Source organism: Nycticebus coucang, chromosome 11 (genome assembly GCF_027406575.1).
Source record: "Nycticebus coucang isolate mNycCou1 chromosome 11, mNycCou1.pri, whole genome shotgun sequence".
In the NCBI taxonomy this organism is placed as follows: domain Eukaryota; kingdom Metazoa; phylum Chordata; class Mammalia; order Primates; family Lorisidae; genus Nycticebus; species Nycticebus coucang.
In genome coordinates, this window is record NC_069790.1 from 107,523,333 (window position 1) to 107,595,421 (window position 72,089).

Below are 72,089 nucleotides of genomic sequence, written 5' to 3' on the forward strand. Positions count from 1 at the left end.
CTTGAGCCACTGTGCCTGGCTATTTCCTAGTTCTGTATTTCATGCCACTTGACAACTATGAAATCATCAGCTGAGCCAGATTCTTCAAACAAGGCATACTTTTTCAATGGACCAAGTGATGTGTGAGCATAGCTGTGCAAGCATCCGTAGGTTTTGACCTGAATGTGAATGGTGTATGATAATTTTAGGTATAACCTATTATGATCAGGCAGGGGGAAAAAAATCACTAAAAATGCAGACAGTTGTTAGAAAAATAAGAATAGACTTTTGAAACAGGATAGAATAAATTAGTTTATTCCCAGGTATTAGGGCAGATGGGGAAAGAACAAAGCCATAACACGTAATCATACATTTAAGCTCTGTAACGTCTGTGTCAAGGAAAAAGCACCTTACCAATAATATTAATATAAGAGAGAGGCCTTTTGTGTGTACAGTTATGATAAGCAGAGGCCATTAATAATGACAAAGGTGACTGGAAGATTATAAATTCTATCAAGGTCCATGTTTTTTAAACCATATTTTCCTTCTAGTTAAAGAATCTGGGAGAGTTTTCAAACTTGGCTGCATGTTAGCTCACCTGGGGAGCTCTTAAAAATTCTAATACCCAGGCACTAACCCAGAACAATTAAATCATGAACTCTAGGGTGAGGAACCCAGATATTAATAGCTCTAAAACTTCCTAGATGATTCCACTGTACATCTGAAGTGAGGAACTTTGGTCTGGAATAAATAGTATTAACAGTTTAAGGGAAGACTAAACCAGCAACTGCTACTTTGTCCATTAAATCATACTTTACTCACTAGTACTAAGCTTTGAAACAGCATCAAAGCTAATTAATCCACTTTCTCAGTGGAAAAACAAGTCTGAGGCTGAATTGGCTTTTTATAGGTGTGTGTAAGTATCTAAAGATACAGGTTGGTAGACAAGATGTTGTCTTTAAGTTCCTCAGCCTGGGAGTGAAGATTTTCATTTCTCTAATCATCTTGTTTTTGGATGGGCTTCCTCAACACTCATCTGCCTTGCTTTGCAGTGCAGTGCTACTACCTGTGGTTCTCAGAATACCATGAGTTTGTGCAGAGATTGGCCAACCGGGATATGGGATCACGAGTGCGTGATGAGAGGAGTAGCGACATCAGAATCATCTGAAGAGCTTTATCCAAATACCATCTCTATTGTCACACTCGTGGCCGGAGCTGTCTTTTTAAAAAAAAAAAAAAGATACGGTAGAACCTCCATAGTTGACCACCTCCCTACACTGACCACCTCCTTTAGTCGACCTAATTTTCATAGACTGAACGTGTACCACATGTCCAGGTCAGTACAGAAGATCTAGTTCTTTATCTTGACCACCTCTGTACATTGACCAGTTTGTCACAGTCCCTTGGGTGGTCAACTTATAGAGTTTCCACTGTAGTTAAATAGGCAACAATTTGACCGAGGGCAAAGGAAGACAATGTTGAAATTTCTCTTACCTTTAAGGATGTATTTTATAGTTGAGCTGTAAGATAATCTTGATTGCCTTTTAACATTCTAGAGTTGAAGACGAAAAATTAAGCTCTGTAATCCATAAATGTTTATTTTAGCTAACATAGCCTTCTCTCTGAGTTTTCCTAACTATGGCTATTTTGGAGAATGGCATGAATCTGATTCTGGTGATAGTTTTTGTTTACATTCCCCTTGGAAAGGGGGATGAGCTCAGTCTCCTTTCTATAGTATAGCCAGAACTTACATGGAAATTCTTTTTTTTTTTTGTAGAGATAGAGTCTCACTTGACTGCCCTCAGTAGAGTGCCGTGGCATCACATGGCTCACAACAACCTAAGCTCTTGGGCTTATGTAATTCTCTTGCCTCACCTCCCGAGCAGCTGGGACTACAGGCGCCCGCCACAACGCCCAGCTTTACATGGAAATTCTTTGAAGAGACAGTATAGCTGAGCCTAACATTCTTTGTACAATTCCATAAATAAAATGCAGGAAAGGCAAATTCATTTGTTTTTGCTGAACAAGGGAGGGCATGTCTGAATAGCAGGACTCTATTATCTTATTTGCACTGACCACGTCTAGGTTTGACAAGTCAGTTATTTCTCAGAGTGGAGCAGTAAGCATTACTGTTTAATAAGGTCATAGTTCATCTCTAAATTTAGTCCACAAACATAGTTGTAGGTCACAAACAAAAGCTGTTTAGTGTATAAGAATATCCATTGGAGGATAAGTGAATGTGGTCAGCAATGAGGACCAACAATAATAATAATAAATAAATCAAAAACTAGGACCAAATAACTTCTTTCAACTCCTCTGAATCCGGCTGAAGTATTAAGAATAGATTATGATACCAGAAACATTGGACGGCTCTCAAACATTAGCAAGCATTAGAAAAATCATTTGGAGGGCTGTGAAACTTGCATTATTAGGTGCCATCCCAGAGTTTCTGAGACAGGATGTCTGGAGTGAGGCCCGTGAATTTGCATTAATAACAAGTTTCCAGATGTTGCTTATGTTGTGGTGTTGGGACATGCTGAAAGTATTATAGATTTAGGGATACAACTGTTGTGGGCTCAGTCTTATTAAGAGCATAGGCCACAACTGGTGAAGACAGTATTTGATAAAATAGTCTAGTTACAATCATTGTTGTGTACAAATTAGTATAGCAACACACTCTTTGTACTCATCCTTTAATGAGACATTTGACTTCCCCTTTCACTGTAGGTCAGGGCTCTCTTAGCCACTGACATGGTGGTAGGAGGTGGGATAGGGAAGTAACTTCCCATTCCAATTTCTTATTTTCATACAAAAGGTTGGGACTCCTTCCATGCTGATACCATTTGGATATAATAGTACTTACACTGACAATACTTCTTTAGCAGCATCTCTGTTGGAGTAACCCAGGGTTTCTTTCATCTCGTGGCCTCTTGATGACATCTTCAAAAAAATAATTTCTCATCCCCTTGAAATTTATGTTCTCTAAGTTGTGTAACTTATGAGTTAATTGGCAAAAGTTGCATTAGTGACTCCTCAATGTCATGTTTGGAATCCTACTGTCTGTATTCCTAACAAAACAATACCTAGACGGTTGATTAGATACATCATGTTAAAATTTCAGAGGTACATTATTTGCGCAAAAACCTAACACTTACTAATGATCACAACACAAATGTTGAAGACAACTAAAGCATACACTTAGCAGCTTCCAAGCCTGTCCTACCCATATCAGGTGATGGACATTGCTTTACTAATTACATGCAAAGGGACCCATTACCCAACTATTCCTTGTTCGAGCAGCAAGGTGGCAAACCACGGCCATGAAGTGTGATTGATTTAAGTCAATCATGGCAATCGAATAATTCTTTGCCATTAATTTGTCTGGGGGAGGATTTGTGACTAATTTTCACTAGGGACATGAGAAAATTTGGGATTTATGGAGATTATTTTTGTTTTTCAGATAGAGTCAAACATATCTCTTTTCTCCCCATCTCCTTTATTTCTACTTCGGATGATATTGTATGAAGATATGATGCTTGGAACCACTGCAGCCATCTTGTGACCCTGAGGTAATGGAGAGGTAATTTCAGAGATACCCACTCAAAGCCCAGGCATTGCTGAGCTACTAAATCATCCCTAGAAATGCCTACATTTGGACATGTTTTTATCTTTTAATAAAAATTTTATTAATAATAATAAACGTTATTATTTTTAAATATTTTAAATATTTTAAAAATATTTTACAGTGCTTGCATTTATTAGGTAAAGCTCGCTGTAGTTGTGCTGTGCACTCAGGAGGTGCGCCACATCCTTACATTGTGCTCATTAGATCGGAGCTCACCAACCCCCTACCTCCTCTGCTCTACTCTCCCTCCTTCCCCCAACTTGAATTGAATTTAGAATGGATGTCTTTTTGTTTGAGAAAATATCATTTTCTTAAGTCACTCTAAAGGTTTTTTAATAATAGAATTTTAATGAATTCTAACTGGTCTAATATGATTATATTATAGTTTTCATTATACTAGTAATGAAAATTATAGTAGGTATTTGTCAAACAGAAAAAGCCCTAACTACTTATTTTCTGGGCCTGTTTTGGAGGATGGCTTCTGCTTTTGGGAAGGAATAAAACTCAGATTATGTTTTGACTGGGAAGCAGATGAATGACTTTTGGCCTGAACTCACTAAGAATAATGAGAACAGTCTGGTTTTCAAAATCTTAATTAGACTAACCTGGTTCACAGCCTCCAGCACAATTGCCTAATTGATTTTTTGAAATCACCAAGTGCTATGGTAATTACCATCATATTGTGACAGTGCTAATACAAAGTGGCCTGGCTGAAATGTAAGGCATTCTCCAGAAGGAAGCATAGGGGGGCTTTTGGTTGAGCTGGTTCTGAACTTTCTGTCTTACCTGAGTTCATGAGTGGACAGTGAGGTCAAGTGAAGTTCAGCATGCTATCTTGTTCCATATCATCAATCTATTGTTAGCAATGAAAATAATTTTATGGTTGGGGGCCACCACAACATGAGGAACTATATTAAAGGGTCAGGGCATTAGGAAGGTTGAGAACCACTGCTAGAGCATGAACACTTGTTAGCTCTGCAGGTGCCCCTTCCCTTACTGAAGCAACCTGTGACCTATTGTTTTGCCAACTTTTCTCAGTAAAAAGAGAGCTTTCTCTGGCTGAGGACCATTCCCCCAGGTGGGTGAAACCTTCATTGTTAGGCCTTTGAATTCCCTTTCTTTTCCCACCAGGGGTCTGTGGACCACATGAGGAGGTGTAATTGTATTTGTTCCCCTTTCGGCAGAAGGGCTAGTTTTCCAGATTTGTCTGAGCAATAGAACGACTTAATAATCTTGTTAAATTACAAATGTACAGGTTCCGCCTTGATCTACTACATCAGACTCACAGCATGCTTGGGAACTAGCTTGAGGAATTATTTTTAGAATTTAGCTTTTTTATTTCCCCTGTGCTTCTGGAGTCTAGATAGATCCTTGGTGGTGAATAAGTCTCACAAGACCCCTTCCTGTGAGGATTGCAATCTAGATGATGATTGATGCAGGCCTGGACTTTCAGTCCCTTGCTGGGTTTCCTTCTCTTCCAAAAACCCTTCTGAGGCAGACAGAGATGGAATAGGCAAAGTTGGAAAGTGGAAAGAAAGGACACCTTTAGGGAAAAGGGAGTAAGTAACTGAAGTAGATTTATATAAAGTAGGGAGAGGTGATCAGGGAGGAACTGTACCAGCTTGTTTGCTGTAGAGTTTTCAATGTGAGGAGCCTAGGAAATAGAGAACTAGTGATTTGAGTAGTATTAATTAATTTGGGATAATTAATCACTAGCAATGAATATCATCTCCTCAGATGGGTGGTAATTGGTAAGAGAAACCAGTGTGGTTCATCTCAGTAGTCTGGGCCACCTGAATTGGGTTGGCAACTGGGATTGCAGAAAGAGCAAGAATTGAGACAGTTACTGATTCTAGAAAGTAAGAGAGAGATGCATAAATAAATGACTCAAATTTCTAAAACTCGTGCTTTAGGGGAAGTCAGAAACTATTAAGTGAATTGGAAAAGACCTTCAATTGGGGAGGCAGAAGAGTTTGGCTTTGAGCGTTATTGAATAAAATCATACCACTACTCAGGTGAATTAACCGGGTGCCTGCCTGAGGCTGTGTGGACAGAGATTACACATGGAGGGCGAGTTCCCTTCTGTGTTGTGTGCCTGGCACACAACAATAACTTTATTTTTATTCTTCTTTAAAATGCAATATTTTTTGAATACTAGTAAGACTCAGAAAGAGAGGTCAAGCCTTTTAATGAGCTTATTTAAATGGTTGAGCTATGGCATAAATGAAAATGATATTATTTTTTCCAGTCATCATGTTTAAACATTATCTGGATTTCATGTCCCTGGATGACATCTTTTAGTTCCCAAATAAATTGGCTATTAGGAAAGTGCCATTTTAGTCATTAAAACTCTTTTAGGTACTAAAATATAATTCCTTTTTTCCATTTAAAAGTTAAATCTCATATTCAGATCACATTTTCCACTTCTTGCCTCTTGACCCACAGAGATATGTGTAAAAGGATTATAATCTGTTCTCTTATATTTTCTGATTTTTCACCTGTCTTCTGTCTGCCTGGTCCCTAAATTTGTGAGATAATCCAGTACTGGGCAAGGAGAATAGATAGATAATAGAATAAGTAGTGCTAATGTTTATATAACTGTTGTTTTATATAGTTATCTTTATAGCAGGTTCCCAAAAGGTCAGAGGAGCACGTTTCTGGGGGTTTCTTTGGGCAACCCATTTTAAAGATTTCTTCTTAAACAGTTTCCTCATGAGGAAAATGCCCACTGACTGTGGTGTTTGCCCTCTTCAGATCCTGTCCAAGCAAAACTTTTCAGCCTGTTCCCCTTACAGCTCAGGGTTGCCAAACAACATCCTTACAAGGGGTGTGTGTATAGCTGTTGTTTTTGAGCCTGATTTTTTAGAGTTAACAATTAATTCAGCCCAGGGACTACTGTAATCTCAGAGTCGCAGAGTCATAATCCCAGGGAGCTGAACTTGCACATCTATTTGTGCTGGTTTGTTCCTTCTCTTATTTTCACTGCAGGGCCTGGCTCAGTGATCACAGGACAGATGATGGAGAAATCACATGGTCACATCAGACCAGGAACAACTGAACCACTGGGGCCCATGGGAATAGTATACAGCACAGGTCATGGTGACCCTGAGTTGATTAAAAAAGACTGTGTACCTATAAAAGAGCCTACACTCTTCTCAACAGGAGGACAGTGGTTCTTTAAAATGAAAGTCTGCTGTCCTCCTTTGTTGGCCAAATAACAATTCTCCCTTTCCTTTCTCCTCAACCCTCTGGTTCTTGTTGTTTTTTTTTTTTTGTTGTTGTTGTTGTTTGTTTTTTTAATTTGGCTTCAGAAACAGGTACCGAGTTTTCGGGAACATGGCCTCATGATTTTGCTTTTCCAATTGGCAGAAATGCAACTCATGTCTCTTCTCCTGCCTTGTCATCAGGCTGTGTCAGAGATCACATCCCCTCAGGACAGTCCAGACTAAGCACAAGCACCAGTTTCTGTGATGTTCTTGCACCCAAGTTTCGATATCAGATAGGTCAGCTATGTCAGACTCGCAGCTATGCTGTGTGGGTGTAGGCCTGTGAGTTTCTGAAGCTCAGCAAGCTGTCAGTGGAGAATGAAGCATCAGTTCTTTTTTTCTTTCAGACCCTCCATTATCTTGAAGAGTAGGTCTGCTGGAGCCACAGCCCCCTGGTTTGGAAAAAAGAGGCCAAAGCCCAGTAAAGGCATTCTTACCCCAAGCCTGTGGTTCCACCACTCTCCATTAAATATACAGTCTTCTCTCTACATAAGCTGACGGCAGTGGGCAGGTGAGGTTAACCCACATTGTAGTATATTCTGTGTGGATGTGTTGATTAATTTTTCTTTATAATATGGGGATCTCAATTAATTATTATTCAAAGCTTTAGCTAAAAAGTCTGAGAGAACAGTAAAATTCGATTAACTGTCCTAGTATAGGTCAGTTCAAACAACATCATTTACTGGTTCTACTGAGTGTCAGATACTGTTTCAGGTACCAGGATCACAAACAAGTTTTTCTGCTTTCACTGAATTTATGTTCTTTTTGGAGAGTGGTAAGAAGCTGTGGGAAACAGACAATGAACAAATAAGACAATAGCATATTCATGTTAACTATGCAGAGTTGAACCAGGAGATCTATCAGTGCCTGGATGATTAATGTGAAGGGGGTGAGACAATTTACAAAGGAGAGGACAAAGCTTTTGACTGTCAATATTCACTTGATATGTTGAGGCCTTAGGGATAGTTAGGCTTACACTACGGGGCTAGGGGCTACAAACAGCAGTAAGCCAAATTGACCTTGCCATCTCTTTTTTTTTTTTTTTTTTTTTGTAGAGACAGAGTGTCACTTTTTATGGCCCTCGGTAGAGTGCCGTGGCCTCACACAGCTCACAGCAACCTCCAACTCCTGGGCTTAAGCGATTCTCTTGCCTCAGCCTCCTGAGTAGCTGGGACTACAGGTGCCCGCCACAACGCCCGGCTATTTTTTGGTTGCAGTTTGGCCGGGGCCAGGTTTGAACCCGCCACCCTCGGCATATGGGGCCGGCGCCCCACGGACTGAGCCACAGGCGCCGCCCGACCTTGCCATCTCTTAGTGTAAATAAAGTTTTATTGGGACAGAGTCCCACCCATTTGTTAATATTTGTATTGTCTGTGGCTGCTTTAGTGAAACAAATGTAGAGTTAAGCAGATGAGTAAGCAAATATCTGTATGGCCTACCAGTCTAAAAGATTATCTTTCTGGTCCTTTACAGAAAAAGTTTGCGGAGCACTTGCTATAAGAATAAAATCCATCATGGTGTGAGAATACATGACATATCTGGATAACTAACCTAGATGGAAATTATTATTATTCTTCAGTGAATCACAGTCATATTTACACCTGCTGTCAACCAGCCCATTCTAGAATTATTGAATTCCCATATCTAGTTGCTTCATATTGATTAGAATCGCTTATTGAATTTTGCCTAGCCTGCACATTGGATATAGCCTGCTTCTCATTACAGTGAAATATTGATTTAGATGACCCTGGTATCTATGTCATATCATAAGTATCAGGACATCCTCATAGAAAGATTTAAGTTCTACCTTATGGAGTGTGACTATGGTTACAGTCCCGCCCTCATACCCAGCAATGCATTCAGAGATGCTAAGACCATTTCCCTGCACACTTACTTCCTGCTCTTTGTCTGGCTTCTCTGAAATATTTTTAAATGTTTTGCCTTTTTAATTTGTGTCCTTTTTCAAAATGTTTGTCAAATATTGATTCCCTTCTACAATAGAGCTTGAATGCAGCTGACAGCCGTTTTGTTTCCCAGTGTTGATTCACTCCTGCTGCTGCCAAAGTCCTTCTTTGTGAACCAGTTTCATCCATTGACCGGAGCTGGGGCTGGGGACAGGGTTTGTTTAATGGCTACAGCTGGGAGATCACACATCCTTTTCATGATATTTTGAGCTGTACTGCAGTAGAGCTTTGTAATCTATGGTCTTTTTAAACTCAATGCCTTTTAACAGTGTTCAAATTGAGGTAACACAATAGCCCTGTTGTAGAAGATATAATTATGCTCTGCTCAGTCTTTTGTACAGAAGCGAACAACCAGGTACAGGAATTTGCCCAAGTTAATGTAGGGAGTTCTCAGTCATCCTAAAACCAAGGCATATGGTGCTATGTTTTTCTATCAAATATGCAAATGTGATCTGCTCTGTTTTTGTGATTACAATTGCTTCTCTCTTTTTTTTTTTTTATGATTTTCACCATATATCCTCTTGTTAATGAATTCCCATTTGTATACACCAATTCCTCCTGCAGCCTGGATCTTTTCTCCTGATGTGACCCCAAACTTTATTGTTTCTGCTGATTCCTGTGCTTTTCATTATTAACTCTTTCCACAGAGATTCCTAGATGCAGTCAGAGAGGCAACGTGTCCATTTTCCATCCTGTTAAGTTTGTGCCCTCTGGGCCTCATCGTCACCGATTACCTTCCGTGTTACCAGAACCACCCAATGTGGTCCTCGTCTCTGTCCTCGTTTTTATTTCTAGCAATCTTGTTATTTTACTATGATTGCCCTTCATTTGTGTTTCATGAGTTTTATGTGCTTTTCCATCACTCTTTTTATTCTTGCTTCTGGTTGATTCTATAATTACCCCTTTCATGACCTACATTCCTTCAACTACTCCTGTACATTTCCTGTTTTTCAGACTTCTTTACATTTGATGTTCTGTCTCAAGCATGGAGAGTAATAGAAAGTTTTCCTGGGTCTCAGAGTCATCGTCATTATAACAGATTACTTTGCTCTCTTGTAAATCATAGTTTTTCCTGGGTCCCTTTTCCCTCATTTTTAAAAATTAAGGTAAAATACGTGTAAAATTGAATTTACCACCTTCTCCTTGTTAAAATGTATTCTTCAGTGGTATTAAATACATTTTGGGGGTTTAAAATGAGGGTAAATGCAATTAAGTTGCATTGTTTGTGTTGGTAAAGTCAAGTCTGAACAGTAGTTGAGTCCTTCCCCCAGGAAGTGTTCCATATACCCCTACCTGTTAGGTGGAACTTACTGAACCCCTTCCACCCACCCTTTCCTGTAATGTAACTGTGTTTTTCTCCCATGTGCACATTTATAATACTGTGCAGCCATCTCCATAATTCTTGTCAACTTGTAAAATTGATACTATACACATTGAATAATACCCCCTCACTTTTTCCAGCTCTTAGCAGCCACTATTCTACTTTAGTAGTGATTTTTACTATTCAGTGCTGTCTCATAAAAGTAGAATTACACAGTATTTGTCTTTTAGAGACTGGCTTATTTTACACAGAATAAAGATTTCAAGGTTCACCCATGTTGTAACATATCTCAGAATTTCCATCCTCTGTAAGGCTGAATGATATTCCATTGTATGTTTGCACCATAGCTTATTTATCCATTCATTAGTGAATGGACGTTTGTGTGGCTTCCACATTTTCTTGTTGTGAATAATGTTGCAATGAACATGGGCAAAATTGAGATTTTAAGGTTTTACTCTCCATAAATTTTTGAGATTCTACTCTCAACTGTTTTAAATATGTACCCAGAAGTGAAATTTCTGGAACATATGTTAATTATATTATATTTTTAATTTGGGAGAACTCACCATACTGTTTTTCACAGTGGCTGCATCATTTTATATTCCTATCCACAAACCACAGGTTCCAATTTCTTCATATCCTGGCCAATACTTGTGTTCTGCTTGTTTGATAGTAGCCATGCTAACAGGTACGAGATGATATCTCCTTATAATTTTGATTTACATTTCCCTAATGATTAGTGACATTGAATAGTTTTATGTGCTTATTGGATAGGTATATATCGTTTGGGGATAAATATCTATTTAAGTCCTTTGCCCATTTTTTAGTTGGGTTCTTTTTTGTTGTTGAGTCTTAGGAGTTCTCTTTATATATATATATATTTATATTCTTTATATTCACATATATGAATATATATATAATTATACACATATGATTACATGTATAATCTGTATATGTAATTTGCAAATAACTTTCCCAATCCAGGAGTTACCTTTTTACTCTGTTGATATTGTATTTTGGTGTACAGATTAAAAAAAAGAATTATGAAGTCCATTTTGTCTATTTTTTCCTTTGTTGCTTGTGCTTTTGGCATCATATCCAAGATACCATCACCAAATCCAATGTTATGTAGATTTATCTGTGTTTTCGTCTCAGAGTTTTACAGTGTTAGATCTTATTTATGTATTTGACCCATTTTGAGTTAATTATTGCATACAATGGGAGATACAGGAGGGATTCAACTGCATTCTTTTGCATATAGAAATCTAGTTTTCCCCTCACTATTTGCTGAAAAGACTGTCTTTCCCCCCTTAAATGTTCTTGGTCCCCTTGTCCAAAGTCATTTGACGGAAAGTGTGAGGGTTTATTTCTGGACACTCTATTCCATTGGTCTATTATTTTTGTCTTTATGTCAGAACTACAATTTTGATTACTACAGCTTTGTAGTAAATTTTGAAGTCAGGTATTATGTGTCCTCTAGATTTACTCTGCTTCGTAAAGATTATTTTGGCAATTTTGAATCCCTTCAGATCTCCTATGAATTTTGGGATGAGACTTTCTATTTTTGCAATAACATTATTGGGATTTTGATAGAGATCACTTATTCCTGGATCTTAAGGGAGTGTAAGAATAGGAGATCTTTCCTCAATTACTTTTGTTAATGTTATACTTTGAAAATTCATGTTTAAAGAAAACCAATCCTGAGCCACACGTGTGGCTCAAAGGAATAGGGCATCAGCCCCATATACAAACCCGGCCCCCACCAAAAACTGCAAAAAAAAAAAAGAAGAAGAAAAAGAACAAAAAGAAAACCAATTCTGGCATGGAATGATAATATTGGTTGGATATATCCTAGAAGCCAGACAAAATATAAGGTGGTAATATTTATTATGTATTTTCTAATTAATATGCTCTTTCAGTTAGAAATATATTCCATGAGAAAAGTATTAAATTGAATCTTAGGTTTGTGTTTTAAATTTTTCCTGTTAATTTTTTAAAATTTTATTTTGTGTTTTTTTCTTTCTTCCCTCCCTCAATTCTTAAATCTTCTTCGATGCTAATTTTCAAAGTAATATTTGTAAAAGGTGGCTCTTAGTCTGTGGTTGCCTTGAAATATTTCTCCTCTTGCTTATTGCGTAAATGTTGAGGTTCATACTTCGTAGCAGTTGATGAAAATTCTTCACAATCTGGCCTGCATCGTTTTTTCTTTGGAACACCGTCTCCATCTCTCCTTTGCCTCTTTCTCTATACTTTCTCATGTGGGAGGAAGTAATCACTCAGAATTCAGTCTAAGCATCATATACTGTACTTTTCTAATGGCCCCCTTTTCTACCAGAAAAATGTACCATTATTTTCCTTCTGTTGAAGTAATATGAATACAGGAATTATGAGTCTCTTTGATTCCTCTGTAGGAAATTTTGCATTACAGTAGAACTTCTATAGTTGACCACCTCCTTACACTGACCATCGCCTTAAGTTAATCTAATTTCCATAGACCGGACATGCACCACAAGTACTCAATGGAAGTTCCTTATGGTGACCACCTCTGTATGTTGACCAGTTTGTTATTGTCCCTTCTGGGGGCTCATCTTACAGATTGTTCTACTGTGTTTAATAGGAATTCTGGAGCCAGATTCTGGACCTCAGATATGAACATGGATAATTTGAAGGCTTCAGCTAAGAAATGAATGAAACCATGCTTAGCCAACTCCCATCATGAGCTTCAGAGGTATGTGGGATACACACAGATATATTACAAGCCAGAGCTGCTGGTCCATTGTTTTTAATACAGCAAACATCTTGAACTCAGATTTTGATGATTACACTACAGCATGAAATACTGTGATTACCTTAGTTATGCATTTTTTCATTCTAGTTTGATTCTTCTGTTTATAACTAGTCTCATGGCACTGTCAGTATCATGGATTTTATTCAAATGATCTGCATTGCTACAGGACTCCATGTGTGCACACACAAGGCCAGTCTTCTCTTCTGACAATATTAAATGTCTCATACTCTCAGACAAAATAGTGCTCTGAGATAAATATTGCTTTTTAAGTGTCCAAGAGTTTTATTTCTCCTAATTATACTTCATCACATAGGAACTAATAAACACATTGGAAAATGTGAACAAAAACAAAGGCAGAGAAATATATTACCCTTGAACTGTTTTCTATCCTCCTCTTCTAAAACAGGGTGTTAACTTTTCAGTATATATATATTTTTTATCTTTTCAAATATTGTCTTTCTATGAAAGAAAATATTATGGGGATACAAAGGTGTTTAGGTACATGAATTACTTTTGTTATGCTTAAATCAGGGTTATATGTTTGCCGATCATCCAGTGTGCCTATTAAAAAGCAATGTGAATACAGGAATTATGCCTAATCTCTTCAAATCATCTATAAAAATTTTTGCATTATTTGATGGGAAGTCTAGAGCCAGATCCTGAACACCCCATATTTCCCACTCCCCCTGCTTGATTTTCATTGTTTCACTTCCCTCCGTGCACACGTGTGCTCATTAGTTAGTTTCAATTTAATAGTGAGTACGTGCAGTGTTTGTTTTTCCATTCTTGAGATATTTCATTTAGGATATTTTCCTCCAATTCCATCCAAGTTATTTTAAAATCCTTCCTTCCTTCATTCATTCATTCACTTATTTATTCAATTATAACACATTCTGTTACTCTGCTCATAAATTGATGGGAACTTGGGTAGATTACACGTTTACAACTGTGAGTTGTGCTGCAAGAAACATTAGAGTGCAGATGTCTTTTTGACAAAACAACTTCTTTTGCAGGACCCAGTAGTGGGGTTGCTGTATTGAAGGGTAGGTCTACATTAGTTCTTTGGGGAATCTTGTACTGTTTTCCATAGAGGTCATACTAATTTGAAGTCCTACCAACAGTGTGTAAGCATTCCATTATCTCTGCATTCATGCCCATATCTATTGTTTTGGGACTTTTTAAACTAAGCCATTTCAACTACATTTCATTGTAGTTTTAATTTGCATTTCCCTGACGATTTGTGACCTTGAGCATTTTTTGTTGTTGTTGTTTATTGTCCATTAGTCTATCTTTTTTTGGAAAGCTATACTCATGTCATTTGCCCACTTTTTAATGGGGATTGTTTGATATCTTTTCTTGGTGATCTGTTTGAGTTGTTTGTAGATTCTGGTTATTAGTGCTTTATTGGATGCATAGCGTGCAAATATTTTCTTCCTTTCTATAGGTTGTGTATTTGCTTTTTTGTTTCCTTGGCTGTGTAGAATCTTTTTAATTGAATCAAGTCCCATTTATTTATTTTTGTTGTTGCTGTGATTGCCATTGGGATCTTCTTCTTAAATTCTTTGCCTAGTTTACTATCTAGACCAGTTTTTCTAGCATTTTCATATAGCATTCTTATGGGCTCATGCTTCATCTGTAAACCTTTTCTCTATCTCCAATTAATTTTTGTGAGTGGTGAGAAATATAGATTCTATTTCATTCTTCTGAACGTGGCTATCCAATTCCACCAGCACTATTTATTGAATAGGGCTTAGTGTCTGCTTTGTCAAAGATCAGTTAGCTGTACATGGATGGTTTTTTGTGTGGGTTCTCTATTCTATTCCCTTGGTTTATGTCTCTATTTTGTGCCATTATCATGCTGTTGTGGTATAGCTTGAAGTATATTAGTGTGATGCCTGTTGCTGTCCACTAGCCCAATCAACGACACAGAGATATCACTGCTGACGGAATGATTTATTAAGGGAAGATTGAGGCTCACTCAGACCTACAGCAATTGTACATCTTTATTCACTGTATTATATATCCAAACTCATCAGATAAGAATAAGAAAGAATAAAGAACAAAAGCATTAGTTGAGACTGTCATAAAAATTTTCTTCTCAGCATAAATGTTACAAAGCACATACACGTCATTTCTAAGTCTGGAGCATTTAACTTTAAGATAAACTACAAGGACACCAGGCTGTCTGTTTCCGTTCACCTACCTCCCTAAAAGGTTAAATGAAACTTTTGTGTAATTTGAAGTTAGAGAATGAAGAGCAACAGTTTAGCTCCAGACAGGTGCTAAATCTCCAGCTACAACTTGGCGGGGACCTCAGGGAATCCTTTCTCCAGGCCTTTTCAGCAAGCAGGGAAGAATTAACCCCTGTGTCTCTGCTGTCTTAGCAAGCAGGGAGGAATTAATCCCCAGTCTCGCTTATAGCTGAGAATGGAATTTTCCCGTCTTAGGTTCTCATACCACAAGAAGCCACCATTCTGGGGTGCAGAAAACTGTGCATCTTTAGATTCCTCCAGATTTGTTCTTTTTGCTTAAGATTTATCTGGCTATTTAGGCTTTTTTCTGGTTCTGAAAAATCTATCTAGATTGCTAGATCTATCAAATATGATCTTGGTATTTTGATGGGGATTGTATTGAATTTGAAAATCACTTTGGGTATATGAATATTTTAACAGTGTTGATTCTACAGATCTATAAGCATGATTTATTTTTTCATTTGCTTGTGTCATCTGCAATTTCTTTTTCCAGTGTTTTGTATTTCTCTTTGTAGAGAGCTTTCACATTCTTTGTTAAGTATATTCCTAGGTATTTTAGTTTCTTTGTGTCTACTGTGAATGATACTGAGTCATTGATTTGATTCTCAACTTGACTGTTATTGATGTAGAGGAATGTTACCGATTTGTGTGCATTGATTTTATAACCAAAGGATTGGGTAAATTTATTTATTGGTTCCAGGAGTCTCTTGCTGGAGTCATTGGGGTTTTATATTATAGACACAAGATCAGGCCACCAGCAAAAATCAATAGTGTGACCTCTTCTTTCCTGACTTGGAAATCCTTTGTCTCTTACCTGATTGCTCTGTCTAGGACTCCAGCACTATACTGAATAGACGTGGTGACAGTGGATTTCCTTGTCTTCTTCCACTTTTTACTGGGAATGCTTCAACTTTACCCCATTCAGTAAGATGTTGGCTGTGGGGTTGCCATCTATGGCTTTTATAATTTTGAGAGACATTCCTTCTACATCTAGTTTGTTGAGGGTTTTCATCAAGAAAGGATACTGAATTCTGTGAAACGCTTTTCCTACATCCATTGAGATGATTATATAGTCTTTGTTTTTGCTTCTGTTTATGTGGTTAATCACATTTATTGATTTCCTTATGTCGAATCATCCTTGCATCCTTGGGATGAAGACTACTTTATTATGGTGGATTCTTTAATTGATGTGTTAGTGAATTTGGTTTGCTAGTATTTCACTGAGAATTTTTGCATCTATATTAACAAGAGATATTACTCTACAATTTTATTTTTTTATTATATCCTTTATTTGCTTTAGTATTAAGGTGGTTACTATCTTTATAGACTGAGTTGAGGAGGATTCCTCCTTTTTGATGTTATGGAATAATTTCTGTTCTTCTTTAATAATTTCAACTCTTCTCTGTAGGTGTGGTAAGGTTCAGTTGTGAACCCTTTTTAGCTGAAATCATTTTTCTTACTGTTTCAAACTCATTGCTCATTATTGGTATGTTAAGGAGTTATTGAATCTTGGGAGGTTATTATGTTTCCAGAAATTTGTCAATTTTCTCTACATTTTTTAGTTTATGAGTATAGAGATTTTCATAATATTTATTGGTGATATTTTTTACTTTTGTGGTACCACTTTTGCTGTCTCCTTTTTCACTTCTGATTGAACTCATTTAGATTATTTCTATTCTATTTCTAATTAATATAGAAGAGGTCTATTAATTTTATTTATCTTTGTAAAGAACCAAATTTTTTTCCATTATCCTTTGTTTTGTTCTGTTTGGCCATTTCATTTAGTTCTACTTTGACGTTAGTTTTTTCTTTTCTTCTATTGGCTTTGTGATCGGTTTCTTTTCATTTTCTAGTGCCTTGAAATGTGTCATTAGATCATTTATTTGTGATCTTTATGTCTGTTTGATGTTAGCATTTTAGGATATAAATTTTTCCATTAGGCCTGCTTTTGTAGAATTCCAGAAATCTTGATAGCTTGTGTATTTTTTTTTTTTTATTAACATCGTTTGTAGAGTGCTATGGCATCATAGCTCACAGCAACCTCATACTCTTAGGCTCAAGCAATTCTCTTGCTCAGCCTCCATAGTAGCTGGGAATACAGGTGTCACCCACAATGCCCGGCTATTCTCTTTTATTGTGGTTGTTTAGCAGACCCCAGGCAGCATTCCAACCCACCAGCCCTGGTGCATGTGGCTGGTGCCCTAACCAGTGAACTATGGGCACCCAGCCTGAGTAATATCATTGTTGACTCAAAAATCATTCAGCAATAGGTCGTTTAATTTACATGTCTTTGTGTAGAATTGAGTGTTTCTCTTGGAATCAATATCTGGTTTTATTCCACTATGGTCTGAAAAGATACATGGTATGATTTCTATTTAATTGAATTTGTTGTTGTTTGAACTTGTTAAGATATGTTTTGTGGTCTAAGATATGATCAATCTTTAGAGGATTTTCCATATGTTGATGAAAAGAATGCATATTCAGTAATTTTGGAGGAAAACGTTCTGTAAATATATATTATGGCTTTTTGTTCTAGAGTCCCATTTAAATCCAGTGTTTATTCATTTTCTGCTTGGTTGATCTATCCAGTTCTGTCAGTGGGGTATTGAAGTCCCCAGTATTTACAATGATACTGTTTATCTCTTTGCTTACATTTAGTAAAATTTGCTTTGTGAATCTTGGTGCTATTTAGTTTAGCAAGATACTGAGTCCTTGTCTGGCAGTTATTCTGTTTAAGGAGACTAACAATGGGACTCCATTCCTTTCTGGCTTGTAAGATTTCTCTTGTCTGCTGTTGGTATAATGGGTTTTCCTTTGTAAATTGCTTGCTGTTTTGAATCCATGGTTTGTAGGAGTTCCTTCTTTGTGTCTACTTTGGCCAGTCTGACGGCTATGTGTCTTGGTGTTGGCCTCTTTGCAATGAATCGCTCAGGTGTTTGTTGAGCTTCTTGTACCTGATTGTCAAAATTTTTAGCAAGACCAGGGAAGTTTTTCTCAATTTTTCCTTCAAATACATTTTTCAGCCCTTGTGAGTTTTCTTCTTCACCCCCAGAGATGCCATAAATTCTTGTATTTGACCGTTTTATGTAATCCCGTGTTCTTTTCAGGCATTGTTCATTCCTTTTAATTCTCTGTTGTTTATTTTTGACTGATTGATTTAATTTGAAAGAGTTGTGTTCCAGCTCTAAGATTCTTTCTTCTGCCTGATCTAGTCTATTCTTAAATATTTCCACTTGCATTTCCTTAAATGAATTTTGTATTTCCATAAGTTCTATTTTCTTCTTTGTTAATATGTCTATCTCTTTAGTGAACTTTTTATTCATTTCCTGAATTTTCTCAGTGGCTTCTTTGAGTTTTTTTTTTTCACTTTTCTCTTGGATTTCATTGAGCTTCCTTTCAATTGATACTAGGAAATTGTTACCTGTAATTTCATTATTTTCATTTTGGTTGTTATTCATTGAGAAAGAGCCAGTGTTCACTTTTGGGAGTGTATCTTTTGCTCTGATTTTTCATACTTACAAAGTTATTTTGCTGATTTTTAAAACTCCCGGAGTTCTTTTACTAATTTTTTCTTAGCTGGGTCAGTTGTCACATCTTATTTTTGTATTTACTTTTGTTTAGATGGCCCCCATCATTTGGAAAGGAAAATCTATAGTATATGTTGGGTAAGAAACTTTGGCTTTGCTTGTGGGTGCTTTGATAGTGATCCTGGTTCTGAATGGATGTATATCCTTAGTATCCTTAGTGTGGTATTTTACTCAGTTGCTAGTTGATTGTAGGCTGTACCAGTGGTAAGCTATGTGTGTTGGCAGATTCTCTGTTTCTCTTATATGAGGGAGAATATAGAGGTCTTTGAAATCCTTTCTTTTTCCCCAGCCCTAGGGTCTTCTTAACAGTGTGTTTAATCTCTGAGATAGTAAGTGTTGTCTGTGGGTAAAAATTCCTCACATCCTACATGCTTGAGTTAGTAAATACTATAAAGGGCTGTGAAAAGTGGCCTCCCTATCAGTAGGTGGTGCTTGTCAGAAAGAGTAAGCTGTTTTGGGGACCTGTGACTAGCACTGGCTCTTCAGGTGAAGGACTTAAATGTGCCAAATGGTGAGTGAGTCCTGGAACTTCCAGGAAAGTCTTTATTCTTTGTCACAGGAAAGTTGGATGTGCGAGGCTGAGGCTGGACAGGGCTGGGTTATGTGACCTCTATTAGGCTTCACAAAAATGGAAAGGTAGCTATTTTGGTAGGGGTCCAAAGTCTGCTCGTCACTTTCAGGGATAGTTACTAGGGAGAGGCTAACATGGACCTAGCTTGCCAAAAAGCTGTGGAACCTGGTCATCTGAAATTCACAATCTGGCTATCAGGAGTGGGTTTTGCCCTTCTTCCCCCTCACATACTCCATGGTCTCCTTCTGGTCTCTGCTAGCAAGCAGGAGCTCAAACTGACTGAAATTCCTCATGATTACACTGAGGGTTGGAATTTTTGCTATCCAGAATCCTGTCCTGGGCTGAGAGCATGACCTTCCTGTGAGGGGAGAAGTGCTCTGTGAGTGTGTTGCAGCTGAGACTCACATTGCATTATTATTATTATTTTTTTTTAGTTCTGCCCATGTTTTCCCTCCCCTTCTGAGATTAGATCTCAAATTCCCCTCCATCCCCCTGAGTGATATAATTAAGTCACAATTAAGGGGTACAGGATCTGGACTACATGCCTGTTTTGGGGTCTGTTAGGGTCAATCCCTGACCATGCCATGAAGTGTGCTGGTCCAGAGTTGCCTATGGGGCACTCAAGCAGGTTTGATGTCCCTTCACTTTGGAGTGTGCCTTGCTAAGGTGACACGGTAAGACAAGCATGACTAGAGAGGGTCTGTGAGAAGGAAGCTCACAGTCTGAGAACCCCTTAGTCCTCTGAAGGTCTTTAAAAGGGGAGGTTTGAATCTCTCTCTGTTCTGTGGAAGCTCCAGTGTGGTATATGTACCTCAGCAGCTCCTGAGGGCCCTGGCTCAATCATCTCTCTCACCAGCTGCAGGTAAGGGATGTGAAGGAAAGGAAAAGGGTCTGGAAGAAGGAAAGCCAGCACTCCAGTTTTCTCTGTCCCTATTATGGAAGGGAAGCCTGCCTGGAATGTCCAGGTTTTGGGTCACACTGATCCCATGGGATCTCCTAGCTCCCTGTAGCTCTTGTAATCTGGGTCAGAGTTAGGATATGTTTTTGTGGAAATGAGTAAGATGAAAATTGAGGGGCTGAAGCCCCCTAGAAAGTATAAAGGTGTGTGGTGGGTGGAGAATCAATATGACATCTGACATCTTGGCTTGGGTGTGTGGTAACAGGAAGTTCCCAGGCGGCTGGCAGGTTGGTGCTTTGTCCTTAAGAAGCTCCCAATTCACTGGCAGCAGTACCTTTTGGGTTTGTGAGAGTAGAAAACCTTTACAGAAGCTTGGGGGCCTGCTGACTGCCAGAGATGTGAGGGAGGGAGAGACAAATCCCCCATCTGCCCTTTTTGCTGAATTCCATCTTCTTTGGGATTTTCCTCTGCGGATATCTTGCTCCTTCTTGTTCTGCTCCACAACTTCTTCCTGTAGAATCTCTTGTAGGTTCTGGTACTTTCTGCATGGAATTACACCTGATACGTGACTATTTGTTTATTTTTTTCTTTTGCATCTAAAATGTCTTCTTCTGTCTGTGACAATTCTGGGAGCTGCTATCTCTAGTCAGCAATCTTCCAAATTACTATTTTTATATCATAAGGTATACATTTATTTTTGCTCTAATTTCTCAGTTCAGACTAAAACTATCAAAATTAGAATGAACCAATATGATGATCTCACTCCAAATGTTTTATTATACTGGCAGGGAAACTGAGACTTCACAAATGTCACATTCTTAATAAAGCATGAAACCAGGGCTTAGATTCTGCTATATACATATAAAACTAATTTCTGCTATGAAGGTTAAGCATATTTATAAAGCCAAAGCATTGTTTGTATTAGTACTTAGGAGTTATTTTAGGTTGGTGGTGGCATGACATGATTAAAGAAATAACTTTACACTAGAATACTTAAATACACATCGAATATTTTGTCTTAAGTTTTGCATAAAATCCAATGAAATGTCTAGGGTAATATAAAATCAGAATTTATCCTGCTTTGGACAAAAGTTCTTGCAATGTATAATTTCAACAAATTGTTCAGTTAGCATATTGGGAACAAAAGGGAAAAAGAATACTTACATATTTCAAAACAAAATTCTAAGAATTTGCTAGAGCAAGAACTCGATTGTCTGAGAATAATGTCAATATTATTAGTTACATTTCTTTGTTTTTCAAGAGCTGTCAGTAGTCACACCTTTGGGTCAAGGTGTGACAAGAGAGTAATGTACAATGGTGCACAAAGATAGTTAGAGTACACCACTGGCTCCAAGTTTCTGATGTTCTTGTAGAGATTAGAAACCTAAATCTACAGAACAGTTTTCAGTTAGACACGCTGCTATGTGAGCCTCTTAGTTCCACTCAAAAACTCTTTGTAATGGCTGCAATTTACTTGCCATGTTCTTTATCTTGATTCTTTCCTTCCCCATCATTTATGCTTAGGTGTGTATATATAGAAGCTTTTTTTTCTTTCTAGTCACCCATCTGCTACCTAGCTCAAACTAGGTAACAACCGCCTATCTGTGATCAAATGCTATACTCTAAGCCACATATCATGACAACAGTGAGCACGCCAGGCAGGAGGAAGAAAACGTAGCTAATTTTAAAGAATGGAAGCTGTGATTTGGATGCAAATAGATTGGTAATAATCCCTGACATACCTGCCATTTAGAATAAGGGGGTGAAAAAAAACAAACAAGCAGAGCGGTTTTGATAAAAGTATGGATCGTTCTGATTTAAGACTGTCAGGGTTACATGAATTGAAAATCATCCTGTTTATGACATTACAAGAAGGTTCTCTTGTCTATACATGCACCATCTCCATGGAGAGAGGACCTCTATATTTTTAGGAAATGTTATCTATAGTTGAAAGTTTTTAATGGTCTCTGGCTTTAGTCTTTCTGTAATCCTTCCTTGTTGGGCTCAGCAGACAGGAGCTACTAATTTCACATGACAATCTTCCCATTCTCTGGATAACCCTACCTGGCCACCACACCCCTAAAACCTCTCATTTGCCACCATACTCCTACAACCTGCTCTCATTTGCTGACAGCTCCTTTATGCCTCATTCTATTCATAAAGCAAAGCATATTTTACTTCCAACATTCCTGACGTGGCAGATCTTTAGGCTTTCTAACCATAAAATTTAATAGTATAAATTTCCAATGTGGTCATCTACCTTACCAGGCATGATATGGTAAGTGTGTTCTAAGTGACAGAGAGAAGATTGAGACTCACCTCTACCTTGTCCTGGCATGTGACTATGAATTAACTGAAATATTCAATTTCTTTTTATTTATATATTTTAGTTATTTTTTATTAAATCATAACTTTGTACATTGATGCATTTATGGGGTTGAGGGTACTGCTTCAATATACAATGTGAAATGTTTACATTGAACTAAGTAACACATCCATCACAATTATATTCATTTCTTAATGGTTTTAAAATGTACCATTGCAACATGCACATTAGGTGAGGTCCCCACAAATGCCCTTCCTCCTCTCATATCCCCCCTCCCCTCCCCTCTCTCTCTCCTCTTCCCTTCTACTCTATGGACTATAGTTATGTTTTGCCATTCATATGAGTGTATAGGTGGTTATATATTGATTTCATAGTAGTATTGAGTACACTAGATACTTTTTTTTCCATTCTTCAGATACTTTACTAAAAAGAATATGTTCCAGCTCCATCCAGGTAAACATAAAAGATGTGAAGTCTCCATCTTTTTATGGCTGCATAGTATTCCATGGTGTACATATAACACAATTTGCTAATACAATCATGGGTCGATGGGCTCTTGGGCTGTTTCCATGTTTTGGCTATTATGAATTGGGCTTCAGTAAACATTCTGGTGAAAATGTCTTTGTTGTAAAATAATTTTTGATCATCTGGTTATATACCGAGTAGAGGAATTGCAGGATCGAACAGCAGATCTACTTTTAGTTCCTTGAGTGTTCTCCAAACTTCTTTCCAAAAAGGTCATGTTAGCTTGCATTCCTACCAGCAGTGTAGAAGTGTTCCCTTCTCTTCACATCCACACCAACATGTGTAGTTTTGGGATTTTGTGATGTGGGCTAATCTTACTGGAGTTAGATGATATCTCAAAGTGGTTTTGATTCGCATTTCTCTGATGATTAAGGATGATGAGCATTTTTTTCATGTGTTTATAGGCCATGTGCCTGTCTTCATCAGAGAACTTTCTGTTCAAGTCTCTTGCCACAGAGAAATGGGGTTATTTATTCTTTTCTTATTGATTAGTTTGAGTTCTCTGTAGATTCTAGTTATCAGACCTTTGACAGAAGCATAATCTGCAAAAATCTTCTTCCATTCTGAAGGTTGTCTGTTTGCTTTATTTACTGTGTTCTTGGCTGTGCAAAAGCTTTTTAGTTTGATCAAATTCCAGTAATGTATTTTTTGGTGTTTCTTCAATTGCCCAGAGGGTCCTCCTCATAAAGTATTCTTCCAGGCCAATTTCTTCAAGTGTTTTCCCTACACTCTCTTCTAGTATTTTGATAGTTTCATGTCTTGAGTTTAAATCTTTTATCCAGTGAGAATCAATTTTTGTTAATGGTGAAAGGTGAGGGTCCAGTTTCAGTCTTATACAGGTTGCCAGACAATTCACCCAGCACCATTTGTTAAATAGGGAATCTTTCCCCCACTGAATATTTTTGATAGGCTTGTTGAAGAACAAATGGCCATAAGTAGCTGGGTTCATCTCTTGGTTCTCTATTCTGTTCCTTAAATCTACTGCTCTGTTTTTGTGCCAGTACCATGCTGTTTTGATCACTATAGATTTATAGTATAGCCTGAAGTCTGGTAATGTGATACCTCCTGATTTGTTCTTATTTCTGAGTAATGTATTTGCTATTCAAGGTTTTTTCTGATTCCATATAAAAGGAAGTACTATTACAATGGTGCTTTAATAGGGATTGCATTAAATCTGTAGATTGCTTTGGGTAGTATGGACATTTTAACAATATTGATTCTTCCCAGCCATGAGCATGGTATGTTTTTTCATTTGTTAACATCTTCAGCTATTTCTTTTCTCAGAGTTTCATAGTTCTTCTTATAGAGATCTTTCACATCCTTTGTTAGGTAAATTCCCAGATATTTTATCTTCTTTGACACTATTGTAAAAGGAATAGAGTCCTTGCCTGTTTTTTCAGCTTGACTATTGTTGGTGTATATAAAAGCTATTGACTTGTAAGTATTGATTTTGTATCCTGAGATGCTGCTGTATTCCTTGATCACTTCTAAGAGTTTCGAAGTTGAGTCCCTGGGACTTTCCAGGTATAGGATCGTATTATCAGTAAAGAGTGAGAGTTTAATCACCTTCTTTTGCCTGATTGTGATGGCTAAGACTTCCATAACTATGTTGAATAGTAGTGGAGACAGCAGGTATCCTTGCCTTGTTCCTGATCTGCGTGGAAATGTTTTTAATTTTACAACATTCAATATGATATTCACTGTGGGTTTGCTGTAGATGACCTCTGGTAGTTTAAGAAATGTCCCTTCTATGCCTATTCTCTTAAGAATTCTGATCATAAAAGGGATGCTGGACATTGTCAAAGGCTTTTTCTGCATCAATTGAGAGAAACATATGGTCTTTGTTTTTTATTTCATTGATGTGATGTATTATATTTATAGATTTGTGTATGTTGAACCAACCTTGTAACCCTGGAATAAAACCAACTTGATCATGGTGTGTAATTTTTTTGATGTGTTGTTGAATTTTGTTCTCTAAGATCTTATTGGATATTTTTGCATAGATATTCATTAATGATATTGGTCTATAATTTTCTTTCTTTGTTGGATCCTTTCCTGGTTTGGGGATCAGGGTAATATTTGCTTCATAGAATGTGTTGGGAAGTATTCCTTCCTTTTTTTTATTGTTCGGGATTCATTGAGGGTACAATAAGCCAGGTTATACTGATTGTATTTGTTAGGTAAAGTCCCTCTTGCAATCATGTCTTGCCCCCAGAAGGTGTGGCACACACCAAGGCCCCACCCCTCTCCCTCCTTCCCTCTGCTTTTCCTTCCCCCCCATGACCTTAATTGTCATTAATTGTCCTCAAATCAAAATTGAGTACATAGGATTCATGCTTCTCCATTCTTGTGATGCTTTACTAAGAACAATGTCTTCCACTTCCATCCAGGTTAATATGAAGGATGTAAAGTCTCCATTTTTTTTAATAGCTGAATAGTATTCCATGGTATACATATACCACAGCTTGTTAATCTATTCCTGGGTTGGTGGGCATTTAGGCTGTTTCCACATTTTGGCGATTGTAAATTGAGCTGCAATAAACAGTATAGTATAAGTGTCTTTATGATAAAAGGATTTTTTTCCTTCTGGGTAGAAGCCCAGTAATGGGATTGCAGGATCAAATGGGAGGTCTAGCTTGAGTGCTTTGAGGTTTCTCCATACTTCCTTCCAGAAAGGTTGTACTAGTTTGCAGTCCCACTAGCAGTGTAAAAATGTTCCCTTCTCTCCACATCCACACCAGCATCTGCAGTTTTGAGATTTTGTGATGTGGGCCATTCTCACTGGGGTTAGATGGTATCTCAGGGTGGTTTTGATTTGCGTTTCTCTAATATATAGGGACGATGAACATTTTTTCATATGTTTGTTAGCCATTCATCTGTCTTCTTTGGAAAAGGTTCTATTCATGTCTCTTGCCCATTGATATATGGGATTGTTGGCTTTTTTCATGTGGATTAATTTGAGTTCTCTATAGATCCTAGTTATCAAGCTTTTGTCTGATTGAAAATATGCAAATATCCTTTCCCATTGTGTAGGTTGTCTCTTTGCTTTGGTTGTTGTCTCCTTAGCTGTACAGAAACTTTTCAGTGTAATGAAGTCTCATTTGTTTATTTTTGTTGTTGTTGCAATTGCCATGGCAGTCTTCTTCATGAATCTTTCCCCAGGCCAATATATACCTTCTTTTTTTATGCTTTAGAAAATGTTGTATAATATAGGTACTAGTTCCTCTTGAAAGGTTTGATAGAATTTGGATATGAAGCCATCTGGTCGCGGACTTTTCTTTTTAGGGAGGTTTCGTATTATTGATGTTATTTCAGTGGTTGATATAGGTCTATTCAAGATTTCTAATTCTTTCAGGTTGAATCTAGGAAGGTGGTGTACTTCCAGGTATTGGTCCATTTTCTTCAGATTTTCATATTTCTTGGAATAGAGATTTTTGTAGTAATCATTGAGTATTTTTTGAATTTCTGAAGTGTCTATTGTTATTTCTCCTTTATTGTTTCTGATAGATGATATTAGAGATTTTACTTTTCTATTTTTGGTTAGGTTGTCCAAAGTTTTATCAATTTTGTTAACCTTTTCAAAAAACCAACTTTTTATTTTGTTGATCTCCTGAATGATTCTTTTTTTTTCAACTTCATTTAATTCTGCCCTAATTTTGGTTATTTCTTTTCTTCTGTTAGGTGTTGCAATGTTCTTCCTTTTCTAGTTGCTTGAGATGATCCATTAAGTTGTTGGCTTCCTCTTTTTGTGTTTTCTTAATGAAGGCTTCCAAAACTATAAATTTCCCTCTTAGGACTGCCTTTGCAGTATTCCACAAGTTTTGATAATTTGTGTCTTTGTTATCATTTTGTTCCAAGAATTTGGTTATTTCCTTCTTAATCTCGCCTTGCTGGGATTCTGGAACTGTCTGCTATCTGAAGTTTTGTATCTCTTGCAATGCTTGCGAAATTCTCCTCCAAAATCTCTTGGAGTGGAACATCTGTAACTTTAGGACCATCCTCTTCTCCTTCAGGAATTATTATAAGATAAATGTTTGATCTTTTGGAGTGATCCCACAACTCTCAGGGAATGATCAGTTTTTGTTCTCCATTTGTCTGCCTCTTTGAGCACTTGGGAACATTCTAAAGCTTTGACTTCAGTTTCAGAGATCCTTTCTTCTGCCTGGTCAACTCTATTACTGAGGGATTCTACTGTATTTTGGAGCTATTCAACTAACTTTTTTGTTTCCTTGAGCTCTGCTATCTCTTTTCTCATTATGTCCATATCTTTGGTGACTTGAGTTTTGAATTCACTAATTTCTTGAGACAACTTTAGAACTACTCTGTGGAATTCAATTTCTATCTTTTGTTCTATTCTATTTATCTTATTTGCAATCCATATTCTGAATTCAATTTCTGACATTGCTGCCATTTATCTGTGCATGGTATCTTCAGTTGTATCTCCTTTGTCATTTCTTGGGAATGTTGATTTGCTCTGGTTATTCATGTTGCCAGAGTTCTTCTGTTGGGTCCGCAACATGTTTATTTTCCACTATTTGGGTATTAGAACTGGTAGGGTGAGATTGAATTAGGGTTCCCAGGTAGTAGAGACAGCCCATTACTACAGCACTAGGCTTTGTCATTGTGGATTATCTCCTACAACATTACAAAGGCCCCTTTGGTATAATAAGTCCAATATACCCATCTTTTTCTATTCATGTGAATTCAACTATTATTTTAGCCAGAGACTCTGAGGATCTACTTGGTGAGATAGCACGAGCTAGCTCTGTTTTCATATCAGCCAACCTCTATCCTATCCTGAGAAACCACAGTATTAGGTTTAAATCTCAACCATGAAGAGATACAAATAGCTGCAGTGCCCAGCCCCCACCCTTCAGTTCTTTTCCACTAAAGAACTTCAAAGGTCAACTTCAGAATGTCCCCAAGTAGACAGCCCCAGACATGGGTTCCAACCAAATTTTCTTAGGCAGTGCAAACCCTGCCCAACAGAGAGGGATTCATGGGTCTCCAACAGCACAATTGGAGTCAGGGATTCACACTCCCACCCGCCAGACTCAGTCCACACTGTTGTCCACTTCTCTGCTCACAGGCCCAGCTGGAGCTAGGGGCCACACCCCTACCCACCGGTTTCAGTCCACATCCAGCAAGCCTCTGCTTTCCAGACCAGTTGGAGTCAGGGGACCATGCCACTGCCTGCCAGTCTCAGTCCACTGCCTTGGCAGGCCTCTGTTCACAGGCTCGATTGGAGTCAGGACACCAGGCCCCACCCTCTGGTCTCAGTCCACACACAGCTAGTCTCTGCTTGTCAGACCAGTTGGAGTCAGGGGACCACACCCTGCCTGCCAGTCTCAGTCCACAGCCTGGCAAGCCTCTGTTTGCAGGCTCTGTTAGAGTCAGGGCACCGCACTCCACCTGCAGGTCTCAGTCCTCACCTGGTAAGCCTCTGCTCACCAGCCCGGCTGGAGATAGTCGACCACACCCTAGCCCCCAGGTCTTGGTTCATACCCAGTATGCCACTGCTCCAGGGTTCTGTTGGAATCAGGGGACCATGCCCTTGCTCTCAGGTCACAGTCCATGCCAATCAAGCCTCAGGCCCAGCAGGGGCTGGGAACCAGCCCTATTTGCCCAACTCAGTCCACATGAGGCAACCACTCTCCCACTATGGGTGCCGTCAGAACTGGGGGGGTCTTCACCCCGTCCCACCAGAGACAGCCCAAACTGAGGGGCAACACTACCACTGGCCAGGCATAGTCATAACCAGGGGACTTCTCCTCCTCCTGCCAAGTGTCCCTTTCTTTCCACACCCTCTTTTTTTCCCGTTAGTCACAGATTCTTCCCTTATGGTTGGTGTTCCACCCCATGCCCTGATTTCTCAGGACAAGACCAAACACTCTGTTCTCTGAAGAGGGTAGAACTTCCGGCTGCCATGTGAGGGGGAAAGGGTGGACTGGGAGTTTGGACTTGTGGAGGAAAATATCTATTCAATTTTATGCCTGGTGGGGTGATGTCTAGGTTCATAAGTGGGACCTCCCTGGAGAAAGAGACCCGGAGTTTAGCAGCTCTCTCCAGCGAGGTAAAATTAGAGGTCTTTTGTTCCCTGCTCATTCACAGATAGCCTGTGGCAGGCCCCCTGCTTGGGGGAGGGGTCTTCTATCCTGTAGTCAATAGGCTTTGTACCTGTAATTTGTTTTCTCGAATGCTCTTCCTTGGAGTAGCTTCATAGAGTCCAATTCCATCCAGTTTTTCTTCCTCTGCTCAGGAGCCTCTGCTGAGAGTTGCTGCCAGTCGGCCATCTTCCCAGAATTCCCTCAATTTCTTTTTAGTACCTACTTTATATAGTTGATTTCCATTGACTTTTCTGTCTACTAAATTATCCAATATTTATACATTATTTCCAAAAAACTTTATGTTAAGTTGTAATTGCACAGATGTGCATGAAGTTATGTTGATTATTATTCATTTTCATTTTGATCTATTTTCTCTTAAAAAACATATTTTTGTATCAAGAAATGAATACGGGATTTTCCCTGATGATGAAGGGGATACTTAGCAACAGAAGTCTTAACTGTCTGGATTCTTGTGGCCATTTAAGGAGAAGATATTGATTCCTTCTGATTTTCATCAATGTGTCAGAAATAGAATACGTAAGTGCCATGATCTAGGAACTGCTGGGATCATCAAATCTGTTTATTATATATTTGACTGGAGAGATGTGCCAGGTGATTTTTCAAACATATTTTACTTAGGACATTTTAAGATGTATATAAAAATAGAAAGAATGGTATAATAAGTCCAATATACCCATCTTTTTCTATACATGTGAATTCAACTATTATTGATATAGTGACAATGTTGTTTAATCTATACCCCACTCACATTTCATGCATTATTTTTAAAGAAATCTCAGAAATCATTTATTATCTCTATTTCATTATATACTTTTAAAAGGTAAAGTCTCTCTGTTTTATGAAAATTGCAGTGTCACTTTCACTACTAACAAATATTAACAAAATTTCTTAATATTATCAGATATACGAGTAGTATTTACATCTCCAGGATTGTTTTTGATATTTATTTACTTAGTTTCCCCTTTTATTTTGTTTACATTTTGTTTGTTTAAATAAAAATGCAAACAAAGTGTATCACAACTGATTCATATGTCTCTTGTTTCTCTTTTCATCTCCACCATTTTGTGTTTTTTTCTTTTTCTAATATATTACTTGTGAAGAAGTATATATATACTTATATATTAAAGTATATATATATACATATATATTTTTTAATCTTGTAGCCTTTCTTCCAGTCTGGATTTTCTGATTGTATCCACATGCCATGCCAGCACTTAATGGGCTTTGTATGTTTCTCTATCCTTTGGATTCCTTTTAATTCATTAGTTAGGTCTAGAGACTTGATGACATTCAGGTTTCTATTTATTTACTTACTTTTTCAAGATTACCTTATAAATGATACTTTACTGTGTTCTTCCATTAGGAGGCATATGATGTTTGGTTGCCTTTCTTTCTGTGAGGTTAGCAGAAATTGATGATCATTTCACAGATTCATTAATCCACTAGGCATTGCATAATGGTCAATACTCTAATTCTGTCATTCATTTTTTATATATTATTTGGAATGTGTATGTAAAGGGAAATATCCCTTTTTCAACTATTGGGTTATCATCAAGTGAAGATTGCACAAGAAAAGAATTAATGAACACTTTTCTCTTACTATATGACTTTTATAGTGACACCATTCTCCAACATCTCCTGAAGGTGATCCGTGGGGTGTGCATGATGTGTTTAACATTATTATGCCTTTATGGACTTGAATGTGTTTCAATCCATTTCACTTATTATCTTTACTGATTCTTAAATATTCTCTTCTTTGGCCAGCAGCCATTCTGCTCAGCTTCTCAGTCCTTTCTATAGGACTCTGCTATTCTGTAATAATGTTGTTGCTTTCTAATATGCCAGAGTTATCTTTATATGAAGAGTAATGAAGAAGTTGTAAGCATAGGGATAACTAGATCTAACAGAGTACCTTTCTTGAGGGAACAGGAGAGACCACTTTTATGGTCAAATAAATTCCCAATTTTGCTTTGTGAAAAAACAAGGAAGAGAGCTGAATTTTAATATTCATTTCTCTTTCAAAGATGAAGTATAGAATTTTCCTGAGAACTTTGTGGGATAACAGAATAAATTATACTACTAAGAAGTAATAATAATGATATGGAATCTCAGCCAAAACAAAGAACACTTTTAGACTAAGCATTGTTTCTGTTAGTGGCTCTATATTAAAAATCCATAATAGTGACAGTCAGGTAATCAGAAAGACAAGTATGCATGTAAATTATGATAAAAATATCACCTCATATTTATACAACATTTGAACTTCCCAGAGGGCTTTGACATATATTATCCCCTTTTGATTACAATCTTTATGACAGATATTTAAGGGGAAGGATTAAATAAGGATTATGCTAGTGGGTTTTGTTGCTTTCTGAGGAAATCTCAGTGGATTCTGCTTCTTTGTGATTTGGAGTGATGAAACATGTGAAAGAGAAGACAGACACCTTCCAACCTCACGCCGCAGTCTTTGTATTACAGTGTTGAAAAAAACTAAGTTAGTTAGGGTTATAAAATTGTCAGTCTGGCCCACAGGAATAGCAACTTTTCTTCTCAGTATACAGATGTAACATTTAATATTAATAATATTTACATTAACATGTGGTTATAGCAATGATTTTTGTGCCATGATGGATGGCAACAGGGTCAAGTCACCAAGCATGTCAACCTGTTCCTTGATCAGGGTTGAATGTTTTTTAACCCCTTTAAATCTCGTTACCTCATTTTTATGTCTTCTACTATTTTTTGCAAATTTAGGAGGAAGCTAGAATGCTAAATATCTCCAACCATTTTGTTGACACATCTGAAAAAAATAAAGGAACATCTTTCTCAGAGCTGTTTACAGAGCACTCCCACTCTGGGCTTGAAAAATTCCTAAAGAACAATTTGTAATTAGCCTCACTTTTATTAAAGCACTAATCACTACCTGATTTTCTGATGTGGTTACTATAGCTGTGTCTGTTTCCGGCATAAGATTGTGATTACATCTCACACTGGTATTAACTAAGAGGTCCGACATTTACCTACTACATCTAAGTATGTAAGTAAATATTAGTGGTCTTTGACTTTACTTACAAAGCACTTTAGTAGGTTACTATGGAGTGACCATAGGTTACTATGGAGTGACACTGGTGAGTTCATATGAGTGAACTCAGGTGTGTTGAGGATATGAAAATGGTCTCTGCTCATAAGGAAGTCCCAGGTAGTGGCAGCAGAAGGAGGGAGAAGACACCCAAAGATAATAGAAAGCCCTAACATAGAAAGCCCAAAGGTAGAAATATGCCTGGCATAACATGAGATTTGAGGAAGTGAACACCTAACCTAGCCTGAAGGATCCAGGCAGGTCTCCCCAGCCCAGGTGTTAGCAGAAAGAAGAGGCTCATTATCTGAAGTAAAGTTATGTTGAGGTTTCTCATTATTCCATGAGAGAAAGGATTCCACTGCCCTTACCAATATGTTCTCATTCAGATGATTTATTTTCTAGAAAAACAATTTTTAAAAATAGTCTTCATCAGAAACATTTCAAGAAAAGGGGAAATAACAACATAGAAGAGCTAGAACACCCTTTATGTCAGGATGCAGGGATATGAGAGCATCTTTCACTCTCTTGATACTCAGGGTTGATGTATTTAATCTCCTTAACTGGGCTCCCTCACCACATTCCCACATTCCATATTTGTGACCATCAGTGTAATTTTTAACAATTGTTAGCGTATTATTTACATCTAAAACACTATCAGAAATGATTCTAAATTCCAGCATATGGGGCAAGTGTAGGAATCTCCATGGCTTAATGTCACTAAGCTGGATAAGGGAAGGTCAGCTCATCTTGATTTTTGGTTTCTATTCACTAAACAGGTGATATGAAAAATTATGTTTTGTAAGTCTTTATTTCAAAAGGAATTTCTGATCAAAATATTTTCTATTAGGTAGATGAGAGCACTGGTATTAACTAAGAGGTCCGACATTTACCTACTACATCTAAGTATGTAAGTAAATATTAGTGGTCTTTGACTTTACTTACAAAGCACTTTGTTACAGCTTTAATCTTCAAATATACCTAAACTGTGGCCACATGTGGTGGCTCATGCCAGCAATATGGGAGGCCAAAAGGGAGGACTGGTTGAGGCTTGGAGTTTGAGACTAATGTAGAGAGACCCCATCTACAGAAAATTAAAAAATTGCCTGGCATGGACTATACTTGTAGTCCTAGCTACTTAGGAGGCTGAGGCAGGAGGATCGTGCGAGCCCAGAAGTTCAAGGCTGCAGTGAACTATGATTATGCTATAGTACTCCAGTTCAGGTGACAGAGATCCAGTGTCAAAACAAACAAACAAACAAAAACAGCAGCAACAACAAATATACCTAAACTGTAAGGTTTGGAATCTGTGACTATGTACTACTTTCTAGTGGCTTTTATGGCTATGTTCAACAAGGTTGTGATATTGTTTTATGTTGTTTGAATGCTGGCTTTTTCAGAAACACCACAGTTTCAAAGATGTACATTTACTTTTGTGGATAACAGTTGGTACTTGTAATTTATTAATCAAGTTCGACAGTCATTGGTATCCTTTACCTTTCCAACAGCTGGTGCTTTTGAATGATGAAGCATTTCAGGTCTAGAACATTCTCAAGGTCTATCAAGTAATATTGAAGGGGAAGTGAACAACGGATGTGTACAGTTGAATTGTTTATGCTTCAAAACATCATGAGCAAGGCAAATATGCATCAATAGGAGAAGGAATAAATAAATTGTGGTACATTAATACCATCTGACATGTAGCTATGAAAGTTGTTGAATTGGCACTATGTTGATATATCATGTAGTATTTAAACACAATGGAGAATGTTGGAGAAGACTTATAAAGTACAATGCTATTGCATACATTATTTTTACAAAGGTCAAGATAGATAAACCTGAAAAATAAATTGAGGAAACATTCAAACGTAATAAAATTATAAAGAAAAGAAATGTTAAACATAAAATTTAGGATGACAAACACTGACATCACCTAGAGTATGAGGGGGATGTTTGGCAGGGAACACATGGGGAGAGTCAGTGGACTAGGTAATGTTCTACTTATTAAGCTGGTTAAGGGGTACACAGGTCTTGGACATATTTTTATTATCATTTATACATGCAGATTATAATTTTTCAGATATTGTATGCATATTTTATATATGTGACATATAGTTTCAAATACATGAAGTATCATAAAACAATAAAATATGCTTCTTTTTTAATTTACCAAGTTTGTATTTCATCTTTTGATTAGCATAGTGAATGATAAAGAATTTTGTATAATTTCAGTTACATTTCCCTTTTGTCATCACTTCTTCCCCCTTGTACCCTGATTTGTATTAGATTATCTTTGTGTTGCCAAGGATTATAACAACATTTTTTGTTTAATTGTAATGAAGCCTATTGAGGTTTCTGTAAAGATGGAGCCTGAATATTTTATTGCAATTAAACACTATGCTTACATTTTTATAACTGTAAGAACATTATATTCTACACTACATTTACATTTTTATAGCTTTAAGAATATTATATTATACACAGTAAAACCATGTAATTTGGTTGCAATATAAAGATAGTATGTGCACTCTACTGCTTGAGAGTGAACTTTGAAGAGTTATGCTCTCAAGAATTGTCTTTAATTTTTAAAAATTTATTAGTAATTGTCAAACTTGCTTGCACATTAGGGTTACCTTGGGGATTATGAAAAGTATTAATAACCGAGTCTCACCTTTAGAGATTTCTATTTTATTTTTTAGCCAGGGTTGGGGTTAAGCATTTTGGTACAGGGGTATAAAATCTCACAGTTGGTTCTAATCTGATTTATATCATGATTCATTTGTAATATCCATGTTTTCTCCTTTTTCTTTTCTTAAATTTCTTCTCTTTTTTCAATTTCTCCTGAATTTTATTCAAGGTAATTTTTTCTTTTTGTGTGTGGTTTATAAATTTCTGAGTACTTGCCAGTGTGAAAATGTCTTATGTTTGACTTATAATTTGATTGACAGCTTAGGAGAGCATAGACATTTCTTAAGGCAAAAAAGAAATCATTCTAAGAAATTATATTTAGACATCCACAGGTTATGATGAAAAGTCTAATGTTAGTTTGCTTTCTTATTTATATACTTTATGTTGCTTTTTAAAAGCTTTTAACATTTTGTCTTCATTTTTCAAGTTCTAAAATTTCAACAATGTGCCTTTCTATGGCTATTTATTTTTCTTAGTTTCTTTCAATATGAATACTGTTATTATCATTTATTAGTTCTAGGAAATATCCTCTGATTTTCTAATAAATCCCTGGTTCCCCTTATCTACCTCTGTTCTTTATTTCTGAAACTCTGTTAGAGAAATGTCCAACAGAATGAAAATGAAAGACATTCATATAATTTTAAGTTTTCTAGTAATCACATTTAAAAACTGAAAAGTAGCCTGTGAAAATAATTTAAACCAATTTAAATTTAACAAGTAAAATGATTTAAATTTCATTTCATTGCATGTAAAATTTATCATTTAACATGTAAACAATATGACATCTGTTGAAACATTTGGCATATTGTAATTATTTTTAGCATTGCATCTTTGTATATTTTAAACTTCCTCTGTTTATTTTACACTTATGACACACCTCAATTTGAGCTGGACACATTTAAAGTATTTAAGAACCACATTGGCTCGTGTATTGAACACCATTATTGCTCTGTTACGAGGATGTTGGTTCACTTGGATTATTCTCCTTGACTCTTACTTTTTCAGGATATATTCCAGCTCTTTCAGCTCTATAATTGGGAAGATTTCAAATTGTAATTTTCAAATTATCAGTTGAGATTTACGTGCTGTTCATTCTATTATTTATTTAGTGGTCTTTGTTTCTTTTTCTCTCCCCCTTCTTCCTCTCACTCCTTCTCTCCCCTTTTTCTTCTTATCCCTCCCGGCCTCCCTTCATCCCTTCCTTCCCTCAAATATTGATATCCTATATCAAACATTCATTTGCAAAGAATTATGTCATAGCATCCTATCTTGTTGATGAACGTAATATTGCCTTAAATCTATCTTCGGGGAACCTTTATTTTTATTCCATATCCACGAATGAAGTATTTGATTGATTAGCACAGGTGGTGGGCATGTCCCCAGGAAGGATGACCATGTGTTCCATATAAATGGCACGTTAACAGGGGAAATGAACAGGGCACAGTTTCTGAAGCAACAAGAATTCTATCTAGAAGAGTTGGGGTGTGTGTGTGTGTGTGTGTGCGCGCGTGCTCATGCTTGTACTCAAGTGTGTGCCTGTGTGAATCCCTTCCTGGGTAAGGGGAAAAGTGTCTTTTTAATTTTTTTTTTTAATATATTGCCTTTAGTTTTACAGTTCCTCATAGTTAGTAGACATTCGGTAATTTGAATTAATAAATAATTGCTATTTTTATTCTTCTTTGATGCTTCCTTTAGTTTTCTATCTTTTGTTACTTGCTCTTTACTTTGTATATTATCTTCTTATTTGGAAACTATATAATTCTAATAATAGTTATCTTTATAGCTAAAAAAGTAATGAGTTTAAAGCTACATGTCAAATATAACTGTGTTTGTGTGGTATATATACATATATGATATACACGTGCAATATCAAATGTAAAAGGCATGAATATTGATTCCTTTCATAAAACATAGTAAAGTTAGGGCGGTACCTGTGGCTCAAAGGGGTAAAGCACAGGCCCCATATGCCAGAGGTGGTGGGTTCAATCCCAGCCCTGGCCCAAAACTGCAAAAAAAAAAAAAAAAAAAAAAATAGTAAAGTTAATTAATTTATTTTATTTCCTTTCCCACTTTTTCCACTTCCTCTCTTATTGGCATGTTCAAGTCCAGTGTTAACAATTTATTATGAGTATTTCAGGTTTCTTTTGAGATTTATAAAATATCCATCTATTTGTCCTCATTATGAGTAAGGTCATTGACCTTCTTATACATTTATTCAGATTTGATGCTCTCCGTCTGGCCTTTCTTTTCACAATTTAACCACTAACCAATTAGAATTTCTTTATTCTAATTCAGGTTTCCTGTGAAAGATTTGGTTCCCAGGGTTTTCCACCTTTAAGTGGGTGTGAAATGATGAAAACAGCAGTGTTCTATTTTTTGATGTTTTTGTTTGTTTCTTTAGGACAATGCCTTTAATGATGTGTATGGTTTTTGAATCACATCTCTTTGTTCCCAATACAGTGTAAATCTATATCTTGGCATCTAATGGTGCTTAGGAGAGAAGTTAGAGGCTGGCTTTATTTTAGTTTTTTCCTTTTTCTGAATGACATTAAGATTTAGAAGGGTACAAAGATGTTTGAAGCATCTACAATATCTCAGTCGTTTTTTATGTCCCAGAAGTTGACTGTATTAATTGTTATCCTTTGATAACTCAGTGTTATTAACACTGTTCCACAGATGAAAATAATGGTCCCAATGATGAATTAACTCCCAAGCTAATAAAGGATGAAATTAATAATTAACTGTGTCTTTTTAACTCCAAACCTCATTCTTTCTTCCTCAAGGGTGTTGGCATTCCTGCCATATTTTTTCTGTAAGATATTCTCTCTATGACTTGAAATACAATTTCTCAGAATTTAGAGAAGTAGTTTAGAATTTAGCAGTTTGACACTTACATTTTGATATAATTAACCTGCAGAAAGTTTCAGAATCTTCTTCCTCAATCCTCATTATTCCATGTGATTTCCAGAGCTACAGCCATCATTTATTTATGGGTTACAAGAAGCACGATGGAGCAAGAGACAAGGTACAAGTTCACAGGCATCATTTGGCCACACCTTGTTGTTGTCTCCATGATAATTTTTCAGTGGTCCATAGTACTTTCAAAATATGGACAGAGGAAACAGATGACAATTAGGGTTTGGCAAAATTCTTATAAATCTCACCATAGCCTATCAACAATTATATTAAAGTGTGAATTATGTCTTATAAATCTCACCATAGCCTATCAACAATTACATTAGAGTGTGAATTATGTCTTAGGCCCTGTAAGACACTAGGGATAGAACTACAAACAGGGAAGAGCATGGTCCAGCTCAAAACCAAGTGGGGGAAGATTTTAAAAAATAGGGAGGCTAGTGTCTGTACAATTACAGTCGAGGTAATGCTACTATGAGAATCCTTGCAAAGATGTAAAAATAACCCGAGGTATTATGGAGGGATTCTAGGTGAAAGTCATTTAAGTCAAGGCCTCAGATATAAGAAAGACTTAACCAAAGGAAGAGGCATCAATATTAGTTACTGAGCTCCGTCTGTATAATATGCCAAATATAAGGTCAGGAATCAGAGAGGTAAAGGACAAGGCTATTGTATGGAAGCAGTTTATGATGTAGTGAGCCTCACAAGAAATAAATATACATATAATAGCAACATTGCAATAAAGCCTATGAAAGTGGTACACTTGGCAATGATTAGAGTCTTAGAGGGCATGGCCAGGGGAGTGAGCTTAGGGAAGTTTTCCTGTGAAAGCTGGTAGATCAGCTGAGTTCTGACAGAGATAAGAAGCTGTCCACTTGAAAAACAATAAGACAACTGCTCCAAGCAAAAGTCTCAAAATCATCAGAGGCTGGGATGACAAGAGAGCAGGCTGATTTCAGGAAGTGCATCCAGGCAAAGAGCTTCTCGAAAGTGCTCTGATTAATTCATGGGTCTCTAATGGGTTCTGATCTTTTATCTCTTTTCTAACACCACATAGTTTGGATTGCCTCCAGTCATGAGAGACGTAGCTTCATATTTTGCATGTGTTCATTTTGTGTAAAACATTTTAATAGAAGCTTCAGCATTCTGAGAATATCTCATCACAAGAGATTGTTCTGCACTGTTGCGTGTTAAAATGAATGTGTGCAGCCCTTATTCTGTGTCCAGGAGATTCCTCTGTAGAGCCATATTTAGTTAGGCTTATTGAGTTTGGTTCATGTTATTAACATTATTATGGGACTAATAATGGATGTGTGTTTCATTCTTCACTGGCAGGGCATTCTAGTTATGAATCTAGCAATTACTCAAGAGATATTTTCAATAAAATATCCCATGTATAACCTTTAGTGGAAAATAAAACACTTCTCTGATATAAACATTTACGTTTACAGAAATGAATTTAACTTGGTAACTAGAGATGTATTTCATTGAATAATAATACCCAGACCTTTGAAAAAAAGGTTAGAGGAGAGAGAGCTCAGAGTTGGGACCAACAACTCTTTCTTTTTTTGGGGGGGCGGGGTCTGGGCCAGGTTTGAACCCACCACCTCTAGTATATGGGGCTGGTACCCTACTCCTTAAGCCACAGGTGCCACCTGGGACTAGGAACTCTTGATGAAGCACATGGCTTTCAGGCAGCTCTAGTTATCACAAAGAAGATCTAATACAGGTATCCTCAAATTGTAGCCGCGGGCCACACGAGGTGGTGTGATTGTATTTGTTCCCATTTTGTTTTTTTACTTCAAAATAAGATATGTGCAGTGTGCATAGGAATTTGTTCTTTTTTTTTTTTTTTTAACTATAGTCCAGCCCTCCAACGGTCTGAGGGACAGTGAACTGGCCCTCTGTTTAAAAAGTTTGAGGACGCCTGATTAATATATCAGCTGAATAAGAAACCTCTGGAGCCTCAGGTTTATATCAGGAGGTGGTTTAGGATAAACTTTGGTCCTAATTGTACTTCTCTGCTCTATTTCCAAAGCAGAATATGAAGCAGGAATAGTGCAACAGGTGTGGAAGACAATTGTGAATGGTCAGCTGACTAAACTCTGCATGGAAAATGGCTTTGCCTTTATGATTCAGACTACATTGGAGGGAGAAGAGGACCTGCCACTGCTGTTAATTTTATCTGGGTGGCTTAAACTCTCAGAAAAACATAAGTTTTCCCTCCCCAACATGTCTTATACAGTTAGGGTATCCTCATATTTTACTCAAAAATTTGGAGAAATCTATAGATCTCTGGACTATATAGGGGAAGAAGTCCTCTAGGCTACCTCATCTCTACTCTTGTTCCAACGAGCAACTGAGACTCCTCAAGTCATTTACTACTATTTTTTGTTGTTAGTTTGTTTGTTTTTGGTTTATTTATTTTTTTAATATGGTGCCTTAGAGAACAATGAATAATGAACAATGTTTAGCAGTGTGGGTTGCTAAAATGTAACTTCAGGTATATACATACAGAAAGGAAGTCTTAGAGGATTTATTAATTCAATAAATACATATTAAACAGCTATTAGGGGGAGGCCCTGTTTCAACAGTAATAGAAAGAAAAAATCCTTAACAATATGGAACCTACATCCTAGTGTTTAATCACAGTCTAGGCAGGTTGTAGGACTGAGAAGGAAAACTTTGGCAAAGTGAGACTCCTTTATGTCATGGGACTTTGTTCTCTTGTATTTGTGTTCAGAGGGTGAAGAGGGCAAGGTGGGTGCATTGAGGTGACAGATGTGATGGAAGGCTTCTGTATAGGGAACCATAAAAGATATGAGCCCAAGATATGAATACAGCTGGAATACCCATGAATGGATGAATGGATTTTTAAAATGTAGCATATAAATATGATGGAATACTAGTCATCTATAAAAAACAGGGAACTCCTGCCATTTTCAGTAACATGGATGGACCTGGAGAACATTATGTTACATGAAATGAGCCAGGAGCAGAGAGGCAAATACCACATGATCTCACTTAGATGTGGAATCTAAAACAGTTGAACTCACAGAAGTAGAGAATAAAACAGTGGTCACTGAAGGCTGCGGGGAGGGTGTTGGGCGAGGAAAGAAAAGCCTTTGGTTCATATGGTTAAGAGTAATAGACTGTCTATTTCAAAACAGCTCAAAGAGAGGGTTTTAAATGTTTTAACCACAAAGAATTGATAAATATGTAAAGTAATTAATCTGCTAATTAGCCCAATTTGCTATTTCACCATGTATATCAAAACATCACATTGTATCTCATAAAGATATACAATTATGATTAATCAATTAATATATTTTAGAGAAGGGAACTTGACCAGGAGATATTCCCATTCCCATGGTGGACCCTTGCTATTAAGTCAACTTCAATCTGACTTTACATGCTTATTTGAATTTTGCTATCCTTTAGCCTTTCCTAAAGTCTCATCATAAACTACTTATTCTTTTCTAGGTTTTTGGTTAACTTGCTGCCCTTCTCCCATTAAAGTAGCTCATTCATTCTATGACCCTTTCTAGGAACAGATAAGACAACATAACTCAAAATGAAAAAGCATGTTTCAAATGCTTAGGTCCTTAGGAAAGGTAAAATTACAACAAAGCCAGGGACAGTGATGCATATAGTCCCAATTACTCCAGAGGCTGAGGCAGAAGGATCTATCGAGCTCAGGAGTACAAGAACCACTTGGACAAATAACAAACCCACATCTCTGGGGGAAAAAAAGTTAAAAATTTAAAGTCACTTACAACAAAGAAAGGTAGGATAATTGGGAAGAATAGGTGAGAACAATCAGGGCAGAGAGCTCAATTTCCTAAGATTGGCCATTCTTCTGGATAAATTTTGGGAGGAGACAAAATTCCCAGACTGCCTTGTGGGATCTGAGATGACTTGAGTTAATTGTGGCGTAAAGCTGCTAGAAAACATGGGAAGACCCTGGAAAATAAATGTCTGAATGAGGCATTGGGCCTGAGGTAGTCCTAAATAAGCTCACAGTTTCTCAAGCCCCTGCATGTTGTCAAAGCAGCACAATGGTTGCTTTGCACTTCAGATAGAAAAAGCATAGTAGAGAGAGCTGCCAGACCCAAAGGGGCCGTGAAAACAGAACCGAGTGTCATCTCAGTGTCAGTCTGTGTGGTCAGTTCCCCAAGGACCAGGACTGAGAGGAGTGTCAAGAGGGTTCATGTTTGGTCAAATTATACTGAGCATCTGGTGCTGTTTCCCCTTCCCACCTCTACTCCCTAATAAGCGCACAGGTGTTCTGATGTCTACTATCTACACAGACTTCTGTGGCAGAGACACAACTACAATTGGCAAAAATTCTAAATAGAAAAAGAAAAGGTAGGAAAGAAGGTGGGAGGGAGGAGAGAAGGGATAAAAGAAAGAAAAGAGGAAGGTTAGAAGGAAGGAAAGGAGGGAAGGAGGGAGGGTTTTCCAATGACCAGCATACAGTTAATCATAATTGTCTCTAATGATCCTTTGAATTTTTGTAGCATCAGTTGTAATGTGCTTTTTTTCATCTCTGATTTTGTTCATTGGATCTTCTCTTTTTTTATCTTGGTCTGGCTAAATGTGCACCACTTTTGTTTATCTTTCCAAAAAACTTTCCACTTTTGATATCTTTCCATTATCTTTTGTCAATCCTTTATAATTCTTTGTTTCAATTTCATTTATTTCTGCTCCAATCTTTATTATATATTTTCTTATACTAATTTGGGTTTTTTCCTGGTTCTTAAGTTCGTAACTTTATTTAAAGTTTTTCTACTTTTTTTAATAGGTACTTACGCTAGAAACTTTTCTTGTACTACAGCTTTTACTGTATCCACACATAGTTGATATGTCATGGTTTCATTTTCATTTGTTTCAAGAAATTTTAAAATTTCTTTCCCAATTTCCTCATTGAACCACTGGTCATTCAGGAACATATTGCTTAATTTTCATGTGTTTTTATATTTTCCAGTGTTCCTCCTATTTTGATTTCTGTTTTTATTTCATTGTGGTGAAAGAAAATACTTCATATGATTTTGATTATTTTTGAACTTTTAAAAATTTGTTTTGTGGTCTAAAATATGATCTATCCTTGAGAACAATCCATTTACTGAGGAGAAGAATATGTATTCAGCAGCTATTGGAGGACATGTTCTTTAAATATCTATTAGGGTCCTTTGGTACATTGTACAGATTACAACTGATGTTTCTTTGTTGCTTTTCTGTCTGGAAGGTCTGTCCAATGCTCAAAGTGGGGTGTCAAGGTCTCCAACTATTTTTGTATTTCAGTTTCATTCTCCCTTTAGCTCTGGTATTATTTTCTTTACATATGTGGGTGATTTATCTTGGGTGTATGTATATATATTTAGAATCATTAAATCCTCTTGGTGACTTGACGCCCTTATCATTGTATAATGAACTTTGTCTCTTTTAACAATTTTTTTGAAATATATTTTATCTGATAAAAGTATATTCTTCCTTCTCTTTTTTGGTTTCTATTTTCATAGAGTATCTTTTTTTTTTTAATTAAATCATAGCTGTGTACATTGATATAATCATGGGGCATCATTCATTAGCTTCACAGACTGTTTACCAAGTTTCACATACACCCTTGTAAGATGCACCCCTGGTGTAATCCCACTAATCCCCTTCCCTCTACCCACCTCCCCCCTCCCTCCCCTCCCTTTCCCCCTTCCCATTATTCTTAGGTTGTAACTGGGTTGTAGCTTTCATGTGAAAACCCTAAATTAGTTTCATAGTAAGGCTGAGTACATTGGGTACTTTTTCTTCCATTCTTTTTTTTTTTTTTTATTGTTGGGGATTCATTGAGGGTACAATAGCCAGGTTACACTGATTGCAATTGATAGGTAAAGTCCCTCTTGCAATCACGTCTTGCCCCCATAAAGTGTGACACACACCAAGGCCCCACCCACCTCCCTCCTTCCCTCTTTCTGTTCCCCCCCCATAACCGTAATTGTCATTAATTGTCCTCATATCAAAATTGAGTACATAAGAGTAATGCTTCTCCATTCTTGTGATGCTTTACTAAGAATAATGTCTTCCACGTCCATCCAGGTTAATACGAAGGACGTAAAGTCTCCATTTTTTTTAATAGCTGAATAGTATTCCATGGTATACATATACCACAGCTTGTTAATCCATTCCTGGGTTGGTGGGCATTTAGGCTGTTTCCACATTTTGGCGATTGTAAATTCAGCTGCAATAAACAGTCTAGTACAAGTGTCCTTATGATAAAAGGATTTCTTCCTTCTGGGTAGATGCCCAGTAATGGGATTGCAGGATCGAATGGGAGGTCTAGGTTGAGTGCTTTGAGGTTTCTCCATACTTCCTTCCAGAAAGGTTGTACTAGTTTGCAGTCCCACCAGCAGTGTAAAAGTGTTCCCTTCTCTCCACATCCACGCCAGCATCTGTAGTTTTGAGATTTTGTGATGTGGGCCATACTCACTGGGGTTAGATGATATCTCAGGGTTGTTTTGATTTGCATTTCTCTAATATATAGAGATGATGAACATTTTTTCATGTGTTTGTTAGCCATTCGTCTGTCGTCTTTAGAGAAAGTTCTATTCATGTCTCTTGCCCATTGATATAAGGAATTGTTGGCTTTTTTCATGTGGATTAATTTGAGTTCTCTATAGATCCTAGTTATCAAGCTTTTGTCTGATTGAAAATATGCAAATATCCTTTCCCATTGTGTAGGTTGTCTCTTTGCTTTGGTTATTGTCTCCTTAGCTGTACAGAAGCTTTTCAGTTTAATGAAGTCCCATTTGTTTATTTTTGTTGTTGTTGTAATTGCCATGGTGGTCTTCTTCATGAAGTCTTCCCCCAGGCCAATATCTTCCAGTGTTTTTCCTATGCTTTCTTGGAGGATTTTTATTGTTTCATGCCTTAAGTTTAAGTCCTTTATCCATCTTGAATCAATTTTTGTGAGTGGGGAAAGGTGTGGGTCCAGTTTCAGTCTTTTACATGTAGACATCCAGTTCTCCCAACACCATTTATTGAATAGGAAGTCTTTCCCCCAAGGTATGTTCTTGTTTCGTTTATCAAACATTAGGTGGTTGTAAAATGTTAGTTTCATTTCTTGGTGTTCAATTCGATTCCAAGTGTCTATGTCTCTGTTTTTGTGCCAGTACCATGCTGTCTTGATCACTATGGCTTTGTAGTACAGACTAAAATCTGGTATGCTGATGCCCCCAGCTTTATTTTTGTTACAGAGAACTGCCTTAGCTATACGGGTTTTTTTCCAGTTCCATACAAAACGCAGAATCATTTTTTCCAAATCTAGAAAGTACAATGTTGGTATTTTGATAGGAATGGCATTGAATAGGTAGATTGCTTTGGGAAGTATAGACATTTTAACAATGTTGATTCTTCCCATCCATGAGCATGGTATGTTCTTCCGTTTGTTAATATCCTCTGCTATTTCCTGTCAGAGGATTTCATATTTTTCTTTATAGAGGTCCTTCACCTCCTTCGTTAGGTACACTCCTAGGTATTTCATTTTCTTTGAAACTATGGTGAAGGGAGTTGTGTCCTTAATCAGCTTCTCATCTTGACTATTATTGGTGTACACAAAGGCTACTGACTTGTGGACATTGATTTTGTATCCTGAAACATTACTGTATTTTTTGATGACTTCTAGGAGTCTTATGGTTGAGTCTTTGGGGTTCTCTAAGTATAAGATCATGTCGTCAGCAAAGGGGGAGAGTTTGACCTCCTCTGCTCCCATTTGGATTCCCTTTATTTCCTTGTCTTGCCTAATTGTATTGGCTAGAACTTCCAGCACTATGTTGAATAGTAAAGGTGACAGAGGACAACCTTGTCTGGTTCCAGTTCTAAGAGGAAAAGCTTTGAGTTTTACTCCATTCCGTAAAATATTGGCTGTGGGTTTGTCATAGATAGCTTCAATCAGTTTTAGAAATGTGCCACCTATGCCTATAGTCTTCAGTGTTCTAATTAGAAAAGGATACTGGATTTTATCAAAATCTATTTGTCTGCATCTATTGAGAGGATCATGTGATCTTTATTTTTGCCTCTGTTAATATGGTGGATAACGTTTATAGACTTGCGTATGTTAAACCAACCTTGCATCCCTGGGATGAAGCCTACTTGATCATGATGAATGACTTTTTTGATGATAAGCTGTAGTCTATTGGCTAGGATTTTGTTGAGAATTTTTGCATCTATATTCATGAGTGAGATTGGTCTGAAATTCTCCTTTTTGTTTGGGTCTTTTCCTGGTTTTGGTATCAGGGTGATGTTTGCTTCATAGAATGTGTTGGGGAAGATTCCTTCTTCCTCAATTTTTTGGAATAATTTCTGCAGTACAGGAATAAGCTCTTCCTTGAAGGTTTGATAGAATTCTGGAGTGAAGCCATCTGGACGAGGGCATTTTTTGGTTGGAAGATTTTTTATTGTTTCTTTGATCTGAGTGCTTGAAATTGGTCTGTTCCGGAGGTCTATTTCTTCCTGGCTAAGTCTAGGGAGAGGGTGTGATTCCAAATATTGATCCATTTCTTTCACATTGTCAAATTTCTGGGCATAGAGTTTCTGGTAGTATTCACAGATGATCTCTTGTATCTCTGTGGGATCAGTTGTTATTTCCCCTTTATCATTTCTGATTGAGGTTACTAAAGATTTTACTTTTCTATTCCTCGTTAGTCTGGCCAATGGTTTATCTATTTTATTTATTTTTTCAAAAAACAAACTCCTTGTTTCATTAATTTTCTGAATGATTCTTTTGTTTTCAATTTCATTGATCTCTGATTTGATTTTGGATATTTCTTTTCTTCTACTGAGTTTAGGCTTAGATTGTTCTTCTTTTTCCAATTCTGTAAGATCTCTTGTGAGATTCTTGATGTGCTCTCTTTCTGTTTTTCGAATGTAGGCATCTAAAGCGATGAATTTTCCTCTCAAAACTGCCTATTGCAGTATCCCACAGGTTTTGGTAGCTTGTGTCTTCATTGTTGTTATGCTCAAGGAAGTTAATGATTTCCTGTTTTATTTCTTCCTGCACCCATCTGTTATTCAACAGAAGATTGTTTAGTTTCCATGCCTTTGGGTGGGGTCGAGCATTTTTGTTAGAGTTGAGTTCCACCTTTAGTGCCTTATGGTCTGAAAAGATACAAGGTAAAATTTCAATTCTTTTGATTCTGTTGATATTTGTTTTATGTCCCAGGATATGATCAATTTTGGAGAATGTTCCATGGGATGATGAGAAGAATGTATATTCTTTATCTTTGGGATGGAGTGTTCTATATGTGTCTATCAAGCACAGTTGTTCTAGGGTCTCATTTAAGTCTCTTATATCCTTGTTTAATTTCTGTTTAGAGGATCTGTCCAGCTCTGTAAGAGGAGTGTTAAGATCCCCTGTTATTATGGTATTATCAGATATCATATTGCTCAGACTGAGTAAGGTCTGTTTCAAGAATCTGGGAGCATTTAAATTGGGTGCATAGATATTTAGAATTGAAATGTCTTCTTGTTGTATTTTTCCCTTGACCAATATAAAGTGACCATCTTTGTCTTTTTTGACTTTGGTTGCTTTAAATCCACATGTATCGGAAAATAAGATCGCAACTCCTCTTTTCTTCTGAATTCCATTTGCCTGAAAAATTGTCTTCCAACCCTTGACTCGGAGCTTTAATTTGTCTTTTGAAGCCAGGTGTGTTTCTTGTAGACAGCAAATGGATGGCTTGTGTTTTTTAATCCAGTCAACCAATCTATGTCTCTTCAGTGGGGAATTCAAGCCATTAACATTTATTGAGATAATTGATAAGTGTGGTAGTATTCTATGCATCTTATTTTCTGAGTGTCCATTGCTTTGTTTTATCTTTTGCATCAGTGTGGAGGTTAGGTTCTGTCCTTTAATTTCTGAGTTCTTACTTTGCTGCTGATCCATTGTGGTGGTCAGTGTGCAGAACAGGTTGAAGTATTTCCTGTAGAGCTGGTCTTGTTGTGGTGAATTTCCTCAGTGTTTGTGTATCCGTAAATGATTTGCTTTCTCCGTCAATTTTGAAGCTTAGTTTAGCAGGCTACAGAATTCTGGGCTGGAAATTGTTCTGTTTAAGTAGATTAAAGGTAGATGACCATTGTCTTCTTGCTTGGAAAGTTTCATTAGAGAAGTCTGCGGTCACTCTGATGGATTTGCCCCTGTAGGTCAACTGGCGCTTACTCCTGGCAGCTTGCAGAATCTTTTCTTTTGTCTTGACTTTGGACAGGTTCATCACAATGTGTCTTGGAGAAGCTCGGTTAGAGTTGAGGCGACCTGGGGTCCGATATCCCTCTGAAAGCAGTGTGTCAGAATCTTTGGTGATATTTGGGAAATTTTCTTTTATAATATTCTCTAGTATGGCTTCCATTCCTCTGGGGCATTCTTCTTCCCCTTCTGGAATTCCTATAACTCGTGTGTTGGAACACTTCATAAAGTCCCATAATTCTGACAGTGAACGTTCTGCTCTCTCTCTCTTTTTTTCTGCCTCTTTTACTATCTGAGTTATCTCAAAAACTTTGTCTTCTACCTCTGAAATTCTTTCTTCTGCATGGTCTAACCTGTTGCTGATACTTTCCATTGCATCTTTAAGTTCCCTGATTGACTGTTTCATTTCTTTCAGCTCTGCTATATCCTTTTTATATTCTTCATATCGTTCATCTCTGATTTGATTCTGTTTTTGGATTTCCTTTTGGTTATTTTCCACTTTATTAGCAGTTTCTTTCATTGTTTCCATCATTTCTTTCATTGTTTTCAACATGTGTATTCTAAATTCCCTTTCTGTCATTCCTAACATTTCTGTATAGGTGGAATCCTCTGCAGTAGCTACCTCATGGTCCCTTGGCGGGGTTGTTCTGGACTGGTTCTTCATGTTGCCTGGAGTTTTCTGCTGATTCTTCTTCGTGAGTGATTTCTTTTATCTGTTTCCTTGCCCTAATTTTCCTTTCACTTCCTCTTGCTCTTTAAGTTCTCGTGCCTGTGGACTAAGGGTTACAGGACCAGAAGGGTGAGAAGGTTGAAGAGCAAAAAAGGGATGAAAGAAAGGAGGACCGAGTGATAAGAAAAAAAAAGAAAAATAGAGAAAGGAGAGGGGGTGGTAAAAGGAATATTGACAAAAAGAAGAGAGGCACAGAAAGACGGAGACAGAGCAATATAGGTGTACAGTAGGGTACTTTGATATAACCTTAAACAAAAAACCACCTTCTGGGGGTGCCCAGTTGGTTGGTTCCCTTGAGATCAGCAGCTCTTTGCTAACCTGATCAGACACAGTACCCCACCTCCACCAAGTAGAGAGGAAAGACAAAAATGCTATAAATCAAACCAAAACAAGCAAACAGAAAACTTTACGGGATAAAATTGGCTGTAAAAACCAAATAATAACGGTAGAAACACTAACAAAAATGAAGTTCTAATTATTGAAATAGGCAGCAATGGGAAATTATAATTAAACTAGAAAAAGAGAAAGAAAAAGGATCTGTATGGAAAAGGTTGAACTTAAAAAACAAAACAACAATCAAGAACATCAAAATAAACAAAAAAACAACCAAACAAACATACAAACAAAAAAACAAAAAAACAAAACACAACCAAAAACAAAGCAGTATGTATATGTTATTGAATATTGTCTGGGCAACACGTCGTCTTCTGGGGTATGAGATGTTAATCACAGTTCTGATACGACTGGAGGCTGCTAGTTTCTCAAACCCCAGCAGGTAGACACCCTAAATCTCTCTTCAGCCCACTTAAAAGGCACTTTGAACTTGTTCACTTGCTGAACGGAAGCTTTCCCAGGGAAGTGCTTGTTGCTGGAATCACTGCTGACGTGGCTATCCACTTACCCTGTGTGCCAAAACTGGTCTCCCTCTGCCCCCGAGGGTTAGGGCTGCAAGGCGGCTCAGACCCCGCCCTTAGGCTACTTGGTCGCTGGGTTACCAGCTCCCACCCAATTCCAGCTCTGCGACCCTGAGGGTGGAGCTTGCCGGGGCAGATCGCTCACAGTGGCTGCCTGTGACCCAGAGCCAAACACTATTAGCTCCGTCTGGCTCCGCGGCTCAGACTGGGGCCCTAGACAAAGGCCAAAGTTCTCCGCATTCCCACTCAGGCTCTCCCCAAGGCAGTTCAGCTGAGTGCCAAGTCCAAAGACACTGAAACAGTTCACAGGTAAGGCCTTTCTGGTTTGCAGTCTCGCTGCTACTGAACTTACAGTTGCGGGCGGGTTTAGACGGATTGAACACACATGACCACTTGCCGGTTTTCCACTGTTTTAGTCCTCCTCTTGGGGTCCAGAAGTCTCTCGCTGACTCCCTGTATCCTCTCAGGGGTGATGATAGGCAGATCCCACCAGCCAGAGATGCCTGGAGTCCTATATCCCCAGACTCACGGTACCCAGATGCAAGGAAGCTGTTACTCGGCTGCCATCTTGCTCTGCCTCCCCCATTCTTGAAATACTTTACTAAGAAGAACATGTTCCAGCTCCATCCATGTAAACATGAAAGAGGTAAAGTCTCCATCTTTCTTTAAGGCTGCATAATATTCCATGGTGTACATATACCACAATTTATTAATCATTCGTGGATCGATGGGCACTTGGGCTTCTTCCATGACTTAGCAATTATGAATTGGGCTGCAATAAACATTCTGGTACAAATATCTTTGTTATGATGTGCTTTTTGGTCTTCTGGGTATATTCCCAGTAGAGGGATTACAGGATTGAATGGCAGATCTATTTTTAGATCTCTAAGTGTTCTCCATATCTCTTTCCAAAAGGAATGTATTAATTTGCATTCCCACCAGCAGTGCAAAAGTGTTCCCTTTTCTCCACATCCGCGCCAACATCTCTGGTCTTGGGATTTTGTGATATAGGCTAGTCTCGCTGGAGTCAGATGGTATCTCAAAGTAGTTTTGATTTGCACTTCTCTGATGATTAAAGATGAGAGCATTTTTTCATATGTCTGAAGGCCGCGCACCTGTCTTCTTCAGAGAAGTTTCTCTTCAAATCCCTTGCCCAACCTGCGATGGGATCCCTTGTTCTATTCCTGCTAATGCATTTGAGTTCTCTGTGGATTCTGGTTATTATACCTTTGTGAGAGACATAACCTGCAAATATCTTCTCCCATTATGAGGGCTGTTTCCTTGCTTTACTTACTGTGTTCTTGGCTGTGCAGAAGCTTTTTAGTTTGATCAAGTCCCAGTAGTGTATTTTTGAAGCTGCTTCAATTGCCCGGGGGGTCCTCCTCATAAAATACTCGCCCAGCCCGATTTCTTCAAGGGTTTTCCCTGCATTCTCCTCTAGTATTTTTATAGTTTCATGTCTTAAGTTTAAATCTTTGATCCAGTGAGAGTCTATCTTAGTTAATGGTGAAAGGTGTGGGTCCACTTTCAGTCTTCTACAGGTTGCCAGCCAGTTCACCCAGCACCATTTGTTAAATAGGGAATCTTTTCCCCTTTGAATGTTTTTAATTGGCTTGTCAAAGATTAAATAACGGTAAGTAGCTGGATTCATGTCTTGGTTCTCTATTCTGTTCCAGATATCTACTTCTCTGTTTTTGTGCCAATACCATGCTGTTTTGATCACTATCGATTTGTAGTATAGTCTGAGGTCTGGTAGCGTAATTCCTCCTGCTTTGTTTTTATTTCTGAGTAAAGTCTTGGCTATTCGAGGTTTTTTCTGATTCCATATAAAACGAAGTATTGTTTTTTCAAGATCTTTAAAGTATGACAGTGGAGCTTTAATAGGGATTGCATTGAAATTATATATTGCTTTGGGTAGTATAGACATTTTAACAATGTTGATTCTTCCCAGCCATGAGCATGGTATGTTTTTCCATTTGTTAATATTTTTAGCTATTTCTTTTCTTAGAGTTTCATAGTTCTCTTTGTAGAGATCTTTCACGTCCTTTGTTAGATAAATTCCCAAATATTTCATCTTCTTTGGCACTACTGCGAATGGGATAGAGTCCTTAACTGTTTTTTCAACTTGACTGTTGTCCGTATGTATAAAGGCTACCGATTTATGAATGTTGATTTTGTAACCTGAGATGCTGCTGTATTCCTTGATCACTTCTAAGAGTTTTGTAGTAGAGTCCCTAGTGTTTTCCAGATATACTATCATATCATCCGCGAAGAGTAAAAGTTTGATCTCTTCTGACCCTATATGGATACCCTTGATCGTCTTTTCTTCCCTAATTGCAGTGGCTAAAACTTCCATTACAATGTTAAAAAGCAATGGAGACAATGGGCAGCCTCGTCTGGTTCCTGATCTGAGTGGAAATGATTTCAATTTAACTCCATTCAATATGATATTGGCTGTAGGTTTGCTGTAGATGGTCTCTATCAGTTTAAGAAATGTCCCTTCTATACCAATTTTCTTAAGTGTTCTGATCATGAAGGGATGCTGGATATTGTCAAAAGCTTTTTCTGTATCGATTGAGAGAATCATATGGTCTTTGTTTTTTAATTTGTTTATGTGCTGGATTACATTTATAGATTTACGTGTATTGAACCAGCCTTGAGACCCTGGGATAAAACCGACTTGGTCATGTTGTATAATTTGTTTAATGTGTTGCTGGATTCTGTTTGTTAGGATCTTGTTGAATATTTTTGCATCTATATTCATTAGTGAGATTGATCTATAATTTTCTTTTCTTGTTGGGTCTTTTCCTGGTTTGGGGATCAGGGTGATGTTTGCTTCATAGAACGTGTTGGGTAGTCTTCCTTCTTTTTCTACCCTTTGGAACAGGTTGAGTAATATAGGTACTAATTCCTCTTTAAGGGTTTGGTAGAATTCAGACGTGAAACCATCGGGTCTCGGGCTTTTCTTTTTAGGGAGGTTTTGTATGGTTGATGCTATTTCTGAACTTGATATGGGCCTGTTCAAGATTTCCACTTGATTCTGGCTAAGTCTTGGAAGGTGACGTGCTTCCAAGTATTGGTCAATTTCCTTCAGATTTTCATATTTCTGAGAATAAAGTTTCTTGTAATATTCATTAAGGATTTTTTTGATTTCTGAGGCGTCTGTTGTTATTTCGTCTTTGTTGTTTCTGATTGATGAGATTAGAGATTTTACTCTTTTTTTCTGATTAGGTTGGCGAAAGGTTTATCTATTTTATTGACCTTCTCGAAAAACCAGCTTTTTGATTTATTGAGCTGTTGTATTAGTCTGTTGTTTTCAATTTCTTTTAATTCTGCTCTAATTTTGGTTGTTTCTTTTCTTCTACCAAGTTTGGGGTTGGAATGTTCTTCCTTTTCCTGTTGCTTGAGATGTCCCATTAATTTGTTAACTTCCTCTCTTTCCGTTCTCTTGAGGCAGGCTTGCAGTGCTATAAATTCCATAGAATATTTTTTTCCATTCTTTTATTCTTAGTCTATGTGTGTCTCTAGAAGTGAAGTGTGTTTCCTATAGAAAACATAAGTTGGGTCTTGTTTTTAATCCATTCAGCCACTCTATGTATTTTGAGTGAAGGTTTAGTCCATTTACATTTAACATTATTATTAATAGATAAGAACTTACTTCTTCCATGTTATCTGATTTCTTTCCTTCCTTCCTTCCCTTTTGTATAAAAGTGATTCTCTCTAGTAGTGTGTTTTAATTTCCTGATATTTATTTTTTTGTGTATGCATTGCATGTTTTTCTCTCAGTGTAGATTTTTGCCTTGAGGTTATCATAAGGCTTACTAAAAGTCTTATAACCAATTGTGTTAAAAGACAATACTTCTGCTTAGAAAAACAAATATACAAACAAGGGGAAATCTAAAAGAACCTGCACTTCAACTCCACTCCACACATAAGTTTTTGCTTTTTTTTCTTTTCTATCTTTTATAGTCTTTATCTCTTAAAAAGTTGTTATAGTTATTATTTTTGTTGGGTTTATATTTTAGTATTCCTACACAAGGGTGGCTTACATAACTGAATTACAGTGATACAGTCTTCTGTATTTGTGCACTTACTGTTACCAGTGAGGTTTATACCTTTAGATGATTTCAGATGTTTGCTAATATCCTTTTATTATCAGATTAAAGAACTCACTTTGGCATTTATTGTAGGATAGATTTGATTTTGATGAAATCCCTTTGCTTTTGTGTGTATGGAAAAGCCTTCACTTTTTGAATATGTCATGGTATTCTCTCCTGGTCTGTGAGAGTTCTGCCGAGAAGTCTGCTGCCCGATGAATTAGATATTCTTTATGGCTTTTCTTTTCTTTTCTCTTGCTTCCCTTAAGACCCTTACTTAATCTGTTGCCTTTGGGAGTTTGATTATTAAATGACTGAGGTAGTCTTGATTGAGTGAAATCTGCTTTATATTCTATGACATACCTGTACCTGAATATTGATATCTTTCTCTGGAATGCTCTCTATTACTAGTTTTTTGAATAAACTTTCTACCCCAGTGTTTCTCTCTGCTTCTTCTTTAAGAGCAGTAATTCTTAGATTAGCTCTTTGGAGGCTGTATTCCTGATATTCTAGGTGTACTTCATTCTTTTATATAATTTTGTCTTTGCTGAATGTCTATTTTTATACAGCTTGTCTTCAAGCTCACTAATTCTTTCTTTTGCTTGATCAATTTTACCTTCGAAAGACTCTGATGCATTTTTTAGTTTGTCAATTGAGTTTTTTAGCTCTAGAATTTCTAATTCTTATTATTTCAATATCTTTGTTCAATTTTCTCTGATAAGTTTATGAACTATTTCTCTCCGTTATCTTGAAATTCACTGAGCATCTTTAGAACAACTCTTTTGCATTCTCTGAATCAATATGGGATTATTCACTGGTGCCTTATTTAGTTCATTTGGTGAGATTATGTTTTTCTGTATTTTATTGATGTTTGTGAATGTTTGTTGATGTCCTGGAAATAAATAATTAGATGTTTATTCCAATTGTCACAGCCCAGGCTTATCCATCCTTCTTGAGAAGGCTTTCCAGGTATTCAAAGGGAATTTAGTGTTGTGATCTAAGTCTTTGGCCACTGCAGTCATATTAGCACTAGGGGGCACCCTAGACCCAGTAATTCTACAACTCTTGTAGACTCCTGGTGGTACTACCTTTGTGGACTTGGGTAAGACAAGGGGAAATACCCTGAATTACCCCACAAGGTTTCTCATTCTTTTCTTTCACTTCCCCCCAAATAGAATGAATCTCATTCTCTGTGCTCAGCTTCCTAGAGTAGAGGAGGAGTGACATGAGCATTTCCTCAAGGCACCATAGCTGGAATTGCACCAGATTACACCTGAAGCCAGCTCAGTCTCACCCAAGGCCCACAGCAACTACAGCTTGGCTACCACCGATATTTATTCAAGGCCCAAGGCTCTTTTCTCAGCAAGTTGAGAATACTGCCAGGGCTGAGTCTTTCCCTTCAGGGCAGTAGATTCTCTTCTGAACCAAGGTGGGTCCAGAAATTCCATCCAGGAGATAAGGTCTGGAGTCATAGGATACAGGAATCTGCTTGGTACTTCATTTTACTGTGGGTGAGCTGGTACCCAAGCAGCAAGACAAAGTCTTCTGTATTCTTTTTTCTTTCTTTCTTTTTTTTAATTTTTATTAAATCATAGCTGTGTACATTAATATGATCATGAGGCACCATACACTTGGTTCATAGATCATTTGACACATTTTCTCTTTCTTTTCTCCAAGTGGAAGAAGACTTTCCGTGAGCTGCATGGCTCAGGGCTGACAAATCACTGGCTTGGCCACTGCTGCTGATATCTCACTGAATTTGGCCCCACAGGTCTATTGTCTCCCAGCCCAATGCAGCTACTGGAATTTCCCAATGACTGCAGTCACTGTGGCTGGACTGCTCATACATTTATTCTGGGCCCTAGGCCATTTTCATCAGCTTGTAGTGAAGCAGGACAGAACGCAGGTTTCTACTAGTGGGATGGAGGAATCCCTTCTGGCCAGGTCTGGTCTAAATGGGCCCCCTGAAGGTGACTACAAATTCTGCCCTGTACTGTGTTTTCCTGTGACTGGATGGTCCTGAGTTTCCATGCAAAGTGCCACAACTGCTTCACTATCCTTCCCCCAAGTTCACAGATTTTCTCTCTACCCAGTGCTTGCATGGTGCTGCTGGGGAATAGGATGGGGTGCCATAAGCCAGTGGTCCCCAACCAGTTTGGCACCAGGGATCCGATTCATGGAAGGTAATTTTTCCATGGTCAGGGATGGAGTGGGACAGGAGGTAGAACTCAGGCAGTGATGCTGTGCAGTCTAGTTCCTAACAGAACATGGACCAGTACCAGTACTAGTCCATGGCCTAGGGGTTGTCTTTCCTGCCTTCTTCAGTGCCTCTTGATTTGATGTATGGTAAAACCAGGTGCTATGTTCACTAACCTTTGGTTCTTATGAAGGTGCGTTCTTGCACGGATAGTTCTGTTTGTTGTTTCTATGACAGGATGATCTCTGGAAGGTTCTATTAGGTATCATGCTCTGCCTCTTCCCTCTCAATTAGACTAAAGGAAAGTAATAACAAATATATAAATAAAAAAGTCACACAGTAGATTAAGCCACTTTACATTTACATTCAATTTTCATGTATGTCACCATTTACCGTATCCTTGCCATATCCTTGGCAGATTACAAAATATGGATCCTAGGAGGTAGGGCTCAACCAACCTTTAAATTGTCACTTCCAGCTTTTTCTCTAACTTCCCAAGTCAGTGTTCCAAACTAGAGTTCTTTTAATTATAAGTAAAGAAGACATTCCTTTACGACAGCCAATGATATGGCGATAGGTCAGTGGGTGTTGGAAAGCAGATGAAAGAGAAATGTGTACTTTTAGTGTGTACTGACAGTGATAAAATCACCTCTTAAAGTCTTGGAATATCCTGGGAATGTGTGTCTCATAATTATGTGATAAAACTTTTATCAGTTCTTACTTTAGTCTAATCATATCTCTAAGCACCTACCTCTATTTGAGTTTTTTTTTAAATTATTCTCCTTGAATTATTAAGATCTGATAATGCTTAGTGAAGAACAAATCTAAAAAAATATAAAAATGGAACATGGGAAGCTGTTATCAAAGAATTTCTCAGATTGTTAAATAAAGTGGAAGGTTAAATAGAAAATCTGTTGGACTTAAACTATTAGGAGGATATGAATTTGTAGTGGCATTGAATCTACATTTAAAATTTCACTTTTGAATTCTACATTTTAAAACGTCTCTGTGAATAATGAGTTGTCAGGGCTGATAAAGAACACTGAGGCCAAAAGGAGAGGAAATAACTCTTTTATTTGTAATGTGGAACCAGAGCTTATGTTAGTTATCTGAGTTCATGGTGATATGAATCCGTGTGGGTTCATGGCATTCTGGATGAGGAGGAGAAAAATCCAGCTGTAGAATTAATAAATGTAATAAATTTGAAGTAACTTAATCTACTGTGTGACTTTTTCATTTATATATTTGTTATTATTTTCCTTTAGACTACCTGAAGGGGAGGAGTTAGGGCCCAAATAGAACCTCCCGGTGGTCATCCTGTCACAGAAGCAGCAAACAGAACTATCCACGCAAGAATTGTGGAATTATTCTGAGGTATATATTTCATTTCAGTGATGGGAGTTTGAGCAATCTGTATGGGAGAAGTGATACTATGAAGTAATTCAGATAGATTTTAAAGGGAAAAGGATGGTTGTGGGGTCAGCTTCACTCATTTGCATTTTATTAAGGGGATGCTGTGTATCAAGGAGTTATATATTCCCTCTCAGTTTGGCATAGCTAACTACTTGCTCCATGCCTCAATGGGCTTAATCTGGAGAGGGTTTTCTGGCTCTGGAGAGTCATTTGCCTTATTTTTTTCTCTATATGATGGGATTGGAGCAAGCCTTATAAAGACCTACATTGAATTTTCATCATGGGTACAAGGTTGACTAAAAAATAGTTGGAAAGCAGTGTGTCATTAATAGACCAATTAGTGCATTTAAGAAATTAGGTAATAAGAAAAGTAACAGAAGGTAAATAAACCCAACTCTGAAAAAAAATCAAAAATTTAAAAAAAGGATGATATTAAAAATTCCCTTAATTTGCTCTGACTTTCTAATGTCAACATTCAAAAGATAAAAAAAAAAAAAAGTCATTATTTTACTTGGACTACTGAGGTTGGCTTATTTCAATTTTCACATATGATTTCAATGCAAGTTCAGAATAAGCAATGCATTATAAGTGTCATTTCATATTAATTAATTAGAGTGATGTCTCTATATGAGCACCTGCTTTAAGACACACGGTTGTGCCTATTTCCTTCCATTTCTATTTCTTGATCAAGACTGACATTCTATGCGGCTGCCTTTTAGGTTTCTAGCTATTTAAAGTAAAAGTTTTTATCAGGCTTGCCGTCACTGTCAAACATTCATAGCCATATTTTGGCAAGGAAATCAGATCCTGGCAATCTTTTTCAATCATTTCCTATAATGCAAGCAGGCTTAATGCCCCTATTATAGAACTGATTCTATTATACTCTCCACAACTAATGGAGCACTAGACTTATTCATGTTAAAGAAAATGATTGAATATGAAAAGCTTCCAGAGTCTGTTTCTTGCCAGGATTAAAACTCCTCTGTTCTTTATACTGTCCAGAAAAGTCACCCCTTAATTAAATTTGTTGTTATTTTTCACCTGCCAGGAAATCCTGTACAAAGCATATAAAAGTCCATTTGTTGGAAACTATTTTAGATCTCTCTTTAAAATCTTTATCGTTGTTTCAGAACATGCAATAATAATAGTTAACATTTATTGAGTTCTTACATTATGGGTACTCTTCCTGTTTTTTATATGAATTGATTAAAACTTCACAAAACCCTAAGAGGTAGATACTGTTATTTTCATAATTTTATAGATGAAGAAAGTAAGGTTCAAAGAGTTTTAAGTAGATCATGGGTTAGGGATTTAAACTCATGTTACCTGAGCTCATAACCACTATGCTAAACTATTTTTTCCATTTAGTTAAAAACATGAAAGTGAATTAAACGAGTGAGTTGAGAATCAACACATATATTAAAATTTTACTGAATGTTACTGTTTGTAACATAATCACAGCAGCACAGTAGGCTAGATAGCAACCAGGTAAAAATATACTTGCTTAGTTGAGTGAACTTTTCATCCAATGAATGAGATAGAAAGGCACAGCACTAATTAAAATGTAAAGTAGTACATATTCTGTTACAATATAAGCACAAATTGAATAGCAGGCTCAGAGGGATATGTGTATTATAATTATTCTTATGGTACTAGGCAAAGCTCCATGGAAAATATGAATATTCCCTTGAAGATCTGTGAAAGGTTTGATGAGTAGAGTCCTAGGACGTGATTTCAGGGAGAGGGAAAAGTATGAGCCAATGGAAAGAAAGAAGAAAGACAAAGCTTGTTTATGAATTGCTATTTTAGTAGGTTAGGGCAATAGTTTGAAATTTTATAGTGTGAAAAGCAGTGTAGAACCATATAATATTAGATTTGGATGAGTCCGCAGAGATTATTTACACTATAGAATTTTTCCCTTGGGTAGAAAGCCTGGAGCATTACTGTGCATTTATTTTATTTATATGAGCACTAATTGCAGAAAGAAAGAAGATTGCAAGAGAAACATTAACCTGAAAAAGAAGTGACATTATTCTTTTGGATGAAATATTGTTCATCTTATGGATGAATATTTCTTAAACAATTGAATGTCTAATTTAGGAATTTGCATTTCAGTGAAGAGCCAATGAAGTTCATTTTAAGTATATTTGCCAGCCTGTATTAGTCTCTGGACTCTGGCCAGGGTTTAAGTTCCACCTCTTGCCTCTATAACTCACTAACTTTATCACTTGGGCAAGACATTAATCTCTCTATAGATGATAAGACTATTTCTCTCAAAGATTTGCTGGAATATAACTTAGATATTATACATACATTGTTTTTCTTAGAATAAAGACATTATTATCATATTCAGTTTTTATGTTAGTGGTTTGACAATCTATGGTTTATAATAGCAACTGATGAGATGTAGATCATATTTTTCAAGGTGGAGAAATTGGAAGCAGGTTGGTAGATATTTTAAGATCTCAGGAAAGAAAAAAAATTTAAGGAAAGGGCTGAACAATTACTGAACTGGATAATTAAGAAAAGAAATAAGAGTAAAAGTTTTAAAGAGTCAAATTTTGTAACATACGGCCATGAATTTGATATGGGTAGTCCAGAGAGGAACTGGTCTTCAAAGCATGAGTGACTAAGATAATGGTGAGAACGTTGATTGACATAGGTCATAAGGGTCAAGGCTCAGGTGTGCATGATGATTTTGATGTACAATTTTTGGAGAGGTGTTTAAGGTAGCTGCAAATATTTAAAAATCAAGATGGAATTTGGAGTTAGAAAGGAAGGCCCAATGTCGTTTATGGAATGCAGCAATCAACATGGTGGAAGAAAATTGCATAATGGTCTGCAAAATAGAAAAAGGTGCAGGAAGAGAAGAAAGCAAAGAAAAGTGAAAATTGAGAAAAAGTAGAAGATCACCAACTGAGTATGGCAAGGAAGTGATGGCACTATTACCACAAAAAGGAGCTGTTTAATTGAGTTACTGTTGCACAAATAGAAAAACACTATAAAGTGCCTATAGGATTTACGCTAGTTGACTTTTAGAAGGGCAATTCTTTTTCTAAAATACTGAGATTGAAGACAGTTTATCATAAATTGAAGAATGACTAAAAGAAGAACTAGAAGGAGGTATAGCCAATATTTGGGCAGGAGGAGTTTAGGTTAGTAGAAAATACAGTGCAATGATGACAGATAGCATCAAGGTCAATTTTGTTTTCCTACAGAATACCTGAATATTTATGATGAATAGCCCACTAGCAAGTAACTCAAAATACCTAAGGACCATGGAGGAAGTTTCTGGAGAACATAGCCCAGGGTAGGCTCATGTCTGAAGTTTGAAGTATTTACTTTGAAAAATAACAAAAATACTTGGTCCTTTGAGGTAAGAGAGAAAGATCACATAATTGGCAGATGTGGAACACTCTAAATTTGATGGCAGGTGAGCTGAGGAAGTTCTCAAAGGATGAGTTTATATTTTATCAAAGGACAAGATAGGATCAACCACTAGTTGTGGCAGATGTTCCATACATTAAACAGCATCTCTATGTAAGAAAAGATATTCATCTAAGAAAAGTGAGGATGCAAGTAATATAGAGACAGCATGAATTTGTAGGGTAGCCAATGGTTGCATTATACATATATTTTTTTCCTTCAATTGCCTAAATTCCCTTGAAGATTTGTATTAAAACCTGGGGAATACAAAATGCTTGTTTTCACTGAAATGGTAATTGATAAAGTAAATATGGTAGGATACCAAGAAAGGGAGAAGTTACAGACCCCTAGGGAGAAGATTCAATATAGCCAATATGAAGTACAGTCTTGATAAAGATGTGAGGAGAAAATGGTAAGAATTGGAAAGTGTCAAAGACTAGTAATTATCATCAAGCTAAATTGAAATTTTAAAACAAGATAATGGAGTGGTTGAGGTAGAAGCAAAATCCATTCAGGAAGATAATTCTCAACACTTGAAATTTAGGGAAAGGAGTATTTTGAGCAGAGATATAGTAAATTGATTATGATGGTACAGTACATGTATGTTTCATGAGCAACAACACATAGGAAGGACCACTTCAGCTTTAATGAAATATAAGATATAATTCATATATCATACATGCCACCATTTAAAGTGTACAATTCAGTGACTATCAGTATATTCACAGGGTTGCACAACAATCACTAGAAACCAATTTTAGATATTATTGTGATTCCCCCAAATCCCTTACCTCTTACCAACCATTCCTCTTCCTCTCCTCTTATCACCCCTTGCAAACCTTGACCAGGCTCTAATGTAATTTCTGTCTCTATGGATCTGCTTATGCTGGAATTTCATGTAAGTTAAATTATACACTTTGTTCTTTTGTGATTGTTATGTTTTACTTAGCATAATGTGTTAAGGGTCAATCAGGTTGTAGCTTGTATTAGTACTTTCTTAATATTGCTGAATAATATTTCATTGTGTAGATTAATCACATTTTCTATTCATTCATCAGATGATGGACATTTGGATTATTTCCACTTTGTTTGCTACTATATAATACTTCTATGAACATTTACTTACATTTTGGTGTGAACGTGCTTTTCATTTCTTTTGGGTATATGCCTAGAAGTGGAATTTCTAGGTCATAGGTAACTCATCTGCTTTGATGATTTACAAATTAGATGAAATATTTTACTTTTCCAACCAGCATTGTATAAGGATTCCAACTTCTTGACATCCTTGCCAACACTTGTTACTGTCTGCCATTTTGGTTATAGCCATCTTAGTGGGTAGGTGTGAAGTGATATCTTATTGTGATTCTGATTGACCTAGTCAATAAACATCTTTTAAACTGTTCATTGGTCATTTATACACTTTGATCCAATATCAATTCAAACACCCTTCTAATTTTTAATTTGGGGTATCATTTATTATTGAATTATAAAAATTCTTATATATTTTAGATACAAATTCCTTATCAAATATATGAGCTACAAATATTTTCTCACATTCTACGGTCTGCATTTTCACTTTTTAGATGGATCATTTGCACAAAAAACTGTTTAAAAATTTTGATAAAGTTCATTTTATATATTTTTTTATTTTGTCCTTTGTGTTTTGGTGTCACACCGAGGAAGTTATTGTCTAGCCTAAGGTCACAGGGATTTAAATTGAACATACATTAGTCATTGTATATGGGCTGCCCATGGTGCCTTGGCAAATGGGCTTAACTGTGGTGTAGGCCACTCCTTTTAGTTAACAGAAATCCTGGGGAGTGCCCAGCAGTGAGTACTGAGCAGGCAGCCCTCCTAGCAGTCTGTGGGGTGGTGAGTGGAGAGAGTTTACTTGGTTCTGGAGGGAGGATGAGAGGAGGAGAGGATCTGGAGATTTCTATAATATCTTCCACAACCTGCTCCTTGCAGCACTCATTTTCCAGTGGGAAGAGCTTCTAGTGAAGGTTGGTTAGGCACTTTTTCTGGGGAAATGTAAAAGAAAAAGACGAAAGAGCCACCACTAGTATAGCTGGTTTCAGAAAAATAACCTATGTTCATCATTCCCTTCGTTATATACTACCCTTTCTGGATTCCCATCATCCTGAACAAATCTCTCTGCTGCTCTTAGTGGCTTCTCTGGTGGCTGATACTATGAGGAGTCTGACCCTTTGGTCACCACGTCCTTCTTAGTCAGTGGTCACCGTGCTTCTCAATTACCATTGAATTAAAACCACAATGAGGTATCTTCTTACTCCAGTCAGAATGTCCCTTATTAAAAAGTCAAGAGACAGATAGAGGAGGCGGAGCAAGATGGCAGCCGAGTAACAGCTTCCTTGCATCTGGGCACCGTGAGTCTGGGGAGATAGGACTCCAGGCATCTCTGGCTGGTGGGAACTGCCTATCATCACTCCTATGAGGATACAGGGAGTCAGCGAGAGACTTCTGGACCCCAAGAGGAGGACTAAAACAGTGGAAAACCGGCAAGTGGTCGCGTGTGTTCAATCCGTCTAAACCCGCCCACAACTGTAAGTTCAGTAGCAGTGAGACTGCAAACCAGAAAGGCCTTACCTGTGAACTGTTTTGATGTCCTTGGACTTGGCACTGAGTTGAACTGCCTTGGGGAAGGCCTGAGCAGGAGTGCGGAGAACTTTGGCCGTTGTCTAGGGCCCCAGTCTGAGCCGCTGAGCAAGACGGAGCTAATAGTGTTTGGCGGTGGGTCACACGGATCCATTGTCAGTGATCTGCCCCGGCAAGCTCCGCCCTCAGGGTCGCAGAGCTAGAAACTGGTGGGAGCTGGTAACCCAGCAACCAAGTAGCCTAAGGGTGGGGTCTGAGCCGCCTTGCAGCCCTAACCCTCAGGGGCAGAGTGAGACCGGTTTTGGCACACTGAGTAAGTGGATAGCCACTTCAGCAGTGATTCCAGCGAGAAAGCTGGGAAAGCTTCTGCTCAGCAAGTTTACAAGTTCAAAGTGCCTTTTAAGTAGGCTGAAGAGAGATTTAGGGTGTCTACCTGCTGGGGTTTGAGAAATCAGCAGCCTCAGTCGTATCAGAACTGTGACTAACATTTCATACCCCATAAGACCACGTGTTGCCCAGACAATATTCAATAACATATACAAACTGCTTTGTTTTTGGTTGTGTATTTTTTCTTTTTTTTTGTTGGTTGTTTTTTTTGTTTGTTTATTTTGACGTTGCTGATGTTCTTTTGTTTTTTTAATTTCAATCATTTCCATACAGATCCCTTTTTCTTTCTCAATTTTCCTAGTTTAATTATAATTTCCCATTGCTGCCTTTTTTAATAACTACAACTTCATTTTTGCTAGTGTTTCCACCGATATCATTTGGTTTTTCACCCAATTTTATCCCCGTAAAGTTTTCTGTTTGCTTGTTTTGGTTTGATTTATAGCATTTTTGTCTTTCCTCTCTACTTGGTGGAGTTGGGGTACTGTGTCTGATCAGGTTAGCAAAGAGCTGCTGACCTCAAGGGAACCACGCAACTGGGTACCCCCAGAAGGTGGGTTTTTTTAAGGTTGTGTCAAAGTACCCTACTGTACACCTATATTGCCCTGTCTCCCACTTTCTGTGCCTCTCTTCTTTTTGTCAATATTCCTTATAACCACCCCCTCTCCTTTCTTTATCTTTCTTTTTTTCTTATCACTCGGTCCTCCTTTCTTTCATCCCCTTTTTTTGCTCTTCAACCTTCTCACCCTTCTGGTCCTGTAACCCTTAGTCCACAGGCACAAGAAGTTAAAGAGCAAGAGGAAGTGAAAGGAAAATTAGGGCAAGGAAACAGATAAAAGAAATCACTCATGAGGAAGAATCAGCAGAAAACTTCAGGCAACATGAAGAACCAGTCAAGAACAACCCCACCAAGGGACCATGAGGTAGCTACTGCAGATGATTCCACCAGTATAGAAATGTTAGGAATGACAGAAAGGGAATTTAGAATACACATGTTGAAAACAATGAAAGAAATGATGGAAACAATGAAGGAAATTGCTAATAAAGTGGAAAATAACCAAAAGGAAATACAAAAACAGAATCAAATAAGAGATGAACGATATGAAGAATATAAAAAGGATATAGCAGACCTGAAGGAACTGAAACAGTCAATTAGGGAACTTAAAGATGCAATGGAAAGTATCAGCAACAGGTTAGACCATGCAGAAGAAAGAATTTCAGAGGTAGAAGACAAAGTTCTTGAGATAACTCAGACAGTAAAAGAGGCAGAAAAGAAGAGAGAGAAAGCAGAACGTTCACTGTCAGAATTATGGGACTTTGTGAAGCGTTCCAACATACGAGTTATAGGAATTCCACAAGGGGAAGAAGAATGCCCCAGAGGAATGGAAGCCATACTAGAGAATATTATAAAAGAAAATTTCCCAAATATCACCAAAGATTCTGACACACTGCTTTCAGGGGGATATCGGACCCCAGGTCGCCTCAACTCTAACCGAGCTTCTCCAAGACACATTGTGATGAACCTGTCCAAAGTCAAGACAAAAGAAAAGATTCTGCAAGCTGCCAGGAGTAAGCGCCAGTTGACCTACAGGGGCAAATCCACCAGAGTTACCACAGACTTCTCTAATGAAACTTTCTAAGCAAGAAGACAATGGTCATCTACCTTTAATCTACTTAAACAGAACAATTTTCAGCCCAGAATTCTGTACCCTGCTAAGCTAAGCTTCAAAATTGATGGAGAAATCAAATCATTTACGGATATTCAAACATTGAGGAAATTCGCCACAACAAGACCAGCTCTACAGGAAATACTTCAACCTGTTCTGCACACTGACCACCACAATGGATCAGCAGCAAAGTAAGAACTCAGAAATCAAAGGACAGAACCTAACCTCCACACTGATGCAAAAGATAAAACTAAGCAATGGACTCTCACCAAATAAGACGAATAGAATACTACCACACTTATCAATTATCTCAATAAATGTTAATGGCTTGAATTCCCCAGTGAAGAGACATAGATTGGCTGACTGGATTAAAAAACACAAGCCATCCATTTGCTGTCTGCAAGAAACACACCTGGCTTCAAAAGACAAATTAAAGCTCCGAGTCAAGGGTTGGAAGACAATTTTTCAGGCAAATGGAATTCAGAAGAAAAGAGGAGTTGCAATCTTATTTTCAGATACATGTGGATTTAAAGCAACTAAAGTCAAAAAAGACAAAGATGGTCACTTTATATTGGTCAAGGGAAAAATACAACAAGAAGACATTTCAATTCTAAATATTTATGCACCCAATTTAAATGCTCCCAGATTCTTGAAGCAGACCTTACTTAGTCTGAGCAATATGATATCTGATAATACCATCATAACAGGGGACTTTAACACACCTCTTACAGAGCTGGACAGATCCTCTAAACAGAAATTAAACAAAGATGTAAGAGATTTAAATGAGACCCTAGAACAACTATGCTTGATAGACGCATATAGAACAGTCCACCCCAAAGATAAAGAATATACATTCTTCTCATCACCCCATGGAACATTCTCCAAAATTGATCATATCCTGGGACACAAAACAAATATCAACAGAATCAAAAGAATTGAAATTTTACCTAGTATCTTTTCAGACCATAAGGCACTAAAGGTGGAACTCAACTCTAACAAAAACGCTCAACCCCACCCAAAGGCATGGAAATTAAACAATCTTCTGTTGAATAACAGATGGGTGCAGGAAGAAATAAAACAGGAAATCATTAACTTCCTTGAGCATAACAACAATGAAGACACAAGCTACCAAAACTTGTGGGATACTGCAAAAGCAGTTTTGAGAGGAAAATTCATCGCTTTAGATGCCTACATTCAAAAACAGAAAGAGAGCACATCAACAATCTCACAAGAGATCTTATGGAATTGGAAAAAGAAGAACAATCTAAGCCTAAACTCAGTAGAAGAAAAGAAATATCCAAAATCAAATCAGAGATCAATGAAATTGAAAACAAAAGAACCATTCAGAAAATTAATGAAACAAGGAGTTGGTTTTTTGAAAAAATAAATAAAATAGATAAACCATTGGCCAGACTAACTAGAAATAGAAAAGCAAAATCTCTAATAACCTCAATCAGAAACGATAAAGGGGAAATAACAACTGATCCCACAGAGATACAAGAGATCATCTCTGAATACTACCAGAAACTCTATGCCCAGAAATTTGACAATGTGAAAGAAATGGATCAATATTTGGAATCACACCCTCTCCCTAGACTTAGCCAGGAAGAAATAGAGCTCCTGAACAAACCAATTTCAAGCACTGAGATCAAAGAAACAATAAAAAAGCTTCCAACTAAAAAATGCCCGGGTCCAGATGGCTTCACTCCAGAATTCTATCAAACCTTCAAGGAAGAGCTTATTCCTGTACTGCAGAAATTATTCCAAAAAACTGAGGAAGAAGGAATCTTCCCCAACACATTCTATGAAGCAAACATCACCCTGATACCAAAACCAGGAAAAGACCCAAACAAAAAGGAGAATTTCAGACCAATCTCACTCATGAATATAGATGGAAAAATTCTCAACAAAATCCTAGCCAATAGATTACAGCTTATCATCAAAAAAGTCATTCATCATGATCAAGTAGGCTTCGTCCCAGGGATGCAAGGCTGGTTTAACATACGCAAGTCCATAAACGTTATCCACCATATTAACAGAGGCAAAAATAAAGATCACATGATCCTCTCAATAGATGCAGAAAAAGCATTTGATAAAATCCAGCATCCTTTTCTAATTAGAACACTGAAGAGTATAGGCATAGGTGGCACATTTCTAAAACTGATTGAAGCTATCTATGACAAACCCACAGCCAATATTTTACTGAATGGAGTAAAACTGAAAGCTTTTCCTCTTAGAACTGGAACCAGACAAGGTTGTCCTCTGTCACCTTTACTATTCAACATAGTGCTGGAAGTTCTAGCCAATACAATTAGGCAAGACAAGGAAATAAAGGGAATCCAAATGGAAGTAGAGGAGGTCAAACTCTCCCTCTTTGCTGATGACATGATCTTATACTTAGAGAAACCCAAAGACTCAACCACAAGACTCCTAGAAGTCATCAAAAAATACAGTAATGTTTCAGGATATAAAATCAATGTCCACAAGTCAGTAGCCTTTGTATACACCAATAACAGTCAAGATGAGAAGCTAATTAAGGACACAACTCCCTTCACCATAGTTTCAAAGAAAATGAAATACCTAGGAATATACCTAACGAAGGAGGTGAAGGACCTCTATAAAGAAAACTATGAACTCCTCAGAAAGGAAATAGCAGAGGATATTAACAAATGGAAGAACATACCATGCTCATGGATGGGAAGAATCAACATTGTTAAAATGTCTATACTTCCCAAAGCAATCTACCTATTCAATTGCATTCCTATCAAAGTACCTACATCGTACTTTCAAGATTTGGAAAAAATGATTCTGCGTTTTGTATGGAGCCAGAAAAAACCCCGTATAGCTAAGGCAGTTCTTAGTAACAAAAATAAAGCTGGGGGCATCAGCATACCAGATTTTCGTCTGTACTACAAAGCCATAGTTGTCAAGACAGCATGGTACTGGCACAAAAACAGAGACATAGACACTTGGAATCGAATTGAACACCAAGAAATGAAACTAACATCTTACAACCACCTAATCTTTGATAAACCAAACAAGAACTTACCTTGGGGGAAAGACTCCCTATTCAATAAATGTTGTTGGGAGTACTGGATGTCTACATGTAAAAGACTGAAACTGGACCCACACCTTTCCCCACTCACAAAAATTGATTCAAGATGGATAAAGGACTTAAATTTAAGGCACGAAACAATAAAAATCCTCAAAGAAAGCATAGGAAAAACACTGGAAGATATTGGCCTGGGGGAAGACTTCATGAAGAAGACTGCCATGGCAATTGCAACAACAACAAAAATAAACAAATGGGACTTCATTAAACTGAAAAGCTTCTGTACAGCTAAGGAGACAATAACCAAAGCAAAGAGACAACCTACACAATGGGAATGGATATTTGCATATTTTCAATCAGACAAAAGCTTGATAACCAGGATCTATAGAGAACTCAAATTAATCCACATGAAAAAAGCCAACAGTCCCTTATATCAATGCGCAAGAGACATGAATAGAACTTTCTCTAAAGACGACAGACGAATGGCTAACAAACACATGAAAAAATGTTCATCATCTCTATATATTAGAGAAATGCAAATCAAAACAACCCTGAGATATCATCTAACCCCAGTGAGAATGGCCCACATCACAAAATCTCAAAACTACAGATGCTGGCATGGATGTGGAGAGAAGGGAACACTTTTACACTGCTGGTGGGACTGCAAACTAGTACAACCTTTCTGGAAGGAAGTATGGAGAAACCTCAAAGCACTCAACCTAGACCTCCCATTCGATCCTGCAATCCCATTACTGGGCATCTACCCAGAAGGAAAAAAATCCTTTTATCATAAGGACACTTGTACTAGACTGTTTATTGCAGCTCAATTTACCATTGCCAAAATGTGGAAACAGCCTAAATGCCCACCAACCCAGGAATGGATTAACAAGCTGTGGTATATGTATACCATGGAATACTATTCAGCCATTAAAAAAAATGGAGACTTTACATCCTTCATATTAACCTGGATGGAAGTGGAAGACATTATTCTTAGTAAAGCATCACAAAAATGGAGAAGCATGAATCCTATGTACTCAATCTTGGTATGAGGACAATTAATGATAATTAAGGTTATGGGGGGGGAAGCAGAAAGAAGGATGGAGGGAGGAGGGTGGGGCCTTAGTGTGTGTCACACTTTATGGGGGCAAGACATGATTGCAAGAGGGACTTTACCTAACAATTGCAATCAGTGTAACTGGCTTATTGTACCCTCAATGAATCCCCAACAATAAAAAAAAAGTATATATATAAAGAAAAAAAAAAAAGTCAAGAGACAACAGATGTTGGCAAAGGTGCACAGATATGAAAATGCACTTAATTGCCCAATATTGTATGGCAACAGCTCTGGAATGATGGCCATTCCAGAAAAAGAATTCCAAAATTGCTTTGAAAAGTAGACTAGGTACTGGCCATTAAGTGTAGAGTACTTCCAAGGTGAATGTAGTGTTTGAGATGCTAAAAGATATACACTAACTGCATTAACTGATGTTGCAGCCAGAGGAAGCTGGAGCGTCTGTGAGCCTGGATGAACGGCTGCCATGGACAACTTGCCTAGACCCATTATGGATTTTTCGTGAATGAGACACGTGCATTCACAGGGTTAAACCAATGAACTTTTGAACTTGTTTTGACAGTACTGCATAGCTTACCCTGTCCTAATTAATAACACTTTCTAACTAAATTCCTGACATCCAAGAAGCTTCTTCTTGATGTCCCATGTTATATTCACATGTTGTCAAAATATAATCTAGTCTTTTACAGTGTGGCATCTACGGGACACTGCTATTGCTTCTGAAAGATAGCAGCTTATTGCCTTGGTAGTACACAGCGAGTACTATCAAAACAGATTTCCAGTTTTTAACCTGATGCTACTTTTACACATTTAACCTGATACTGCTTTTACACACCTGCTTGTGCTTTTCCAATAGGCCTTGTGGTACTAGAGGTATTTAGTGATGAAACTGGGGGAATCCCTCTCCTCCCCTACAAACAACAAGCTTATGCTCTTTTGTACCCTTGTGTCTCTTCATGTAAGGAAGATTATCTTTTTCTCCATTTTTTTTTTTTTTTTTTACCTGCTGTCATTTTTCTTCCATAAGAATAAAAAACGTGAATCAGGGAGGCATAATCCACATGGTAGGCATCAAACCACATTCCAAAATGCTTTTATCTTGCAAAAACCAGGATTTTATTGCTGTTTTGTTTGGCTCTGTTTTTCTTTAAATGGATTCCTGGCAGTCTCTGCCTTTACCATTTTAGCAGATACATTTAGACATTTCTGAATTTCAACAATAAATATTACTTTGGCTTAAGTTGGCTTGCTGAGAACAGGTTTGATTTAAAATTTTAGAGAAAATTATAGACATCACCCTAAGGCCATAAACTCTAAGTGAAAGTAATTAAAGAAGCATAGAGAGATTCCATAGATGATAATCTTTGTACGGTCATAATGGTGAAAAAATGGGGTAATCTAACAAATTAGTGGAGTTACATAGGGTGTTTTCCAATTATGTTAAGTATGAAAGGATCATGAATGAAAGACAGAAAACCTGGACAAAACCAAGCACATGTGCAATTTATCCATGTGTCAGTTTCACGAAGACAAATTTCAAAGTAAGCAGAGCCCTTAAATATATCAAATAGCAATTTTAAACCTGTATTGGAAGGAAAAAAGAGAATTACATGACAAAACCATGTGTGAAACATGATAATGGCTGGTTGTGACTGAGATAGGAAGGAACACTGGCAGAGAAGACAAGCATTTGCCATCCAGCCAGCCTACCATTCCTCACTAGAAGAGTCTGGGGGGTGGGGTGGGGGGGTAGGGGAAGGCAAAATAAGGAATTTTACTCTAAGAAAATGGCTCTCTGAAACAGCAGTAAAATGTTCAACAAGGAACAGGACAAAAACTCAGACGCTTGTTATAAGCCATTCTCTTTATTATCTATTTTGCCAAAATCAGAAGATAATGATTTTTGGTTGAGGAGAGTTTTCCTTAAGTATGTGCATGCATGTGTGATATGCATGTCCAGTTTCATTTTATTTGTTTAATAATTGTCTTTCCCAATTCATTGCAAATTCTATGAAGGGAGGTACTATGTAATGTTTTTATTCACCTTCAATACTTAGATACAATGGCTTGGTATCCCAAAGGTGTTTTCAGTGACTATCTTAGGGTATGCTTGAGGATTAGCCAAATAATGGCTCAGAAACTCCAGCCAGATAGTCTTCCAGGCCATGCACATATAAGCTGCTTGAGTGGACATGACTTCCATTGCAGAGAACTTGCATTTCATTTGTTTTAGTCTTCTCTAGCAAAAGAAAAAAAAAGGAAACAATAAAATTTTGATTAATTCTAAATTATAGGACTGTGGATTAATAGGGCCTCTGAAGGAGTCTGAAGAGGGTTCTCTGAACTCCTAACTCAAGGAACTAAATACATACAGAAGAAG